Source organism: Centropristis striata, chromosome 4, assembly GCF_030273125.1.
Source record: "Centropristis striata isolate RG_2023a ecotype Rhode Island chromosome 4, C.striata_1.0, whole genome shotgun sequence".
Classification (NCBI taxonomy): domain Eukaryota; kingdom Metazoa; phylum Chordata; class Actinopteri; order Perciformes; family Serranidae; genus Centropristis; species Centropristis striata.
In genome coordinates, this window is record NC_081520.1 from 40,499,160 (window position 1) to 40,555,191 (window position 56,032).

General features: G+C 38.0%; 2 protein-coding genes across 2 annotated transcripts; both read right to left on the bottom strand.

Annotated features, from left to right (window-relative positions):
* Nucleotides 1-13,908: 13,908 nt before the first annotated feature.
* Nucleotides 13,909-21,396, bottom strand: rhoub (ras homolog family member Ub). Its single transcript, XM_059330890.1, is given in 4 exon segments — nt 13,909-14,898; nt 14,900-15,169; nt 18,145-18,203; nt 20,832-21,396. Coding segments are annotated over 4 exon segments (732 nt in total). The 5' UTR covers nt 21,049-21,396; the 3' UTR covers nt 13,909-14,712.
* A 2,814-nt stretch (nt 21,397-24,210) lies between these two features.
* rtn2a (reticulon 2a) lies at nt 24,211-52,150 on the bottom strand. The gene is made up of 10 exons (XM_059330891.1): nt 51,783-52,150; nt 50,939-50,992; nt 48,108-48,659; nt 44,198-44,407; nt 36,142-36,349; nt 34,030-34,168; nt 27,820-27,889; nt 27,681-27,727; nt 27,538-27,596; nt 24,211-26,026 (listed from the first exon to the last, which is right to left on the bottom strand). The coding sequence occupies exons 1-10, from the start codon at nt 51,811-51,813 to the stop codon at nt 25,951-25,953; spliced, it is 1,446 nt and encodes a 481-aa protein (XP_059186874.1). The 5' UTR covers nt 51,814-52,150; the 3' UTR covers nt 24,211-25,950.
* Between the last annotated feature and the right edge of the window lie 3,882 nt (nt 52,151-56,032).

Consider the following 56,032-nt stretch of genomic DNA (forward strand, 5'->3'; position numbering starts at 1 on the left):
AATTAAATTACTAATAAAAAAAACCCTTCATTGTCACGGAGAGTTGTCAGATGATAGCTGATTGGTTGCAACCAACCAATCTGGCCAATGCGTTCCACCCCTCAAATGTAATTAGTCAATGCAACTCGAACCACAAACAGAAACCCGAATGTTTCCTAGAGGTAAAAATTGGAAAAAATGATACAGCATAGTATTGCGAGATTTTTTCGTGGCAATATTATATCAATTCGTGGCCGCAACTAGCGCGACTAGTAGCGGGGCTAGTAGCGGGGCTAGTAACGGCGCTAGTAGCGGGGCTAGTAGCGTGGCTAGTAGCGTGGCTAGTAACGGGGCTAGTAGCGGGGCTAGTAGAGGCGCTAGTAGCGGGGCTAGTAGCGGGGCTAGTAACGGCGCTAGTAGCGGGGCTAGTAGCGGGGCTAGTAACGGCGCTAGTAGTGGGGCTAGTAGCCGGGCTAGTTGGTAGATTAAACTTTTCCCAAATCCTGTCGGAAGCAAGGCTAAAACATACTTTTTCGAGGTTGTTCTTCTTTTAAAATAAACTTTGGCTCTTAACTATTTTAAACGCCGTCTACAGCTAAAGAGAGTTTTGCGTCTGCAGCAGCCATGTTGGATCCGTAAGAAAACTACAAAACTACAAGCTTCCATCTGCCGAGTAGTACGCGTCACCGTCTTGCCGTCCCTCCCCGTTCTGTGATTGGATCCTTAAAACAGGGCTAAGAAACGGCCCTGGTTGCCAGACTGCCTGGAGGTTCGAAATGAAATTTGAGCGTGCAAGGCAGTCTGGGTATACCCAGGCTACTGGGGACCATGAATGTCTGTACAAAATGTCATGACATGCTTTTCAATAGTTGTTGAGATATTTCTGTCTGGACCAAAGACTAACACACTGACCAACACAAAAACAGTACCCGCCCATTGTCTCGAGCCGTGCCGCCAGCGTGGCTAAAAATACCTACGTGGTCAAGGTAAGGGAACAATCACGGTCACGGTTAAAAAAAGACTAACAATGCTGATTGTTCTCCCAAGGTCTCCCATGTCAAAAACATATGTTTTGTTGCTCCCTCCACTGACCTGACCTCTTCCCTCTGGTGCTCCATAATAACGTCCCACTATTTCTTCCTGTCCTCCAGATGGGTCCGATTTGGCTGCAGGACTTGAACACATTTGCTGCAACAACTGTCTTTTCTTCTTGAACTGATGACCACATGCTCTATCAATCTTGCATGTGTGGAACAAAATTATCTAATGTTTACTTTTGCAACAAGGAACACTTTGATCCATCGGTGCAGTTGAGCTGGCCGGGACACTAATGAGTCACAGGGGTGAGTAAATAATCAGCTTCCACCCCTGACATTATCAGTGACCACTGAACCTGTGCACGCATTTCATTGACATTTATTTACCTTATAGGGATAAAATTGTACTTTTAGTGAGAATGTCAATTCTACATGGATGTTTGGGAACACGCAGGCAAGGTGTGTAATCAATATTCAAACCGGTAAGTCACCTGTGTGTTATCTGAGGTGTCTTTGCCCTGTGTAAATCAGTCAAACTGAAGGCTATTGGATTTGCAGTACAAACAGTGGTAAACCACAGGACGACATCAAGGCCAGGGAAAACAGGGCATAAATGTGTGTGCATATGGATACGCGCTTGCACACACACACACACACACACAGTTTCCTTATCTGTCCCATATGAGAGATCAAAGCACCACAGTCTGTCAGCAATCAAGCAGAGAATGAGGGAACGCCAACAAAATAAACTGATAAAGAGAGAGCAAGGGACAGAGGCAACTAAAAGAAAGGGGAAACACATGATAAAGTGATACAAACATGAGCAAAGCAGAGAGAGACTAGGAAGATTTTCACATATGTCCAAGAGTAAATGAGGTCACTACACCCATGAGCCGTTTCAACACAGAGAACAATGTATGTCTCTGGAGGCCAATCAGATAACATCAGCCAAGTGGGCCGCAGCTGTGAGCCAATCACAACCTGCCCCAATGACATCAGACGTACAGTTGGATTCAAACCAGGCAATATGATCTACTGCGGAAAGAAAAACTTAAAAAGGGTGGTTCTTCTTGGAAATCCAAACCTTATTGAATTAGGCCCTAAAGCCTCCACTCCTGTGCTCCAGTTTCATCACTTTCTAGAGTCAGGGAAGGACTACTTTTCATGCCCCAGATACGATTTGGCACTAAACACAGAAACTAAGTACAGTGAAGGCAACTTGAGACACTCTGCAAACAGCAGATGCTCTCCATATCAGGAAGCACATACAAGCATCTGGCAAGGGTCTGAACACCAGAGAATAGAAATGCAAAGTGTTTACAGCTGAATATTTGAGACGACGTGTGAAATTCTGACACAACTCGAGTCAATTATTAACCACAATCTTCAATGGAGAGGAGTTTCTATTGTTTGGCAGAGCTGCTGATAAGGAACCGACATGGAGCCGTTTCTGTCATCTCACACAGGTTAATTATCTTTTCAGCTGTGTGCCCAACAGAGTGGAATTACACAACCTTCTCCCATTTTTACCTCTTTAAAAAACTATATTTTTTTATTATTTTTTTGCTAGATTAAAGTGGCAAATCTACAAGAAAAAAAGTCGCAGATTTAAGAGATTTAAAGTGGCAAATCTTTGCGAAAAAAGTCGCAGATTTACGAGAAAAAAGCAACTTTTTTCTCCCACATTCACCACTTTAAATCTCATAAATCTGCAAAAAAATTTTCTTGTAGATTTGCCACTTTAATCTCGTTAACTTTTTTCTCAAAATATTATTTTCGTATGATTTTTTTTACACATTCTGGCAGTATGTAATATTCTCCAATATTCTCTAGGGTTGAAATTTGCAGGTATTTCAATGAGTGCCCTATTAAGGGTTAAAGTGGTGAATCTGGGAGAAAAAGTTGCTTTTTTCCCACTTTTTTCATATAATTGCAACAGCGACAAGAACAACAACAACAAACATGATGGAGGCAGGTCACCAGGTTAATTATCTTTTCAGCTGTGTGCCCAACAGAGTGAAATTACACAACCTTCTCCCATTTTTACCTCTTTAAAAAACAATATATCATAAACTCCACACGTGACAAGCGCACAGGTGCGACTGGGAATGATGCAACAATTTTAATTAAAAGTTTGTTTAAAATGTTATATTATTTGCACATAACATAAGTGACAAACTTAGAAATTAAACAAGTCTAATTCTGTGTCACAATACGGATAATTCTGTTGCTACACTACCATGTAATACACTGCACACATACCATAAAGTAACATAAAGTGCTGGATGAACACTAATTTAGACCAGATGATGGTGCAAGATGAAAAGTCAGGGGATTACCAAAGTCATTATAATTTATCCTGAGGGAGACATAAATGTCTGTACCAAATTGAATGGCAAATACTCCAATAGTTTTTGAGATATAGCAGTGTCTGTTTCCAAGCCGCCAGCGTGGATAAAAACATGGATAAGAATTAAATAAAAAAGCAGATGGAGCAAAACACACACGAGGCTCCAGGAAACTAAGGAGTAGAAGACTGGGCTGATTAAGGATAAAGAACTGTATTAGGTTGACAAATGTTAAGACTGCTTCACAAAGAATTGGCTCGAGCTGCAAGGTACTCTATCGTAGTTTATAGTCACTTTTATAGGAATGAACCTGGAGGCTACAGCTGCAGCACCTTTACACAAATACACTGTGCAATGTGCAAGTGCAAAGATACAAAACAGTGCACATCCAAACAGTGAGCCTGAAGAAAGGACACATGTTCCACAGACCACAGGACAGATGTTCTGGAGGCAGAGATGGGCCTCTTTATAGCAAAACACTGAGCTGTTCAAAGAGGCCCTGCTGACCCCGGGACAGAGCGACTCAATTAGCTTCCCATAATGAGACCACACTGTGGGGGGTGTTTATATAAGCTTATTAAAACATAATCCTGCTAGCAACGCCATACTGTAAGCAGGCCAGACAGGCCACTCCTGCAACCACAGTGTTAGCTAACAGCAGGCTGGTGGCTTTTAGAAGAAATGAAAAGAGAGCTTGGATATACTTCTTTTCCTTAAATTGACTTCTCGGTTTTGTGTGTGTGTGTGTGTGTGTGTGTGTTCTTGTACTTCCTACATAGTGGGGACCAGAACACGTTTTTAACCAACAGAGTGAGGACATTTCTGCAAAGTGAGGACATTTCGGCCGGTCCTCACTTCTTTAAAGGCTTTTTTTTTTTTTAGATTTCAGACTTTGTTTTAAGGGTTAAAGGTTACATGATAATGATAACTAACTGAAACTGTATTGTGTGGTTACAAACCTAGCTAAAATTATAGTGAAAATGTCCTTCATTTTCGTCTTTGTCCACTTTTTTCATACATAATGAAGATGGATAAGGCAAAGGAAATAAAGGCTAAAATTACTGTGACCTCTTTTAATATCCCACCCAACAAATACCCCATTACAAAAAACTAAAACTAAAGCATTTCAAAAAAATAAATAAATAAATACTCAACTAAAACTAGCAAACTCACTCTAAAAAGTGGTTAAATCCAAAACAATTATAACCTTGCAAGGGAATTTACTGTTATAATGAGGGCCCTCACAAAGATAGTACTCGCCCCTCCGTAAATTTCTTTCATTGATGCACTGTGAAAGCAAACCAGACTAAAGACAAAACGAACCAAAAGTACCTGTTTGTCAGACTCACCAAACACACTTGGGTTGTGAAAGCTCCCCAAGAAAAGCCCCAAGGTGTATAGGATAAAATGCCAAGAGAAGCATCTGCATTTTATGTTTCCTCTTGTTTTGTTTTTGTGTAGCCCTGTGTCACGTTTGATAATGGTGAGCAGGGAGAAGAAGGAAAACCAATGAAGCTGAGGCAAAGTGCACAGTCTGCTGATAATTCTCCACGGGTTGGTCCCTGCAAAATTCCCTTTCACACTACACACAGACATCTGAGTCATTGTTTTAATAAAGTATTTGTTCAAGCAGCTTTAAATCAAAACATGGTAATGGAACATTTGACAGTGTGGCAGCAAATGAATGGAACATGAGAGGCTGATGAGGGAATGAGATACAGGTATGTAGATGGGTTGGGCAGTCAGGTGATTGGGAAAAGAGGGGAAGTCTGTTGGGCCGCGTTCAGACTGCAGGCGAATCTGATTCAAATCAGATTCCTACTCAAATCTGATTTTTAGGGCTGACTGTCCACACTATTTTTAGCAAGTGTCCAAATCGGATTTATTTCTGTTCAGACTGGGCCACATTATTGACTGATCTGACAGGTTGCCATAGTAACGGCGTCAGAGCGTTTGACGTCATATAATTGCGACAGCGACAAGAACAATGTGTTCTTTTTTTCATGAATTATGCAGTGTACAGAGCCAGCTACCCATTTCTTCCAGTCATTATGCTTAACCCTTTATCAGGCAAAGAACTATATTTGGTAGTTAGAGTCAGGTAATATTTCGAGAAAAAAGTTGCAAATTTACTAGATTAAAGTGGCAAATCTACAAGAAAAAAAGTCGCAGATTTAAGAGATTTAAAGTGGCAAATCTTTGCGAAAAAAGTTGCAGATTTACAAGAAAAAAGCAACTTTTTTCTCCCACATTCACCACTTTAAATCTCATAAATCTGCGCTTTTTTTTTCTTGTAGATTTGCCACTTTAATCTCGTTAACTTTTTTCTCAAAATATTATTTTCGTATGATTTTTTTTACACATTCTGGCAGTATGTAATATCCTCCAATATTCTCTAGGGTTGAAATTTGCAAGTATTTCAATGAGTGCCCTATTAAGGGTTAAAGTGGTGAATCTGGGAGAAAAAAGTTGCTTTTTTCCCACTTTTTTCATATAATTGCAACAGCGACAAGAACAAACATGAGGGAGGCAGGTCACCTCAGTATATTGGCCTTATCACTGTCCAGTAGAGGTGCAGAACATCTCAGACGCACCAGGGGAGAAACCGGGCGGGACGCATCTGTCCAAATGCGATCTGAAACTACCTTCCAAAGGTGGTTTCGATCCGGTTTGCAAAAATCAGATTTCATGTGATTTGTGACTGTTCAGACTTCAAAAGAGCCATCCAGTTCCAATCTGGATGGGCTAAAAATTGGATTTTGGCTGTTAGTCTGAACGAGGCCTTTGTATCTTGTGGATGGATGGAAAATGGCGATGGAGAGGCCTGTGCCTGGTAAACACAGACAGTGAGCCCCCCCACCCACCCCACTGGACCGGGTCATTGTCTGGCTCTGATTTAAATGTGTTCTACACAGTGGGCAGAAAAATGTGTCTGAATGAACTTGTGACTTTTAAACCCTGGTGAACTGGCACTCCTCCACCTACAGCCTCTAGTTGGTGGATTCAGAAGAACGTTGGCATTGTTGATGCTCTAGCTAACAGGAGCTAACAGGAGCTAACTGGAGCTAACAGAAGCTAACAGGAGCTAACTGGAGCTAACAGGAGCTAACAGGAGCTAACTGGAGCTAACAGAAGCTAACAGGAGCTAACAGGAGCTAACTGACTAATGTTAGCAGCAGTTGTTAAACTTGCTAGCTTAAAGTGGATTTGCATGGCATTTATAACATTTACATAGCAATAAATAACAATTTACAATTTAAAGATATAGTAGAGTAATGGTGTCATGGACATTTTGAGATAAACTGTCTATAATTAAATTATATCTATTAAAATCATATTCACATTTCATGGTAGTTTTAATAATTTAATGCACAAATTGTTGATTCATTGAATAAATCAAATTTTACTTTTTTGGTTTCTATGATTATTTCTTAATCTCTTATTGTACATTTGGGGGTTCCATACATTTAAAGCTCACTGGACCCTTAACACCGTCCTCCCCTGTGTGTCATGGGAGAACATGAGAACAGGTCACTAGTAAGCTCATGACTGAGGTCTTAAACATACTTTGAAAGCAGATTTCTGTCAGGAATAATGAACTGCACTCAATCGTTTGTTAATTCTATGTGTGGGTGTCTTTTAATCACGGCCCCAGACATATTGCATCGCATTACAAGAGCTTGGGCAACAGTTAATCCTAAAGACAATGTACAAAGTGGACTACAGTCTACTGGTTGGATGTCTTCCCACCACACAGACCGGATCGTGATGGTTAATGTCCCTCAGTAATCCCGCCCTACGGGCTCAGCTCCACTCATTATGCTGGCAATTATCTGAGAGGTGCCGGAGAAATGCTTCACCAACTTTAAGACATCAAAACTGATTACAGCTCTGCTCTTTCATGTAGAGTCAGAGTTCACCTGTTACCTAAATGATTCTCAGAAGTTATGTAAGGATCTGGGTTTACAGGACTGAGAAGTTCAACGACCAGCTGAGTTTTTACAGCTGAAGCAGGCTGCAGCTGACTGGGCCACCCATTTCACACGCTTATCTCATGCAACACTCATTTAAAACAGATATCCACCACAGTTTCCACCCAGGGCCAAAACTGCACTAATTCCTGGGACGTTAGTGGGTTTGATGCCATGAGGTAAAGTTTACATTCTATGATTGTGCACATATTACACATGTTGGTTTCATTTCAGGCCATTATACTTTTCAACTATATCATGAAAGAATAGTTCAACGTTTAAAAAAAAAATCTTGTTCACTGACTTGCCTCTGTCCAGAATCCTTAAACGGACATATGTTATATATAATTTGTTTCATCCATGCAAAAATCTAAATGTAAAAAAAATACAATGTGTTTCTTTTTCATGAATTATGCAGTGTACAGAGCCAGCTACCCATTTCTTCCAGTCATTATGCTTAATTATTTATCAGGCAAAGAACTATATTTGGTAACTTCAGGTAATATTTCGAGAAAAAAGTTGCAAATTTACTAGATTAAAGTGGCAAATCTACAAGAAAAAAAGTCGCAGATTTAAAAGATTTAAAGTGGCAAATCTTTGCGAAAAAAGTTGCAGATTTACGAGAAAAAATGTATCCCAGATTCAACACTTTAAATCTCATAAATCTACGCTTTTTTTTTTCTCGTAGATTTGCCACTTTAATCTTGTAAACTTTTTTCTCAAAATATTATTTCGTATGTTTGTTTTTTTTACACATTCTGGCAGTATGTAATATCCCCCAATATTCTCTAGGGTTGAAATTTGCAAGTATTTCAATGAGTGCCCTATTAAGGGTTAAAGTGGTGAATCTGGGAGAAAAAAGTTGCTTTTTTCCCACATTTGTCCACAAAGTTATCCACCATCACTAGATCTCTGAGGTCTCGTCCAAAGCCGTCAAAACATCTTGAGATTGGGTCTCATCTGTCACACAAATGGCACTGTAAAGGGTATTACACATATTTTATCTGGTTCTGTATTCCAAAAAATAATAATAATAATAACAAATAAATAAATAAATAAATAAAAAGGGATAATTTAGATAGTAATAGTGTATATGAGTCTTAAGCAATAGTAACTGGGGCCCACCTTCTCATAAAAACAGGTACTTTTAGCTGTAATTGGGCAGTCACATATTCCATCATGTAGACATGTTTTACTTTCTGTAACCACTGAGTGATCATGGGGGGGTCTTACTTCATCCAATTTATAGTAATAATTTTTCTTGCAATCATCAACAAAATGTGTAATATATAACATTGTTCTGTGGTAAACAGGTGGTCAGGAAACACATCTAATAAAAATAACAAAGAGTCCATTGGAAGTTCTACTGCCAAATTTTTTTCCAGTTCTTCTTTGACATTTTTCCAAAATGTTTGTACTTTCGGGGATTTTTGCGTTTTTAAGCCCCAAAAACGCCATCACCGTCTAAACGAAAGGCTCTTCCAATAAAATATTTTGACGTTTTTACCCGAAAGCGTCCTAAATTAGCGTAAACGGGGCCTAAATGAGCAGAGAGACACTCACACATGGATACACCGTCTAACAACCTCCCTGTGACATTTAGATGAGATGTGCAGACCTCAGCCCTGATATGTTTACCGTCTGTTAGTTTCATGATTGACAGCTCAATATTCCCACCACAGACGACAACAGGTCCTTCTAGCAGACAGGTAGATATTACAGTCAAGCCACAATGCTCAATCACAGGACGCTTTACAACATGGCTGCCTTGCAGAGACACAACAACGTGCTTCGCTGCTAAAATATTGGTGCAAAGTGGAGCCATCCTGACTATCATAATTAAAGCACTTGGCACCACTTCTACCTCAGTTTCACCCACTCTGAGGCTGGACAACATACTCATCTGCAGTCTGCCAGACGACACAAGCTCTCTTTTAGCTAGCTACCCTATCATTAGCGCTTCTAAACAAGTACAAGATACCTAGCTAACTGTCTTCCTCTGCCCATTGTTGTATACTGTGGTGCAGACACGTGAAGCTATGAATAGGAGGAAAAGCCTATTTCAGGCAATTATAATCATCTGATCCTGCATAGTTAGAAGTCTCGGTGCCGGCAAAACCTCTGTGGCTGAATCTTTGAAGTCACATTTAACTTGTTCCCAACTTGGTGAAAATGTTGCTTTTAAGTAATTTTAGAGACTGACTGTGGCTGACAGCGACTTTTTCACTACTTAGTAAATTATGTATGTAAAGGACTATGTTGTGAATTACATGACAAAATGAAAAACCGACTCAGGTCATTACACATCCAGCAGTTTTCTTCTGTATATCTAACTTTTGTCTTTTGTTTTTAATTTGGTTTCGTTTCAGGAGTAGGTTTGATTTTTTTCAGGTTTGTTATTATTGTGTAAAAATGTTTAGTTTTAGTTTACTAGTCAGTATTGTCTTTTTCATTATTATACAGAGGGCATTTGTCAGGGGCAAGACAAGAAGAAAAAGTTCAGAATAGGTATTACAATGCAAACAGAAGACTTTGTGAAGGCAGTTGATATCTGTGCTTGTTGTCTTGACAAATTTGAACAAATTATCAGACTAAGGCTACGTTTACACGAGGACGGTCTGAACAGAAGACGCAAAAGTGGCGTCGCGTCTTCACTTTTTATTCCTTGTTTAGACGAGCGTTTTCGGGAGGAAATCTGCTGCATACGGTGACGCAAAAGTTTGTGAAATTCGATTGTATGCAGCCAGGCGGCATCACTTAAAGCCATAAGAGCATCTTTGGGCATGCAGAAGTTTTCACGCCACACATTTTCATCAGCTACTCCTTCCACAAAGTTCTCCACCATCACTAGATCTCCCAGGTCTCCTTCACAGCCGTCTGGCTCCTCCCACCAACTGCTGCATCCAGAATGTGATGGAGGTAATTCCAGATCCTTCTCTGTTCACTAATACTATCTGTACATATCCTGGACATTTGGTGGAAAGACTCCTGTAAGTTTATTAGAGCTGCCAGAGCAGCTTGAAGGTCCCACGCATGGAAATAATCCCACGTTTGTTTATTTCCTGTACTGGAGCATGTATGTGACGTAAACACATACGTGACGTGAGCAGATCAGATCAGAGTTTTGCTTCTTTAAGACCCCAAAATGCCATCACCGTCTAAACGAAAGGCACTTCCGATAAAATATTTTGTCGTTTTTACCCGCGAGCGTCCTCGTGTAAACGGGGCCTGAAACTGAAATTTTCTGTATATTATTTATTAGTTTTTTTCTGAAGTGTAACTTTTATTTTTTATTTCAGTTAACTAAAATGTTTTTTGTTGTTGCATGTTGTAGTTAGCTCATGGTCAGTGGCCATCACCACTATTTATGTTGCAGTATGGGACAGTGTGAGTAAACTAGGGTTTTGTGGTGAACAACAATATAGAGATATTCACTAAGGGCTTTAAGAACCGGTCAGGAGAGCTAGCTGGTAGCTTGGTGGGCTAGAGAGTGTAGATTCTGAATTCAGATTTTACAATTACAATTTTACATTGTAATAACTTTTAATCCTTACTTCTGCAATGTGCTGAATTGGCACGATTGTAACGCCGCTATGAAATGTCAGCTAATGTTGCGACCACAATTTTGAGTTAGCATTGATACGCTAATGGCTACTCTTGTAGCTGTAACAAGCGGCGCTGCTAGCATCAGTTAGCCGCTAGCATCAGTTAGCTGCTAGATTTCACTAATGAATTTCACCACTTTCCCGCATTTCACAACAAAGAAATAAGAGTTAGCAGAACTATTGTCCCTTGTTGTGAACCCCAACTTAAAGATATAAGTAACAATCACTGTTTTAGGCCAAAAAATATGAGTTGGCTTTTTTGCAGTGTATATAATGAATATCGCCTCTTTAATAATAACCACAATGGAAATAAGTGTCCCTCTACTAATGTTTTTGTAGTTGTGGGAGATTCAATGACAATTCAAATGTCTGACCAAACACACAATAGATTTTAGACACCGCATAAGTTCTGCCCAGATGATGTGTCAAGAACAGAATGATGTAATTCTGTTCTTGCAGCCCTGGGAGAGAGAACATTTATCTGTTCTTGCTCAGTAAGTATTTGCTTTACACTTTAAGCCTTTACACACACTATTTTGTGGATTAATCAGTTAGTTCAGTGTTTCCCTAGCCTCTCCTGGAGCACCACTTGTCCTGCATGTTTTAGCTCTCTACCTGCTCCAACACAGCTGATTCAAATGATTAGCTTGTCATCCAGACGCTTCAGGAGTTCATTTGAATCAGCTGTGTTGGAGCACGTAGAGAGCTAAAACATGCAGGACCAGCGGAGAGTATTGGGAAACACTGGAGAAGTTGATGTAATGGACACATCTGTGTGACTGAGCTTCTCCACAAAGAATCCTGCAAAAGCACCACTCTAAATCTTGTGTTTACCACAAATGTGCTCATTAGTTTCTTGGAAATAAGTCATCCAGCATGAGAAAAGCATATAAAATTACCAATTTGCTGAAGAAATCGTCCAAAAAAATCTGACATTTTGGTTGAAAAAATCAGATTTGCACATACACAATAAATTATATCTGTCTAAACACCTATTCTTAATCTAATAACCTTTGACCTCAGGAAGCAAGCGTGTCACAATCACTACAACCCCTCTTATCAACACATTATCCTCTCTTCAGTGTGACACCAGAGATAACAAATCTTCATGGAAGGGTCGACAGTAAAAGCAGGTTAAATATTTCACATTTTATTTCTTTTTCCGCTCATACAGCTCAACAAACTGCTCTCACGCCAAAAATCAGACACCAACTGCAACACTCATACTGTTAAGTACCATTTAGAGTTGGACAGCACAGCCAATGACTGAGTCACTTATATATGTACACACAGATTTATCCTGATGACATTACAAACATCATAAATGATTACTATGTAACATACATAATGACGTACAAATATTTCACACATCTGCTCTGTGTCGCTGCTGATCAGTTATTGGCCCAGAAGGAACAGATAAATACGCAGAGCTGAATGACAGGCTTCTGAAAAATAAGAAGCAAACATAGAATCAGTCTCTTTGGTGATTTCACCTCGTTTACTGTGTAATTTCAGCAGAGGAGAGAGCTCCAACGTGCTGACTGAGAAAGACGGATAATTATCTGTTTAAGGCCCTGACTGCAATGACAAAGAGAGACCCTGTGATCATCCAAACCCGTGGGTGGTGCAGGGAACATGCAGATCAGCCACCTCTGTTTCAGTTACACTGGGCCTCATGCAGGAAGCCACAAATGTCCACATGTTTTCTTGTTGTTATTCTTCTCTTAGGTGTAAAATACTGCTTCTGATAAGCCTTTTTTTGTGGCAATTCTTGGACATGTGCATCTCAACACCATATTGTGTTAAGGAGGTATTACCTATGCTACATCACATCAGGCAAAGAACTATATTTGGTAACTTCAGGTAATATTTCGAGAAAACAAGTTGCAAATTTACTAGATAAAAGTGGCAAATCTGCGCGAAAAAAGACGCAGATTTACGAGAAAAAAGTGAAAAAAAAACAACTTTTTTCTCCCAGATTCACCACTTTAACCCTTAATAGGACACTCATTGAAATACTTGCAAATTCCAAATTTCAACCCTAGAGAATATTGGAGGATATTACATACTGCCAGAATGTGTAAAAAAACATACGAAAATAATATTTTGAGAAAAAAGTTGACAAGATTAAAATGGCAAATTTACGAGAAAAAAATGTGCAGATTTATGAGATTTAAAGTGGTGAATCTGGGGGGAAAAAAGTTGCTTTTTTTTCACTTTTTTTCTCGTAAATCTGCGACTTCTTTCACGCAGATTTGCCACTTCAAATCTCTTAAATCTGCAGTTTTTTTTCTTGTAGATTTGCCACTTTAATCTAGTAAATTGGCAACTTTTTTCTTGAAATATTACCTGACTCTAACTACCAAATATAGTTATTTGCCTGATAAAGGGTTAAGAAGCTTCGTTGCATCCGGAGACGACTTCTCTTATTTTCTTCCTTACGAGAAATTCAAGAGAATGTTTGTGCATGAGGCCCAGTGAGTAAATATAAATCTCAGCACCTGATGTATTTACCTGCTATCTAATCCACACCACTGATCCAAAGGTCATTGCATGGCAAGACTTTAGTGATGTGTTTGGACTGTGTGTGATAAGTGCAATGTACAGTGGCACCACCCATCTTACTGCTGCAATGTTAAACACTAAAGCTCTGAAAAAACAAGTTACTAACTGGTTTTCTTTCAGCGAAGGTGAATGTGTTATCCTGTAAAGGCTGGGTAACCAACATCAACAGGCGTTTGGTGCACTCTGTTAATGTTTGGTGGCATAAATCTACCGTAGCAGGTGTGTATTGGCGAGGAGCTCACACTCTAACCGTGTGGTTGACTAACAGTGTGACAGCTGTAGCAACACTTCAGACACAAGCTGGTGGAGAGAAATCCACACACAGGCTCGCAGTTTAACCCATTGACGACTAAAACTTCCTGTAAAACCTCTGGGCGATTTTAAAATCAGCCCCTAAAACCTGAAGTTTTTCTGGAAATTCAACAGAAGTGTCAACGCTTCTACTAAATAATAGATTTTTCAGCCTCTGTAGCAGATAGAAATGAAATTCAAAAAGTATTTGAGAGCTTATACAAATACTACAAAACGACGTATCTGCTTTCCAGGCTTCAATGGGTTAAACAGAACTCGGTGACTGGACTACAACGCTCCCCAAGAACTCAAATTTAAAAGAATTTATACTCATTTACAGGTGATTGTAATCCAAAAGAGGTTTAAATAAATGTGATCAGTAACACATCTGACTCATAACAAGCTGAACAAGGTGCAGGACTGGCTTTGGCTCTCAGCAGTAGAATTATTCCATCTTTGATTTGGGGATTTAATCTCAGTGACATTAACTTCATGTTCTCATTTCAGTGAAATCAGAAGTGTTGGGAGGCTGAATTACAGTGTATTACACATAAAATAATATACTTTGTTAAAGAAGGGCATCAAATCAGTTACATAGGAGGAGTATACTTTTAGTACATGACATCACCGCCTCCAAATCAGCTCACGTTTCCTTTGGACACGTCCGTGAGCCAAAACATTTTATTAGCTCTGTTATTTTTGGTTGAATGCTGGTCACAGTCATATTTAGCAGACAGTGGTTAAAGCCTCTTGCTCTGTCTCTCTTTCAGGCATGAACAAAGCTCAAAGTCATTCTGGCTTTCCATATCTTGGGGTTTTCCAGGTGAATGTAAAAAAAAAAGTCCTTACATGTGACTCTGTCCCCACAAAAGAGTTCCAGTTGTATCACCAGTCACAGGGAAAGTCTCCTCTCTCCCTACTGGACACACACATACTTCTTCCACCAGGACTTGGAGAGCATCTTCATCTTATCAGCTGTGCTGCGGACCTTCCTCTCCCTCCTCACTCTCCTGTCAGACTGCCTCAGCCCGACAGCGATGGCGGCGTCAAACACCTCCTTCAGGTTCTTTTGCGTCAGCGCCGAGCACTCGATGTACGTCACCCGCCCCGATTTTTTCCGACAGCGCCCGGGCGTCTTCCTCCAGCACCGGCCTCTCCCTCCGCCGCGCCAGCTCGATCAGCACTTTGACGTCCTGCCGCAGGTCGCACTGCGTGCCCACGAGGAGGACGGGCGTGAGGGGGCAGCGGCGGCGGATCTCGGGGACCCATTTCTCCCAGACGTTTTGAAAGGACGCGGGGCTGACCACGCTGAAACACAGCAGCAAGGCGTCGGTCCGGCTGTAGCAGAAGTGGCGGAGTTTGTCAAATTCATCCTGATGGAGACAGAAACAGATAGTCTGTGAGTTATAAATATCAGACAATTAATCTTAAACATTAGCCATTAGCCTATTGTCCTCTCATTTGTTTGTTGGGGTACAGGGCTGCACAACTCAGGTCAAAGAGAGATAGGAAAATAGCAGGCCTAGGCTTTTTAGTTGCCAAAAGAATGATTTTGATGAATTGGAAGACACGTAAGAGAAACTGTTTTTCAAAAGAATCATGGTTACTTGAATTTTTTTATCTGCTTGGAATAGAGCGAATGACCGATTTGATGAATGATGATAATTTTGGAATAAATTGGGAATTATCGCAGAATTCCAAATGTGAGATGAGAAAGGACCCTTGCTCTGCAGCCCTGTAAGAGCCCACTGTCACATTGTCACCTTGTTTCTATGTAACATGAAAAAGATTATGAGATGAACATGATTTTGAAAAGAACAATTAATTGCAATGGTACAGTCCTGCCCCCCCCCCATTTGTGTTTGTAGTTTGATTTTGTATATGAGTGTATGTTTATGTATGCGTGTCTTGTGGTTTGTTATGTCTGATCTATTATACTGTGGTTGTTTGTGGTTGTATTGTGTCTATCTTATGTTGTATAATAATAAGAGAATTGTGCCAATAACCATCCAATAAAAAACACGCTAAATAGTGTTTATATTGTGCTAATACACGGTATACACAAGCCCCGCCCACTCATTTATATCATCTAGGGTAAATCTCTTAAATTAACACCTTGGAGCCACAGAGCTTGGACTAACAAGAGCCTCCCACACCCTTCAGTACACAGATTAAAGCTGGCAGAAACTCGACACAAACCTCTCCTTCTTTCATTTAACCCTATCCTTCCCGAGCGCACATCTCCTGATCCCTCTCCGCCTAAACAATGCTCCATGTCGGCTCCTCCTGATTTTAAAACACAACCCAATCTGCTCAAACAATCAGTCATTAAAACAGCTGACATGCAAAGTTCAACAACTGCACTGAACACTTATCAACTTCCCACACAAGCTTTGGCTTCGCTTTGTGATCTGATGACGTCAGTCCTTCTGCAGAACGTTCAGACATCAACATGTCGGAGGAAAGGAGCAACTCTGTTTATCAGCTCTGACGGCAGCTGTTATCATTTTTCTCTAGATTGTTTCTCTCTTTCTGTCTGGCCTCTCTCTCTCTCTGACTCTCTTTTTTTTGCACACCCCAACCTGTTTCTGGCACCAGGCCCACGTCTTATGAAATTGCAAAAAACAAAGTATGTGTTTGAGGACTTTTATCTGCCCATATTTGCCCAGGCTTGTCTGCGTGTGTGCAGTTGTAACTCTGTGTGCAGCTTGCAACATGCAGTGAGGTTTTTGCATGTATTAGGGGCTTGTTCAAATGCTTTGTTCCACTTTGCCGCCAAGTTGTCTTTGATTGTGTGTAGAACTGGCAGTTCCTTCGCATCAATTTTGAATGTCAAATATGCTGCACCCAGGGCATGGTTCTTTGGATCTGGTTTATGAAACAGCCACCCATGCTCCAGGGAAATAAAAACATAACCATTTCACAACCTGTTCCTCCCATGATTGCTCTTAAGTACCAGCATAATGATGAGTCAATAATTTTTGTTTGACATCTCCTTGTACCACCATGTTTTTGCACTTTTTGTACATGTTGACCTTCAATCTAACCTGCAGGCTTCCCCCTCTCCCTCACCACCCTGTCACTGCAACACCAGAGCATACACCTATTCTATGAAGCGCTTATTTTCATTCCAGATGAAGATTGACAGTGGAGCCCAGGAATTTTGCTATTTCTGTACAGATGAGCTACCTGAAATGGCAGGGAAGAGGCCCATGTGAAGTAAAAGCAACATGTATCTACGCAACCAATCAAACTATTGACTTTTAATGATATAAAAAAGTAACAAATCCAGGCAGCAGGCACCACTATGCTTTGAAAATACTACTGTCTGCATGCTAATATGACCAGAAAAACAATACAAACATGATTAAATGTAATTTAATTTAATTCTCATATAGAACAGGTCAAGACCATACCCTAGAGCAGCTATTCTCAACCTTGGGGTCCCAACCGCAAGTGGGGTCGCGAGATGATTTCATTTTGGAAGTCAGCTCTGTCTCCACTGTGTTAAAGTGTTTTAGTCTTTTTGGTCATTTAATGTCTTTTTTGGTCATTTTGTGTCTTTTTTTTAATCATTTTGTGGTCAATTTGAGTCTTTTTTGGTCATTTTGTTTCCTTTTTTTGGCCATTTTGTGTCTTTTTTTTGATCATTTTGTTTCTTTTTTGGGTGATCTGAACTGTGCGTGTGAGATTGTGTTCAGTGAGCGGGGGTCACGGACAAAATGCATATTAAATTGGGGATCACGACTCAAAAAGGTTGAGAACTACTGCCCTAGAGCCCATGTAACCCTATGAGAAGACACTAGTTTGACAGTGGCGAGGAAAAACTTGGGGTATAAACCCCAGACACAAGCAGGCTCCATCTGCCTCCAATGGTTGGGTTGATGATAAGGTTAAGCAGTATTACTAATGTTTACAATGAGCACAATCAGACTTTTGTATGTTATCTTGCTAAAATTAGCTAATTAGCAGCACTTAACACAAAATACCACTTAGGCTGATGTCAATATTTTAACATTTTTTATCAAATTACATTACAATCCATGGAGACATTTCACTACAAACTAAAAAAGTTCAATCTTACCAGTCACCAGGATTAATCACCTGGGGGTTATGCATGTCTGCACCAAATTTAATAAGAATAAATTCAATAGTTGTTGAAATATTTCAGTCTGGACTAAATTCAACCGAACTCCTGACACTATCCTCCACACAGCCTCACCAGCACGGCTCAAATGTGACATGTTTGTGTAGCAAAGTGTGAGAGGCATGCGGGGGGTTGCATTGTGGTCCCGACAAGGTGCCAAATACATAAAGCAATATGTGTTGGTGTGTAAACAAAACTCACCTGTCCTGCAGTGTCACACAACTGTAGTCTCACCGGGTTTCCATCCACCTGAACCACAGCTGTGGACACAGAAACAGACAGACAGAGATAATAAGTCACAGCTGTCAACAGGACTTGAAGCCTGTGAAGGCTAATAAAGCCCCACCTGACACTTCAGAAGCTAACAAACACATAACTAGCCAGCAGAATATTCTCTGGAATAAACAAAAGCCTGCCAGTTGAAAACACAAAGACCCCCTGCTCTGCTCTTCCCGCTCCGTCTCGCCCACCCACTCTGCCAGTTACTGTGGGCCCACAACACTTTACTGTTGTCAGCTTTGTTCTCTGGTGTGTTTAGACAGAGGCCAGTCCAAGGTTGTCTAATAGAGGCTGTTAGAGCCATTTTGTACATTGTGGAGAAGCTGCTAAATAATTCAGATTTGTATTTCATAAGTTTATAGTTCTTTATTGAGGTTGTAGGAATGCCTATTGGTTCATAGGAATTGCACTCTTCTTATTGGCTGAGATGTGTGTAACGTCATAATTGCTTACTTTGTTGTAATTAGGATTATGGAGACGAGGAGAGCACACTAGTTTTTGACCGTGCTCATAATTATTATTATTTTTTAGATTGCTGCAGTTTATTGTTTGTAATGCTCAAACGGAAGGTGTTCAATAAACCATAAGAAAGAAACTGTGGTATTTTTTCGGCTTAAGACACGCGTCAACTACATCCTCACGCTCCATAATTGAAGTGTGCGTTTTAAGTAAAACTAGACGGAGCCACACTAATAGTGGGGTTTGTTCGATGACTCTCTTCCAATAGGCCTCATTTCCAGATTGGAAAAGTGGATGAGTCATTTTACAGTTTCATTACGGGGCCATTTATTCTTTTCAAGAGAGTGAGCACAATGCAGAGCAGCAGGCACATGGAAACATTTACAATCCGCCTGAAGTGTGTGGTCGGTCATAGCACCTGATCAAAGAGTTTGCTGGAACTATTCATGTAGTGAGACAGGCATCATGGCATTACAAAAGCAAAGGAGAAAGAGCGGGAGGAGAGAGAGAATGGAAAGCGAGAGGGAGCTGCCATTGTGTAATCATTTCCTAATCCCTGACATATGATACTGCTTTGATTTTCTGGACCAGAACTCCCTCTTATCGTCCCGTCTCCCAGCCTCCTCTGCGTCTCTGCCACCTGTGGCGTTGCGTAACTGCCGAGAAGTCGCAGCTTTCAAGAGGACGCTCTGATTCCAGGGCACCGAGGGATGACATCACCATTAAGGGCCCCCGACTGCAACAATCAGTCTCTGTCAGGCCGAGGAGAAAGACAATCTCTGCCTCTGAGCCACTGCAACAGATGTGCCCATTCCAGTATAGAGGAGAGGGCTGGCGGGTCAAGGCTAACAACAATAGGCAGAGTTGTGCAATCCAAAACCCCTGAACCAGACGCTGTGTGTTGTGTGTGGGAGGGTCTGAGGGCGGTGTGTGTTCTCAGAGAGTGTTTTACGGGGTGTGTGTCGGCCAAGTTGTTAGTTTTACTGCTCATCAGTGTTATGCAAGAAAATTTACTTAGATTTAAGACAAAAAAGTTTAAGTTTACAGGACATAATGTCAAGTATTCATTCATTACTTCTAAATAATGTGTTACTTGACCAATACTATGAGTATGTATGCAGGAGTGACGATAATAGTCGTATATACTTCAGGTTTTAAGGTTTCATGGAGGTGATCGACAGGTCACAGGTGGGTTTTTTTTCATGCCGACACTGAAACAGACACTGAATTTTCCCCTTTGAAGGATTTTGTTCTCTCCTCTAATTTTGCAGTAATCAAAACCTACTAGGACAAGTGAGACAATGTGGAAAAGTGGCACCCTGCCAAATGGAAACCTGGCTACATCAGGGAGGATCGCTCCTGCATTAACACTGATGGAAGGCAGATAATTGGAAATATATCCATCATATAAACAATGGAATAACAGATGAAACTGCAGAAGGGATGGATGCTCTTAAAACATGCAAAGCTGAGGAAACGTTCAGTGTAAAGGATTGTCAGGCAGGTGGAAAATAAATTGACTAACTTCTAAAGTGCAAAAAAAAAACCAAAAAACGTAGAAGTTGAATTAAATCCAAGACTCCAATCTCATACACTCATTTTCTCTGGAAAAGTTATACAATCATATAACAGCTTTACAGCTCTACACTGAAAAAAATTGGAGTGACACTTACTTTAAAAAAGCTATGCAAGTTTTTCCACACAGAAAGTGTAATCTTTACTCTATAGGCTATTTCTATAGAACCACTTTTCAAAAATGAAAATACACAAATAAATTGCATATTCACTGATGTCCCTCAATTACATTTTACTTGGAAATATCAACTAATTAAGCCAGTGAACTGGTTTAGTGAATATTACTTGGAACGAATGATTCAATTTACAGACAAAACTGAGGACACATAATAATAACAAACAATCACGAAGTAATGCACTACATGAAAGACTGCTATTTCAAAGTAAAAGCACTGAATTCGTATTTCTTTGCAGAACTTATATAGATGATTAAAATAATAATTACAGGGCCAAAAACAATCTTTTTCCCCAGTGTAGCAGGGTCTGAGCTGACCTCTGATCCAGGAAGATGATATTTCTTCCACTATTTCCCTATTTTGGCATATTGTAAAGAGTCTGAAATATCTTGCTTTTACCTGAGAAGTTATCAAAAGCAGTAGGGACATATTTGGTTGGGTAGCCGTTGGTGGTGTAGCTGACCACCAGACTGGTTTTGCCCACCGCTCCGTCGCCGAGCAGCACGCACTTCAGCAGCCGCTCCTGCGCCTGCCCGGGCCGGGTCTGAGTGGGGTTGTGCGGGGGGACCGGAGGCGCCATGGTCCGTGCGTAATCCATGGAGCCTGGAGGAGACATTCAAACAGCCAGCACTTCACCGCGCTCTCCTCGACCTGGCAGATGAAGGAGCCACCATGAGAACAAGGATTTGTTCTCTACTAGGACTTTGCCTTATGCTTATGATCGCGATTTAAAACCCTGGTCCTCCTGTCCTGCGCGCTGCCAAATCCACTGTGTCAGAGCAGCATCAGGACTCCAGCCTTCCCGGGACTCTGAGGGTTCACACTGAGAGGAGGGGCGGGTCTAAGGTATTATATCTGCAGATAGATTTGACTAATCCCACCCACTTCACCTCCCAACAGTAGAAGGCTGAACACACAGGCTGCTTGAGAGTTTTGTATATATAAAAGAAAAAAAGTGTATTCCTAAAGTGCAGTAGTGGGAAGTAACTAAGTACATTTACTCAAGTACTGTACTTAAGTACAATTTTGAGGTACTTGTACTTTACTTGAGTATTTCCATTTTATGTAACTTTATACTTCTACTCCACTACATTTAGCTGACAGCTTTAGTTACTTTACAGATTCAACATGAAAAAATACCATATATTTAATATGATTACACATTTATAAAACACAACAGTGTATTAAGTAATTAACATTAGTCATATCTGGACAACATTAAAATGCTACTTATATAAATGCATCAATATAAATAATGTTATAATATATTTAGAACATATAAAACAATCTGAGTGGGTTCATTCTGCATAACGAGTACTTTTACTTTTGATACTTTAAGTACATTTTGGTGCTGATACTTTTGTACTTTTACTTCAGTATGTTTTGAATGCAGGACTTTTACTTGTAGTGGAGTAAATTCACAGTGTTTTATTCATACTTTTACTTAAGTAAGGGATCCTAATACTCCTTCCACCACTGCTAAAGTGTATTCTTTCTTTTTAAAAAAGGAGCTAGAATGGTATTCCTATTGGGCTCTATGAGAAAATATTCTCTATTAGAATAAAATCCACCATCAGTTTGTTTAACGTATTATAATTCAATTTTTTTATATTAATAGCTGAATCTATACTTGTAATACAAAACCAAAGGTCATCTTACTGTGAGCTCTCTGAGTTTGAACCAGTGTGGGCAGGTCTAGACTCGTCCTCAGCAGGAAGAAAGAGCAGCCTTGATGACCATTTTGAACATGACACATAAAGTTCTGAAATTTCAAACCTGCTGAGACCTCCTGACCTACTATCATCTGTAGCCAGTGGAGCCTATAGGAGGAGCAGTCAGTGGCCACAAACTGTGGGAGAATGCACAACAAGACCAAAATATAGTTGAGTCATGCAATATTTGCATAAGAAAAACTAACTCTCCCTCTGATTGGATAGCATTTCAAACTGTCCAGAGGCTGAGGTGATCCAGTTTTGTAAGCTGTCTTATAAACTGGACACTTGCAAAAAATAATTGGATGAAGGTAATATCTTGACTTGTGTCGCCCCCTTGTGGTTGGATACAAGAGCAACCCTACTGCCTGATACAGGGAAAACAGGGGTGGGCAATTAATTTCCCCAAGGGGCCACATGACCAATACCACGAAGGTTGCGGGGGCCGGACCAAAACTGAACTAAATTCTGCTTAATATTAATTTAATCGCTTTATAAAATAGAGTAAATTATCTGGTTTTGAGCTGCTACTGATAAGAATACATGCTATGATAAGACTGTTAATGTGGAGTAAATCAAATATAGCAGTAAAAAGTAGTAAATACTCCAATCACTATATCACTTTAACATTTATAACTGTAAATTACCTTTAGCAAGGTTCCTATTGGTGTATTTGTATTATATAGCTTGTTTTTTCATGTTTGTAAATTATCTAGGTGTTTTATAATGTTGTGATGCTTTTATTTTGAAAAGGCGCCGTCCAGTGTGAAACGGGTGCTTTTATTTTGAAAGGTAATGACAGGCTATAACAGGTAGAACGGTAAAAAATTAAAAACGAACAGTAAATAATAACGAGTGCGTCGTAATTCATATAAAGTTGATATAAAGTATGAAAAAGGCTTCTATAGTGGCTGGCTGACAGGACACAAGGTTTGCTAAAGTTTATTTTCTTCTGTCATATATATTAGTGGCTATATTTGTTGTCTTAAGTAAAAGTGCTTGTTTTCTCAAGTGCTAATGCTAATGTTTTATCAAATAAATCTTGTGAACTATCAGTAAAGAGTCGGGTCTTTGCAGGTGGGTACGTAAACCACCTTCAAAATAAAAGCACTGCGGTTGTATTGATTTCTAATTTCTGGGTAACATCACGTGGGCCGGACAAGGGCACTCTGTCTTTTACATGTTCTTCTGTCCAGCATCTGGTATTTATCATCTGCACGTCATGGTTTTTGTAATTTTCAGGAAAGATTATCCTGGCAAATCTTTTTTTCATCTATTTTTATGTCACAAAACACAGAAAACTATTTAGATCAGACTAAAAAAAATGGATTAACAGACTTTTTCTTTTCCTTTTCCCCTCAGGCCATCCGTCCTGAGGCCCATGTAAAAAGTACAATTTGTATAAATGTGAGGCTCCTGTTCAACTTCAACCTGCTGTTGTAAAATTCTGTTTAATTGTAATATTTTAACAATAACATGATAATACAATGTATCCAACTGAAAAAGTCACACTACACACTTGTTTTTTTTGCTTTTTGTTTATTTTTCCAAGATTAAAACTCTAGTTATTTTCAAGAATACAAAATAATCAGTGTACTACCATAATGCATTTTAAATTAACTAAAGCTACTTTCCTGTTTGAATTAATTTTTCATCCACACAGCAAATAGAAAAACCGAAGCCTCTGGTAGTCTAGACTTAATGAGACAGTGCTACAACAATGGTAATTTGAGTTAGAGTGTGATTAGATTAAATTTGACTAAATTTAGTTTGAATACAGTTTTTAATGAGACATATCCTAGTGAATGAACCTTTGGCCAAGTGATGATAGATAACTAGACAAGTGCCATGAAGTTCACTGTTATTTCCATTCTCTTTGCAGAGTTAATCCAAGACAAAAACTGCTACAGTATGTGTGCATCTGCTGTAGGTACTAAGCAACACATGATGTCTGTCATGTTGGAGTTTTATGGATCATGTCTGTTAATATAATGCTTTCACTGCAGCACACAAGTAAATTATGCAATAATAAGGCATAAAAACAGACACATTTTGGTGCGAGCTAAAGGGAAATGTGGAGCTGCAGAGTATCCTGAATAATTTTTATTATTCCTAAAATGGATCTACTTACAATTCTGTATAAGATACCTTGTCATGGTGCACATCACACAAGTATTGTACACATACAAAACACCGTTCTGAGGAAGGCAATGGTCAGGTGATGAGTGGTGGTTTGTAATGGGAGGAGAAGTGGCTGAAAGCTGTGAATCAGATCATGCAACTTTAACCTGCAGTTAGAAAGGCACCTGCTGTATTTCACTCCCACATTCCTCCACAACGCTGGAAATAATCACATTAAGAGCTCAGAGAGGATATCAATCTGAAATCTCAGCGCTTCTTGTATCATCAAACCATCTCGTCTTTCAACGGGGAACTTCCTGTCAAATGATTCTCTTCCATTTATGATACATCGTTGAAGAATCAGTCCCTCGCTCTGAATATTATGATACAATTTCAGAGAAGTATAAGCAACAAAATAACATGACAAAAACAAAACAAAATTTGGTAACGCTTTATATTAAGGTCCTTAATAACCATTAATTAAGAAGTAATAAGGCATTGTTCTCGCTTTAGATCCGGTAGTTGCAAAAAGCATAGTTAACTTATAGTTAACTTATAATAGATGAGCAATAAAGTATATTTTAATATCAATAAGCAAACAAAATAAGATTAATAAAGGCATTGCAACGACATAATGGGTGGGTTATGGGTGTTTGTAATTCTATTATGAAGAATTATAAGACACTCATGAGGCTTTTATTAATGTTATTATACATCTCTTATAGCCTGCTATTAGCTATATTATAATGCCATTATTAACACTTATATAGGCTTATAAACACACAATAATGTTAATAAGCATCTAGTAAGGACTTACAAGGGCCTTATTACTTGTTAATTAATGGTTATTACAAGGACCTTAATATAAAGCGTTACCCAAAATTTAAAAAAAAATCTCAAATGTCATGTGAATGATGGTGTGAATGAAAGTGAATGCCTGTGTGGGTAAAAAGAAACAAAGTTTGGGAAAATAAAGAAGAAACGTGATTTTAATGTAGGTAACATTTTCATTTCAGCAAGCTGCATGGCAGAAATTACATGCACACACACACACACGCGCACACACACACATTCATACTTACACACACACACACAGAGAAACAGTCATGTGAATGAATATGCATTCAGAAAAAAAGTGCATGTGCTGACACATGCATCTTTAATTGCCAGTTTAATGCTGCCATGAATGATGATAACCCCTGTTTTTTACCTTAAGTACTGACTTCCCTTTAGGTGAGTAGCTGTTTGTGTGGGAACGTTGCATTCCTGGTCTTAGTACCTCATTTGGACTACAGCTCTCTGCCATCTAAGACACTTCTTGAGTCATTTGTACATATTAAAAACTGTGAATATTTCCAAGGACGGTCACATAGCTGTGTGGTTGAATCTTTCCATCTCTGACGTCAGCAGCGAGAGTCTCATCCAGGATTCACACACCTTGATTTCACTTTGATTAAGTTTTTTAAACCCAAAACCCAAACCTCCAACCCCCATAACGTAGATACAGTCAGAGTATAAAGTACCATGCATGATCCTCATCATTGTCCGTTAAAGTCGCCTCCCTTCCCCTGCCAGGTCTCCGGAGCTCCGCCCCCTGGAGCTCTGAGCACAGACTGCTGGGTAAGACATCTGAGTGACAGCCTGTAACTCTAGGAGCTCCTCTTTAAGTTCTTGTCCATCAGTGTTTACTGGGCGTTGGGTTTGGCGCCACCAGGAGTCGGGTCAGGAGCGGGGCCACCACCCTGGGCAAGTCTTTGAAAGCTTGAAAGTGGAAGAGAAATAAAAGAGTAGTTAATACTTCTGCAGGTCCAAAAATGTAGGTTCTGTCCCAATGCATACGTTGAAGTTTTGAACAGATTAAAAACCTATCTTTTCTCTACAGCATTTGGTTGAATTGTGTGCATGTGTGGTTGTGGGAGTGGGTGCACATGTGTGAGTAAGTAAGTGTATATGTGGTGAATATGGAATAGCTTGTCTACCTGCACTCTTCAATTAATTTGTAATCGATTTTTGTTTGATTTTTCTGTGTTTTTTGTTGTTGTTGGGTTTTTTTTAACTGTAATTATGTGTATACATTGTGAAGCACATTGAGTCTGCCTTGTGCATGAAATGCGCTCTATAAATAAAGTTGAATTGAATTGAATTGAGTGCACATTAATGTGCCGTCTGGTAGGAGCCAGAACCAAAAGTACACTTGATGTACACGTATCCTGATACCACTTCTAAGCTTCTATGCTGTTTATAGTTCAATGTTATTTTTATGTCGATGTTATTTTTGGATTGTTTCATGATAGTTACGCTCGAAAGCACAAATAAACACACAGCCACCCCTCTGGACAACCCATTGGGAAGAGAGACGAGGAGCAGGGGGAAACCAGGAAGTGCCTTAAGCCTGCAATCTACTGAAAAATCCAAACTTCTGACTTGATTTATTACCTCATTTTTTCAGGACAACACTATGGTCTCAATCACTAGTAAAAAATCATCTTCAAGACAATTTGATGTCAATAGTTCTAATAATGGTCCCATTTAGAAGAAAATAGAAGATAAAGAATCTTATGATTTGGGGCGGGGCTACCTTTGATTGACAGGTCACTGACAAGGCGAGCCGTCACCAGGAGAGAAGCAGAGCAATGCGTATCCACGGCAACGAGTCATTAAAGTTATATATAACGTTATATAGATAGAAAAGAGGACGTTTAGCGGGTTGGTCTCATAACTTTGACTCTTTCACTGTATTTTCACTTAATGACAGTTTATTTGAACGTTTTGTTCAGTAAAAATGTCTTGTTCAGCGTTTGGTTGGACTAACAGACACTCCAAGGAGTCGCTGCTCAGTTTTCTGAGGTAAGAAAGATACATTTTGTTTTTGTTTTTTTGCTAGCCAAAACTAACATCCCAGTTAATGCTCCAGTTAATGCTAACATGAATTAGCAGCAGCTTCTCTCAGTCAGGTTGAGGTGTAGAGAGGCGACAAGTGTAAGTTTTACCAAATTAAATCACTGTTTTAGGCCAAAAAATACAAGTTGGCTTTTTTGCAGTGTAACTGTTCATTATATGGAAATTAAAGAAATCAATTCTTCCGATAAACGCACACACAAGATTTCAGTCTTAAAGGGACATGTTGACTCTGTTGGAAGCTAATAGTAACAATAATACCACCAAGTGTGGGCACTGGGACAGACCCTTAATATCATTTGTGCATCATCTATCTCAGTAGCAGATTCTGCTGTTGATGGCAATAATATGCCAGAAGATGGCGCCATACTCACATGTCCAAGACGTTGTCAATGTTGGCCTGGATTTTTGCAATGACGCTGTCCACCTGCTCCTGTGGAACAACGAAGAGAAATGATTGATATTTGGAAGCAGTTAAAATGACAGCATAGAAAAAATAAATGAAGAAAGTAATTACTTGGCGTTGTCTGTAGAAAAGTGGCAGAGAAAAGACAGCGATCACACCTGGGGAAGGAAGAAAAGTTGATTGATTAACATGACAGCCATGAAGTATAATAATATATTCCATATTACCAGTGGTGAGATCTGTTTCTTACTGATGATGAGCAGAGTAAGGCCGTTGCACAGGTCTCCCAGGTACGTCACGAGGTACATCAGAACCAGCAACTAAGAACAAGAGACAGAGAAGTTAGTTTAGGTCTGTTTAACAATGTGTGCATCAAAGTGATATTTGACCTCACACACTGCAAAAAAGCCGACTTGTGTTTTTTGGCCTAAAACAGTGATTTAAGTTGGTAAAACTTAAAAATATAAATTATTGGCATTTAGGGCAATAATGTAAGTTAGCACAACAAAGGAAGCCAGTTGTCTGCTCAAAAACAGGTTGGTGAGTTGTTGTTACTTATATCTTTAAGTTGGGGTTCACAACAAGGGACAATAGTTCTAATAACTCTTATTTCTTTGTTGTGAAATTCGGTCATTAGCGAAAGCTAGCGGCTAACTGATGCTAGCGGCTAACTGATGCTAGCGGCTAACTGATGCTAGCGGCGCTGCTTGTTACAGCTACAAGAGTAGCCATTAGCGTATCAATGCTAACTCAAAATTGTGGTCACAACATTAGCTGACATTCATAGCGACGTTGCAATCGTGCCAGAGAAAGTTGAGAAAACTCAAACACAAAACTTAAAATATTTAGTTTAATTGTCCAACTTAAAATTTTATTGAAGTTTGTTGCCTTGAAATTTTGAGTTCACCCAACTTTTCTTTTTTTTGCAGTGTACCAATGGAATATCTAACACAGATTTAAATGTAAGATGGATGACTTTTTAAATATCTGGGCACCCGATTCACAACGATTGTATTAAAAGGGATGATAGATGGCATTGAGGGAAACTGGTTAACTGATGTTTTTTGGGTAAGGAAGGACATTAATTGACTTATAATTATTATTTTTAATTATCAAAAAAAATTAGCATTTTCTCTCAAAATGGAAATTGAGATTTTTGAAAAAAATATTATTTTTTAACGACTCTTCACTTCTTTCCAGATGTGTATTTGCTACATCACTGTCAATCGTAAAGGGACAGAGCATTTTCATTGTATTGTCTGTATTACGTAATAAGTAATTGGATATTTGTTTTCTGTGGCCACAGTGTGTTGTTTGTTGTTTTTGTCTATGTTGGAGAATGCAATAAAAATATATTTTTTAAAAACAAACAAAAAAAAAACAATGTGTGCATGTCTGCAGAAAGCAGATAATCACGCTGCAGTTGCATAAGTCCACTAGCCTAGCTAACACCAGACTAATCACAAATGAGATTAGTCTGGGAACCAACCTTTCATTTCTCCGTAGAGGAGGTGTGGTTTACGATCCTCCAGAGCCGTTTATTGGGCGCTTAGAATGTCTATCAAAGCGTCTGTAGGTAGCTCTTAGCCAGTCAGATCAGTTATACCAGATGACTTATGTACGTAGAGTGACAGAAATTGGTGCTTACATCTATGGTTTAAATAGCCAGACTAGCCCGTCTCTACTTTGAGGCTAAAATGCTTAATTCTGCTTCTGCAACGTTTTTCTGCAGCATGTTCACATTCAGCCACACACATCCACTGATTTTATGGGCAATAAACAAGCTGCTGCGGGTCTCTCGGCGGCTCCGCTGTCCCCCGGCTCGTAGCGAGATCACCAGCGCTACGGTAGCGGCGCTAGTAGCGGGGCTAGTAGCGAGGCTAGTAGCAGGGCTAGTAGCGGCGCTAGTAGCGGTGCTGGTAGCGGGGCTAGTAGCGGCGCTGGTAGCGGGGCTAGTATCGGCGCTAGTAGCGGGGCTAGTAGCGGGGTTAGTAGCGGGGCTAGTAGCGGGGCTAGTAGGGGGGCTAGTAGTGGGGCTAGTAGCGGCGCTAGTTGGTAGATTAGTAGATTAGACTTTTCCCAAATCCTGTCGGAAGCAAGGCTAAAACATCCTTTTTTCGTGGTGAAACAGGAGTCTGCTGCAGCCATGTTGGATCCGTAAGAAAACTACAAAACTACAAGCTTCCGTCTGCTGAGTAGTAGTAGTAGCGGCGCTAGTTGCGGGGCTAGTAACGGCGCTAGTACCGGGGCTAGTAGCGGCGCTAGTCGCAGGGCTAGTAGTGGCGCTAGTAGCGGGGCTAGTAGCGGCGCTGGTAGCGGGGCTAGTAGCGGGGCTAGTAGCGGCGCTAGTTGGTAGATTAGACTTTTCCCAAATCCTGTCGGAAGCAAGGCTAAAACATCCTTTTTCGTGGTGAAACAGGAGTCTGCTGCAGCCATGTTGGATCCGTAAGAAAATTACAAAACTACAAGCTTCCGTCTGACGATTAGTACGCGTCACCGTCTTGCCGTCCCTCCCCGTTCTGTGATTGGATCCCTAAAACAGGGCTAAGAAACGGCCCTGGTTTCCAGACTGCCTGGAGGTTCGAAATGAATTTCGAGCGCGCAAGGCAGTGTGGGTATACCCGGGCTAATAAGTCCCTGCAAAATGATCCATGGTGACATCATTCTCTCTTCGATGAAGAGCTCCAAGTACCAGACTCCCAAAATGGGTCTCAGTGTTTCCCCTTATATCTCACAGTGTCACTGCAGGGGATCCAGTGCTGCCCTGATATGGGACTCCCCGGTCTGAAATGGAAAGAGAACCCAGCTCATCCCGGGTCTCTGTGAACCTCCTCCTGTGTGTCAAGTCACATACCGGCCAGGTCAGGGTTGACACCCGAGGGGGGTGGGGGGTCCTGGGATTTAGGGGCTCAGTCAGCTCACACTGACTCACCATTTACTCTAAATGTGCTAAGTCTGTCTGGTCACAAACTGCTGCTGTTAATTCCTGAAATAATTATAACTATAATGGGGGGTGATTTTAAGTCAAGTCAAGTCAAGTCAAAGTTTATTTATAGAGCACATTTAAAAACAACCTCAGTTGACCAAAGTGAAATAAAAATAGAATAAAATAGTAATAAAAACTCAATCCAAAACAGAGTTAGAGATAAAAAAGACAAATAAAAGGGTAAAAAAAGTAAAAAGAAAGCCAAGGATTCTTGCCTAGCTGGGACTGAACGCCAAGGAGAATATTAATTATTTATTTATATTCTAACTGCTGATATTTGATGTGCAATAATTTGCCTGGACATTTCAGGTGATACAGATTTTTTTTTTTTTCTGATACTACCAGTAAATGTGCAGTAAAATGCTGTGTCAGCAGTCACATCTATTTTGTCAAATTTATTCTAATTTATTATGGAAGATTTCTTGTTTTTGCAGAGCATTTTTGGCCACAAAAGTCTAAGAGTTTCACACTTGTACGGTGAACTAAAAAAATAGGAAAAAAACCTTTAAACACAACCATGTTTAGCATGGTACATACCGTTAGATAAACCTTATCCATTACAAAACTGGCAATCGATCAAATAGATCACATTTTTAAAATGATACTTGACATACTATACTGAAGAATGAACAGTACACCCGTTCTAAATCTGACACTGGTTCTGACCTTTGATGCATGAAAAAATATTGTTTCTATTAACTCTGGTGAGTGCTGTGTATTTACTGAGGATTATTACAACCTATTATTTTTTAAATAATGAGCTATACATTTAACAAATAATGTTAACATACATACTAGCATTGCTTTATCTATATATTTTAAGAAAACATTGTTTGTGTGTAATATATTAAAACATGTACAATACTCCTAGCAAGTCCTTTTAGTAGAATATATCTCTGCAACAATGAAATGCAATATAAGAAAACAGCTTTTGTATATTAGTACTAGTTCAAATATACATACTGATGCTCATGCTCAGCATTATGACCACACATTTATTTCGCACCTTTGTTCTACTTGAAGTTTATCATCTTTAACCCTTTATCAGGCGAATAACTATATTTGGTAACTTCAGTAGATATCAAAATGGGGCCAAGAAAAAAGAAGCAAATTTACTAGATTAAAGTGGCAAATCTACAAGAAAAAAAGTCTCAGATTTAAGAGATTTAAAGTGGTGAATCTGCGAGAAAAGTAGTTTTTTTTCTCACTTCTTTCTCATAAATCTGTGACTTTTTTCCACACAGATTTGCTACTTTAAATCTCTTAAATCTGTGAGTTTTTTTCTTGTAGATCTGCCACTTTAATCTAGTAAATTTGCAACTTTTTCAAAATATTTTTATTTTTTATTTTGGATATCCGCTGAAGTTACCAAATACGGTTCTTGGCCTGATAAAGGGTTAACATGTGGACATTAGAGGTGTAGTGATACATCGATTCATTGGTGAATAATCCAACTGCATTGATGCCTAAACATCGATGCATATTGCTGTCTTTAGTGAACGCTTTTATTTTGACAATCTCCCTGTTTTGTTTTGAGTAAGTAAGTAAGTAAGTAAGTAAGTAAATAAGTAAGTAAGTAAGTAAATAAGTAAGTAAGTAAATAAGTAAGTAAGTAAATAAGTAAGTAAGTAAGTAAGTAAGTAAGTAAGTAAGTAAGTAAATAAGTAAATAAGTAAGCAAGTAAGTAAATAAGTAAGTAAGTAAGTAAGTAAGTAAGTAAGTAAATAAGTAAGTAATTAAAATAAGTAAGTAAATAAGTAAGTAAGCAAGTAAGTAAATAAGTAAGTAAGTAAGTAAGTAAGTAAGTAAATAAGTAAGTAAGTAAATAAGTAAGTAAATAAGTAAGTAAGTAAGTAAGTATTGTATCATTGTCCAATGAATCCATCTTATATTGTGTCATGATGAAAGCCCTAGTGGACATGATGAGCAAGACATAGAAGAAGCAATACTATTTAGCTGCCTCGTTTTAAAAGGTACAATGTAAAACAATTTACATTAAATAATCACTTAGCATTGCCAATGTGCGAACGGATTGTTACGCAGCTTAAAAACTGAGACTATCCACAACTTTCTTGGTTGGCTATAACAGCCTGCAGACTCATTTCTGTGTAAAGGACTCCGGATGGTTTTGCAGGAAAAACCCAAAGGATGTTTGTGTATGCTGCAGTGTCTTGCAGTATGCAACATTAGCTAACTTTAGTTCAGAAAAAGAGTCGACTAACAAACGACCAGCACCCACCACAACACAGTCCAACTCAAAGTTCACATTAGCACAAGAACAGAAGTTTTATATTGTGAAGCCCATCAGGTCAAACAACAATGTGACCCATGTTCGGTGAGCAACCGGATACTGACTGTAGTTCACTAAACGGCCTCCAGGGCCCACAAAACTCCACATAGTACCTTTAACCTAAAGTCATTTAAGCACTGTTAAGCATAGAATGTATAAAATCTTCTGCAACATACACTACTGGTCAAAAGTTTTAGAAGACACCAACTTTTCCAGAATTTAATTGAAAATGATGCAGTTTAATGTCTCAGTGTACTCTGGAATTAATGCACATTTGCAACATTTAAAATTCTTTATTGAGCATGATAGTGTTTTGAAAGTAAAAAAAAAGATTAAAAATCACATTTTATGTTGGATTAAAGGACTAAAAAAAGACACAAAATGACAAAAAAAAAAGACACAAAATGACAAAAAAGAAACCAAAAGACAAAAAATGACTAAAAAAAAGACACAAAATGACCAAAAAAAGACACAAAATGACTTACAAAGACATGACAAGAACTAAAAAATGGACAAAATAGCCCAAGACTCCATAGAGTTAAGTTGTTAACCCACTTCTTGTTCCCTGAAAAAAGGCCTACTTGTATAATTCTGAAATGTACGTTATATTTTACCTTTTTTTATTTACCTCTGGTAGTTCACCACTTACCTTTGTACCCTTTCAAGCTTTTCATTTGACTTGAACTGCTTGATTTTCAATAAAAAAATGGAAAAATTGGGGTGTTCTAAAACTTTTGACCGGTAGTGTACATCAGGTGATGGTGAGTGATACTGACATGTAGGTTTGGTGAACATTATAATAATGCTCTGCAAGAGAGCAGTTTACCCCGAGGTTAGATAAAAAGCACAGATGAGTGAGACTGCCTCCTTTTCATGCTGTAAGTACCAATTCAAATTAATTTAAAAGGTTTTTTTTTCCCCCCAGAGGGACCAAAAGCTTTTCACATGATTACCAAAAATATGTCATTGTGGCTGACAGTTGCCATCAGTGATGTTCCCCTAATTTAGGAGTCGAGTCGGCATCTCTGAGCGAGCATAATGAGAGAAACGGTTGCCATGGTAATGCTGTCAGTGATGGAGGGTACGGAGATGACGGAGGGAGGAAGATGACAGATGATGGAGCGAAATGAAAGAATGCTGAGAGGAAACTGATGTCTGGGTTAATGAGGGTGAAGCAAGCTTACCTTGATGGACTCCAAGAGGTTTTTAACAAAAAAGAGTCCCTTCAAAGATTCAACAGCAGACACAGCCATGACAATGGCTTTCTGCATATAGAGGTCAGCCTCCTCGCCACTGAAACTGATGTCCATGTCCAAGTATGACCTGAGGGGAAACCAGACGACAAAAAGAGCACATGAGATGCAAAAACAAAAGAAGAAGTGGCAACAGTCTTCCTGTACTAAATGTTCCTCTCCTGTCTGAGTCCGGTGGTCAAAAGTTCATGTTGCCGAGTCACCACTGTGCTTTTATGATCAATTTAGTCTATGAAGCTATCATTTTATTAATATAAAGGCTTAACTCTGATAAATAATGTATGAAAGTGCTTAAGTTGATACTTTATTATCATAAACTACACAAAAAAACTGCATTAAAATACATACTGAAATCATGTTGCTTATTACTACAGGCCTCATTTTCTTTTCTTTTTTTTTAAATTTACAATGATTTAACTGCCTGATCCTCAACAAAAGCATGCTAATAGAAACATCTGCAATTAAAAGCCATAATTGGAGCCAGTGAGTATTTAATTAGTGAATGCATGGTAAACAATGGTTAATATTAAAATGCAGGGAATCTGCTCAATTAAAGAAAGGAAACAGAAATTGGAGCGGAAGGCTCGTGGCAGAACAATCTCAGGGGCTTGTTTTGGAAAACATTGATGCTCTGTGACTGAATGGGGTTAATCCGCCTTATTTTTCCCTATTCTGTCCACTCTCCCTATTCTTTTTTATGCAATCTAGAAAAAAAGGAGGGAGAAATGTCCACTGTCCTTAATGAATAAATAAAAGCACACTGCAACAAATTGCTGTAAGAAAACAGCCAAATTGTGACAGTAACATACTGTTTTTCAATAAAATTGTATTATACTGTAGAAAACAATGCATTCTGTGCAATATTTGTAGGTAGCTTGCCGTTTCCCATAAAATATATGATATTATATATATATATGTGATATTTTCTACTGAGTCTCTTCTTGTACACATTTTTAGTGCCTGTATTTTACTTAAATGGTAAATTGGTAAATGATGGTATATTAAAGTTACTGAGGTTATTGTGAAGACAGCGCTTAATTCATAGTAATTGGCTTTCAGACAGTAATATGCTCTATTTACAAAAAATGACTGCATTGTTGTTGTTGCAATAATATTGCAACTAGCTTCAGCACTATGGTGTGTTTTAGTCTACTGTAAAAATCAATGAAATGCAGGATTGTTCTGTAATTCAGTATGTGGTTTTATCACAGTAACATACTGTAAAGTAGATCAGTAATTCTCAAACTTTTTGAGTCGCGACCCCCAATTTAACATGCATGATGTCCGTGACCCCCGCTCACTGAACAGACTCTCACACGCACAGTTCAGATCACCCAAAAAATAAACAAAATGACCAAAAAAGGAAACAAAATGATCAAAAAAGACACAAAATGAGCAGAAAAAGACACAAAATGAGCAGAAAAAGACACAAAATGAGCAAAAAAAGACACAAAATGATAAAAAAAAGACAAAATGAGCAAAAAAAGACACAAAATGACCAAAAAAGACACAACTTGACCACAAAATGAGCAAAAAAAGACACAAAATGAGCAAAAAAAGCCACAAAATGACAAAAAAAGCGCCACAAAATGATAAAAAAAAAAGACAAAATGAGCAAAAAAAGCCACAAAATGACAAAAAAAGACACAACTTGACCACAAAGTGAGCAAAAAAAGACACAAAATGACCAAAAGAAACAAAATTACCAAAGGAAACAAATTACCTAAAAACCCCCACAAAATTTCTAAAAAAAAAAACCCACAAAATGACTAAAAAAACCCACAAAATTACTTTAAAAAAAAAAGAAGACAAAAAAAAAGACATTAAATGACCAAAAAGACTAAAACACATTAACACAGTGGAGACAGAGCTGACTTCCAAAATGATTTGGCGACCCCCAGAAAACATCTCGCGACCCCAATTGGGGTCCCAGCCCCAAGGTTGAGTATAGCTAAAGTAGATAACAGTAAGGGAACTGTAAAAACAACCCTGCTGCCAGTATTTTACTGTTAATTTACAAGACAATTGTTTACAGCATCTTACTTGAAGGGATGTTGTCCGTCGCCCCAGCTGAGGATGTAGAGGACTTGGTAGTAGATGCGCACTGAGATGGTGAAGCACATGACGGCCAGGGAGACGGTGGAGACCACGGTGATGATGCTGAGCTGGAACAGGGCCAGCAGGCCGACCACTAAACCCGTTAGGATCATGCCCGTTCGCTCCGTGTCCTTCCAGAAGATCAGGTCCATCACTGAGGGAAGAAGGAATGGGAAGAGAAAAGAAAGCTAAGACAGGAAGTACAGCAGCTCCATTATGGCACAAATCATAATCTGGATTATTTTGGTCAATATTGAAATCACGATTATTTAACTTAATTACTTGTTGACTTTGGGATCATCATGCATTTACTGAAGTAAAAAAAAAAAGAAAGTTTAACAATGGATTTATTGAACTTTAAATATAATTTTAAAAAAATAAAAAATATATATATATTTTTTTTTTAATTATTATTATTATTCTTTTTTTATTATATAAAACATTCATTATTGTTATTATTATTATTATTATTATTATTAATTATATAAAAATATTAATAATAAAAATAAAAAAGTGAGATGAATAAGTAAAAGAATATCATACATACACGCATATATAAATATTAATCATGTAAAAAAAATATTAAATAAAATAAATAACAAAAATAACCACTATGTTATTAAGTTCCACAACCTGCTGAAACTTCCAAACATATGTTTAAAAAAATACAGTGAGAGGAGGAAGAAATAATAGAGCGAGAAGGAAAGCCAATGGGAAATGTACAGGTGGCTGCTGAGACAGGCCAGGCTAATAATCAGATTTGAAATAACGGAATTGCAATGGATTAATTAAGTGATTCAGAAGAATCTAATTCGGTTGTGAACTGAGCATTATTTACACACTTTTGATACTTTTTTAGCCCCAAACTTGAGAACCACAGTCCCAGAAATGCTCAAGCCATAAGCGCGTAAATCATAATCAAGCTGGTCTCTAAAAGTCAAGCAGAGATTTTCTAGCTGTATGCAGCTCACATAATTATGAGTTATTGCATCCTTCCTGGTTTTAACAACAGAGGAGCTGCACCAACATCACTCAGCCTGCAGCAATCAGGCCCACCGAGAGGGTGCAAAAGGGCTTTTTTTTTTTCTTTTTTCGGGGAACTCTGGAGAGGAAGAGTGGCAGGAAGAGAGAGTAGCTCTGACAAATATGGGATATGAAGGGGAAGAGAGGCCAGAGGAGCAGAGAGGGGGGTTGGAGAGGGACTTCCAGCCTGCAGCATGTGAGAAGACACAGCAGCTACGAGGACACGTCAGGCTCCGACTCGGGCTAAATTTAGCCCCTCAGCTGAAAGAGGGAAGCGAGTGGCAGAGGAGAGTTTAAATGCAGCCTTTCACAGCACCTGCTCTCAGACGTCAGGAAACTCTCCGCACCCTGTTGGTGTCCCTCTCTGTCACCCGGCAACAGCTGCCTTGGAGACTGAGGCGTCCAGGAGTGGACAACTTCTGTATATACAGTAGAAAACGTGATTTCAAACACTCCTGTGTCTCTGTACGTCACGAGAACCTCATCAACCTTTATGAATGACCGTGTTGTGTAATTACAGTATGTTATGATGCAGCTCTTTGTGCTCGTCATACAGTGAAATGTTGAGCCTCAGCGTTAGAACAAAGGGGAAGCGCAGGAGTGGATAGGTATAGTTAATGACATTTATCTTATGGAGAGGATTACCTTCTCCCTTCGCCTTCAGAAAGATAAATGTGTTAAACTGTGGTCCAAGTGGGTTGAATATGTTAATGTGGAACAGACAGAAGTACTATAAGGATGACCCTGTAATGCTGTTTTGTACTGTAACATTGTACTATGTTTTATTGGGTCTAATGATTAGTTTGTATAACTTATATTTCATTTTGAAACTCCATGGTGGATAATTTCTTTTTCTTTTCTCTATTTGCTCTTTTACATATGTCTACCTTTCCCAGTTTGTTCAAAGTTCTCAAATGTAATAAGTTTAACTTTCTGTATTTTGTTTCTTGTTTCGTAAACAAAAAACCTTGATTGTGAGTGGCAGAAATACCATTGTATATTGTCTGAAAGTAAGCACTGTATGATAATGCTCTCACAAAATAAAAATTAAAAATGTAAAAAAAAAAAAAAAAAAAAAAAAAAGAACAAAGGGAAGCCTCTTTGAATAGAGTGCACTGAAAGCAGGTGGGATATTTAAAAGCATCACTAGGGCTGGGCGATATGGCCTTAAAAGAATATCACGATATTTCACGAGAATAAAGGTTCTTGTATGTTTTATTTAAGGCATCTTATTTTGACAGTCTTCTTGTAAGTTCTGTGATGGATTCTGTTAACACACCGTGCTCTTATTTTGAAAGCTGCATGTGTTTAGCGACAGGGAGTAAGTAGCTTTTTGTGATTAAAATAACTTTAACCACTACATCATGAAGTAGGAACGTTGCCAATATCATGATATGCATTTTTTTTAACCATAAAAAAAATATGCACACTATTAATACCCATGATGCACATTCATTCTAGGACAGTGAGTGGAATTTAATAACAGGAAGAAACCAACACGGGAGGACTGAGAGCATCTAATATATAGAATGTATGCGTGAAACAAAGGACACATGGAAGACACGGCTATATTAAAAAACACAGGCACTACTGTACTTTACTGTAGAACTACCCATACCCTGCACCTATACATTTTTTAGGAATAGTTCAATATTTTTGTCCTGTCTTCCCTGTAATATGAACGTCTTCCTGCCTGAAACACGATGAACCTGGCTGCAGAAAAATGTATTTATTCATGCAGCAAGGTGTCACAAAATAGCATATTCCCAAAATATTAAACTCTTTCTCATAACTCAGCACAAGTTCCAACAAAGATGGGCATTAACTCAGCCTGGTCTCCAAAAAATAACGTTCCGATACGACAAAACTGCAATGTCAATTATGGATTGAAATAAACTTCTAAATTTCTTCCAGATAAAGCTCGTTGTTAATGTTGTGACATCAATTTTAAAAAAGTGCTCCATAAATTGGGATTATGCTATCATTGTTGTTATATGATGGCAGGTTTTTGTACTCTAAAGGGAGGACTTGAAACTTCCTGTTTCATTTTATTGCCTTTTATAACTTTCCTTAATTAAACCTGCTGTACTAACATTTATATACTTCAAGTGCAGCTGCAGCATCGTATCAGTAGATACAATTATACAGCTAATGACTTCACAGAAGAGTGGTAATTACCTCCAATCAGTCAGGACATTCTCTGTACTACAATAATGCAACACAAACCAGCAGAATGCTTCTTACTGTATTATTTGTTTGATTACGTTTCTGAAAGTATTATATAAATGAACACTGAGGGAGTGTTTGCATCTAAGGAATGAATACTAATTAAGCCAATTAACCAGTAAAAACATACAGTAAATCACACGTATACTTTCTGTAAACCCAGCCTGACATCATCTCATTTTAACTATTTCATTTGACCCACATCACGTCAGCTTAATCATCACATGTGTCCAGGAAACCTCATAGTACTACAGGGTGACATGTCTCTGGCTGCTGCCAGCCCTTCAGCCTAAAGAGGAAACACTGAAATGTAAGAGAACCCAGCTGGCAAAGTTAACTATCATCCATAAGCATACCACAACAGGCCGTTTACACTCATTAGAATGACTGCTGCTAATTTAAATTGAGGCTGCAGATACAGAGAGTACCCAGCTCATCAACACACACATCTAGCTCACGGACACTCCAGAGACTCTGCCGGAAAAATGAGAAAAATCTAAGATAAAAAAGCAAGAAATACACTCAATTTCCCACCTTCGCTCCCCTGCTAGTGCAGCTTTCTCACCAATGCAGCAAAATCACAAAGCTTAACTGACGATTAGAAGTGGTTTCTACTTCTTCACACTTGAACTTAAATCTTTCCTCTCTCTCAAATCAAACACGTCTCTTTGCTGACTGTCAGACAAACTCCTGAACAACGTCCACAAAGGTGTCTTGAATTATCCTCTTTTCACTTCAAGCGCATGTTCTCACCTTTACTGGCCATTTTGGTTGCCGTTCCAGTGTTTCCTCTCACACTCTCTGCCCCTCTCTCGCTCCCGTTATTCTCCTCTTGCCCCTCCGAGCTGTTTTTGGCCACCCCCCTGCTCGCTCAGCAGTCCAAAGGCCTGACAGCCCAAAATAATCTTGTTCGCAGCTCCGCCCACCTCTCATCAAGACTCCGAGAGCTTCACACATAAAGAGATGATTCACAACAATCACACTCTCAAAATCACCACATCTTTTTCCTTTACACTAAAACTTTTGAAGCGTAATAAACAGAAGGTATTCCTTTAAACTCCGACAAAGTTATATAGAGTTCATATTCATGTGCCAGCTAACACCTGAAACACGAGAAGCAGGGTTTATTTTCTGTTATGTCACCAAGCCAAAACTTTCTGTGCTGCTGCCACTACTGATAATATAGAGATGCTTGATTTTACAGGGATGAGTTCACTTTTTTCTGGGAAAAATGTGGAAATTCTGCTGAAAATCAAGCTTGTTTCATTGTAAAAACTCCATGCAGTTGATCTTTATCATGCTTGCTGACAAAATAGTTAATTAGGGCCCGAGCAGGCAACGACCTGCGAGGTCCCTATTGTATTTCGAATGATTATTTATTATTATTATTATTATTATTTTTTTTATTCTTCTTCCCAAATGATCGCATTTTTCACTGCCTGAACATACTCCAAAACTCAGGAAACTTTAAATATAAGTCACACATGGTGAAAAATTTTATAATCTGTTGTCATCCTGAATTTCCACCATTAGGTGGCGCTATAATAAAGGAAAACGCATTTAGGCTAATAACTCCCACATACTTTATCGCACATTCAAAAAACTTATATCCACGCGTTCACTGAGTTGTGCTGAATCTCGTGATATAGATAATCTCGCCACTCCCATTTTCGCCTACCGTTTTTTTTCGCAAATTCGCGAAATGTCGCAAACCTACTTTTTCGAACTCCTCCTAGGCAATTTCATCGTTTTGCACCAAACTTTGCACACAGCATCTATGGACCCTCATGACAAAAAGTTATTAAAAGAATTTTGATTACCCAAAGAATACTCAAGTTATTACATAACAACTTCCTGCAGGTGGAGCTATTTTCAACACAAAACAGGAAGTGTTGCATATCTCCTCATTGGTGTGTCTGAAGGACATGAAACTCAGGTTACTACTTCCCCATGAGCCCCTGAGGCTCGCTGCAAAATATTGGGCGATGACCACTAGGTGGCGCTCTTTAAATTGAAGTATTTTATATCTCCATATCGGTTGGTCGGATTAACACCAAACTTGGTATACTTATTGTCAATGCCCTCCTGAGGATAACCCTTGAAGGTTTTATTGATCGGCCCCTAGGTGGCGTTCTAACAGCAGTTTAATTTAATAAGTGTCACTGTGCCCAGACCATAAGACTTAAGGCAATGAAATTCATAGGGGTGGTATAGACTGGCCCCTGTAACGCACAAACCCTGACGGCAGCATGCCCCGACACGCGTGTACTGCGAGGGCCCGTTCAGTACTGCGCGCAGTCCTAGTTATCTGTTGAATCAGTGCAAAAAATTGGAGACAATGATGATGATTTGGTCACAAACACTCAGCTGATCTGTTTATCTAGACATTAGAGTCTTAAACTTGATCATTTTAAGCCAAAAATGTATATGGGTTGATCATTAGTTGCTATATGTATTATTTATTTGAAAATATTTTACAGAAAAGACTCAGAATTAAGCTTCACAGCAACATTTTTGATCCAAGAAGTAAGAGAACTATTTATAGAACAGCTACCCAGCAAGGATTTCCCTTCCTCAGATAAAAGTACATGATCTGTGCTGATACTTGTTTCATCCGTGTACTCGGCTCAAACCGTGTTACAATGTTGTTCAACTGCTGAAACTATTTAGTTGGGCTGTCCCAATTTTTTTTTTACAACTCTAGGCTTTGTCGTTGTTAGACGATGCCATTTTGATTCATAGAGATGGAAACAGATCAACGGTTTTCTGTCACTGACAGTTTGGAATTTTTCTTTAAGAATTTCCAATCCTGCTTTTGATTTCAGTGATCAAAATTGACATTTTCAATCTGGAATTTAAATTGGTTTGGTATCATTTGTAATGTTTTTAAACTGAGTTTCAAACGAGTTTCAATACCTTAAATTTTGTTCTACAAACCCCCTTATTAAAAAACTTTGCAAGTATTTCAATGAGTGCCCTATTAAGGGTTAAAGTGGTGAATTTGGGAGAAAAAAGTCGCTTTTTCCCACTTTTTTCTCGTAAATCTGCATCTTTTTTCGCGCAGATTTGCCACTTTAAATCTCTTAAATCTGCAACTTTTTTTATTGTAGATTTGCCACTTTAATCTAGTAAATTTGCAACTTTTTTCTGGAAATATTACCTGAAGTTACCAAATATAGTTCTTTGCCTGATAAAGGGTTAAATAAAACTTAAGCATGTATGATTTTGTCTTTGTATTGTCTTCAAATTGATTTATGTAGGTTGCAAAATGTTTGCAAATCATTGCATTCTGTTCGTATTACATTTTTCAGTGTCACAACTTTTTTAGAATTGGGGATGTAATTAAAATGCTTTCTAAAACTTTCCATCTTTTGATATTTATGCTATCTTCGTATTTCAGCTTCCAAAACAGCGCTGAGATTTGAAGATTTGAGATGAAGCCCCTAAAACATGTAATAAAAGCAGAAGGAATATGAAGCTCCAAGAGATACAGCATGTGCGCTATTTATTCAGGACACCCTAAACTCTGTCATCAGCCTGACCAAACATCCATCAAGGGTTTACTGAACCCCCCACATCCACTAAAATAAGACTGAGCTCCACTCGGACTGACTCTGCACTTAAAATGCCAGCAAGCTGGAAGACAGGATGTTATCTCTCACTCTGTCTTTCCCTTTTTTCTCAGTGGCACCAAACAAACTTCCACAAACCTACAAATAAAAAGCTGCATACACCTGTCTGTCTTTCTGTGTGTGGTAGAAGAAGAGTGACACACACTGCAAAAAAGCCAACTTGTATTTTTTGGCCTAAAACAGTGATTTAAATTGGTAAAACTTTGAAATATAAATTATTGACATTTAGGGCAATAATGTAAGTTAGCACAACAAAGGAAGCCAGTTGTCTGCTCAAAAACAAGTTGGTGAGTTGTTGTTACTTATATCTTTAAGTTGGGGTTCACAACAAGGGACAATAGTTCTGCTAACTCTTATTTCTTTGTTGTGAAATGCAGGAAAGCGTTGAAATTCGGTCATTAGCAAAAGCTAGCGGCTAACTGACGCTAGTGGCTAACTGATGCTAGCGGCTAACTGATGCTAGCGGCGCTGCTTGTTACAACTACAAGAGTAGCCATTAGCGTATCAATGCTAACTCAAAATTGTGGTCGCAACATTAGCTGACATTTCATAGCGGCGTTACAATCGTGCTAATTCAGCACATTGCAGAAGTTAGCAGAAGTAAGGATTAAAAGTTATTACAATGTGGAATTATAAGTTAGTACAACTTACAGTTGAGTTGACAAAAATCTGAATTCAGAGTTGAGCAAACTCAAAAACCAAACTTAAAATATTTAGTTTAATTGTCCAACTTAAGATTTTATCGAAGTTTATTGCCTTGAAATTTTGAGTTCACCCAACTTTTCTTTTTTTTGCAGTGTACACCTGTCTGTCTTTCTGTGTGTGGTAGAAGAAGAGTGATACACGATGACATCAGCAGCGGTGGAGTCCAAAAAAAGTCAGCCAATGCCAAGAATGCTTTCCCCACAATTAGCAAATCATTCCTGAAATCCCGGGAGAGGGTTACTATGGAGACACAATGAACAGGCAGCACTGATCATGAGGGGTGGGTCTATCTTTGTCTGCCGGCTCTCAGAGGTCCACGCTGGAAGAGAAACCTGATATTTTCCTTATTTAAAGCATCGATTAATGAGCCGAGAGAGAGAGGATCAGATCTACAGACACAGATGTGACTCTCGTACCTGCTATGTGGGTGCATACTGTCGGGTCCTCTGATAGGTTGAGTGCTGAAAACCAGTGATCACTGACCAGCTGTCCCTGAGAGTTTCGACCAATGGCGGCTGGCGACGAGGACGCCGGGCCTCTGGCTCGCACAGATGTGAGCAGCTTGACTGAAATGGTTTCCCTGTGTACGGGGGACTCTGGCTCGGGGGTCGGTGAGGCTGCTGCTGCTGCCGGGAAACAAAAGATGATGTCACTGGCATGACATCACCACTGGCTTGCTGCACATGCTCGGCATGAGTTTAAAAATGACTTAGATCCATTTTTAAAACTGTGCTGCAGTATTTGCTATACAGTACAGGCCAAAAGTTTGGACACGCCCATCTCATTCAATGCGTTTTTCTTTATTTTCATGACTATTTACATTGTAGATTCTCACTGAAGGCATCAAAACTATGAATGAACACATATGGAATTATGTACTTAACAAAGAAAGTGTGAAATAACTGAAAACATGTCTTGTATTTTAGATTCCTCAAAGTAACCACCCTTTGCTTACTAGAATATAAGACATGTTTTCAGTTATTTCACACTTTTTTTGTTAAGTACATAATTCCACATGTGTTCATTAATAGTTTTGACGAATCTACAATGTAAATAGTCATAAAAAATAAAAAAACATTGAATGAGAAGGTGTGTCCAAACTTTTGGCCTGTACTGTATTTGTAGGAGGGTTTCAGATTTAGGTCAAAATACTTTTTCCATATTTACAACTTCTCTTTCAAACTGCAATTAAAGTTATTATTAACCATCTGTAATGTCTTTTGCAAGAGTCTTAACATTTAAGAATTATTTGATATTTGACACCTTTGTTTTGTTTTCATTTTCCATCATTTGAATCAACTTGACATTACTGTGAGAGTAATTTAGACAAAAGACGGACCATAAGATATAAGAGTCTGCTGATGTCAGCATTTCTTAGTACATAAGTGCCTTTCTGGGGTAAAATAATCTGTCCAAATAAAATTTTGTCTCTCTGAAAGTGCTGATAAAAATAAAAAGAGGGGCTAAACAAGCTGAAAATGCCCTGAGATTACAGCTGGGAGCAATCTGCATTAGTCAACATTTAAGTTCATGTTTGAATGTATGGACTGAAGAAAAAAGATGGAATGTTTATGTAAACATTGTTAACGCTTTATATTAAGGTCCTTGTAATAACCATTAATTAACAAGTAATAAGGCCCTTGTAAGTCCTTACAAGATGTTTATTAATATTATTGTGTGTTTATAAGCTTATATAAGTGTTAATAATGGCATTACAAACACCCATGACCCACCCAATATGTCTTTGCCATGCCTTTATTAATCTTATTTTGTTTGCTTATTGATATTAAAATATACTTTATTGCTCATCTATTATAAGTTAACTATAAGTTAACTATGCTTTTTGCAACTACCGGATCAAATCGAGAACAATGCCTTATTACTTGTTAATTAATGGTTATTAAGGACCTTATTATAAAGCGTTATATCACACGCGTGATTTGTTATAGTCTTTTAGACTGTTTTGCCTGGAGTGACACACACAAATCTGATTGTTCAGATGATATAAGACCTAAATATTTACATCATTCCTCCACAGAAAGATCACAAAATTCCTCAAGTTGCTCCTGAAAAGAGGCCACCACTCACAATGTAGTCACAGCTTGTCATCATATCTGCTTCTATGCCACATCACATCAACTCTGCCTCAAGAAAAGACATTTCTGAACATCATAGGTCAGACTATATATAACCAGCTTCTCTTTCATGGTCGCAGGCAGGGCAGCAGAATAACCGATGGCTGTATTTGGTGAAGCGAAAACCAGATAATTTAATCTCCACTAAGGGAGAAGCATCTTTAGAATTAACTCATGAACAATAGAAACAGCCATTTTTACTTTTTGTTCACAGTTAAAGTTTTGGTAACTCTTTATAATAAGGTCCTTAATAACCATTAATTAACAAGTAATAAGGCATTGTTCTCGCTTTAGATCCGGTAGTTGCAAAAAGCATAGTTAACTTATAGTTAACTTATAATAGATGAGCAATAAAGTATATTTTAATATCAATAAGCAAACAAAATAAGATTAATAAAGGCATGGCTAAGACATAATGGGTGGGTCATGGGTGTTTGTAATGCCATTATTAACACTTATATAAGCTTATAAACACACAATAATGTTAATAAGCATCTTGTAAGGATTTACAAGGGCCTTATTACTTGTTAATTAATGGTTATTACAAAGGGTTTTTTTTAATGCAGCTTGGAAATGCTGGATGGTTAATCAGATGTGATTGTCCAGCTCCCAACAATTATTAAAACAAGACAAGCTAAAAGTGTTGTTGTGCTGCATTCTGTCACCATGATGCTCTTGTTTTGTCTTTATGTTATACAGTAAATTGCGCTTATGTCTGATTTTGACTATAGTTTACCAAAATGTTGAATATACAGTATGTTTAGGAGTTTTCAGTACATTGTGGCAGTGCACAACCACGTATTAGATCTAAAATAATTTTGGCCTAATTCATTTTCACTTATCATTTTTATATATGGTTTAGTAGTTTTCAGTAGGTTGTGAAAGTGCACTAATGTTACAACATCGTTGATTTATTTTTTATAAAAATGTCTGGGCTTGAGAATGAAATCCCATGTCTCAATGAGGTTGAAAAAATTCAAAACAATGTTTAATATTATTTATTATTTTTGATTTATTATGATCTAAATTATCTGTGATTTTTTTTACATGATTTATTTAAATGTATACCATATTAATAAATTATGATTTAATTAAATTTTTACATAATTAATAAATATATATATATATAAATATAATTAATTTAATATTATTTTTTTATTATGATCTAAATTATTTGTGATTTTTTTTTACATGATTTATTTAATATTAATAAATCATGATTTAATTAAATTTTTACATAATTAATGAATATATATATATATATATATATATATATATATATATATATATATATATATATATATATATATATATATATATATATATATATATATAATATATATATATAATTATTAGATACATCCTACATTTGAACTCAATATTGACCAAAATAATCATGATTATGATTTCTGCCATCATCAATCAGCCCCATAATTAGGTGACAAGCTTGACAGATACTTGACAAAGACCACTATGTTCTACTATGTTAACAACCAGAGCCAGTGACAGCCCAGTGTGAGGTGCATTGATCCTGTTAACCCTTTATCAGGCAAAGAACTATATTTGGTAACTTCAGGTAATATTTCGAGAAAAAAGTTGCAAATTTACTAGATTAAAGTGGCAAATCTACAAGACAAAAAGTCGCAGATTTAAGAGATTTAAAGTGGCAAATCTGTGCGAAAAAAGTCGCAGATTTATGAGAAAAAAGTGGGAAAAAAACAACTTTTTTCTCCCAGATTCACCACTTTAACCCTTAATAGGACACTCATTGAAATACTTGCAAATTCCAAATTTCAACCCTAGAGAATATTGGAGGATATTACATACAACCAGAATGTGTACAAAAAAACATACAAAAATAATATTTTGAGAAAAAAGTTTACGAGATTAAAGTGGCAAATCTAAGAGAAAAAAATGCGTAGATTTATGAGATTTAAAGTGGTGAATCTGGGAGAAAAAAGTTGCTTTTTCCCACTTTTTTCTCATAAATCTGCGACTTTTTCCGTTCAGATTTGCCACTTTAAATCTCTTAAATCTGCGACTTCTTTTCTTGTAGATTTGCCACTTTAATCTAGTAAATTTGCAACTTTTTTCTCGAAATATTACCTGAAGTTACCAAATATAGTTCTTTGCCTGATAAAGGGTTAACTGTATGTAGGTTTATTCTTCACACATTCCTCCTGTTTCTCACCCTGAAGGACCTGTGAGGGGCTCTGATGCTGGGAAGACGGGGATGCAGAGGAATGCTGGGTAATCTGGGTCAGACTGCTCGGAGACTCCTCACTTTGGATTTCTGGATCTGGACTTTGGGCAGCCGGTTGGTTTGTAATAGTCTCATTTTGTCCGTGCTGCTCCCTCCTCACGGCTCCCGCCTCCGCCCTCTCCAGCTCTCTCCTCTCCTCCTCTTCCTCCTCTTGACTGAGGAAGGCCTGAGGGTCCCACTCTACATCTGGGGGGTCCAGCAGTGTTTCCAGGGTGTCCGTGCGGATCAAAGGGGTGCGACTCCCCCGAGAGCCGGCCCTGCGTCGGTCCCGGAGGTGTCGGGAGGCTCCCACCGATTCGGGCTCGGCGATGGCGATGTAGGAGAAAGTCAGCTCGTAGGAGTTCTGGCGGGGAGTCCCCCAGATGGACGGGGATGAAGCCAGACCCTCGTCATCATCTGGATCTCCATCGCCCCCCATGTCATCATCAGACCACTCCCTGGCCGTCTGCAGCTCGTACATCTCCGACTCCTCGTTTCCGCCTGAATGGAGACAGAAATAAATCAACGTGGTGGCCCTGACTCTGGTTCATTGATGAATGGATGTGTCAGATAAAAGCAGCCAGGTGTGTTATTTGATGTCGGGGAGAGAACGATGTGAAGGAAACCCTCTTTGATAAGAATAAACATCTCTCCTCTCCAGCATGTAGCTGGGATACAAATGGACTTCTGCTGAGATCTGAGTTGGTCAGATCTTTTCCTTCCAAAATAAAGTTCAAAAGGAAGCCTTCAGAAAGCAGTTTCCAAGTATTGTCAGACAGTATTATAGCTCCATCGATACTGATACTGACATTGAATATTAGATAGATAAATAAACACACTAGCAATATACTATACACTATTTGTGTATTTTTTGTGATTTTGTATCTTTTTTGGTCATTTTATGTCTTTTGTTGCTTCTTTTTTTCTTATTTTGGGTCTTCTTTTGGTCATTATGTGTCTTCTGTGTTTTATAGATAGATAGATAGATAGATAGATAGATAGATAGATAGATAGATAGATAGATAGATAGATAGATAGATAGATAGATAGATAGATAACATACAATCACACACATAAAAACATACAATCTCTGAATAAACATAAATACACTTAAGTAATAAATAAACACACTAGCAATATACTATACACTATTTGTGTATTTTTTGTGATTTTGTATCTTTTTTGGTCATTTTGTGTCTTTTGTTGCTTCATTTTTTCTTATTTTGGGTCTTCTTTTGGTCATTACGTGTCTTCTGTGTTAGATAGATAGATAGATAGATAGATAGATAGATAGATAGATAGATAGATAGATAGATAGATAGATAGATAGATAGATAGATAGATAGATAGATGTACGATAACATACAATAAAATACAATAGAATAAAATACTGAGGTAGCATAAATAAAAACAACAATAGAAAAAAACACAGAATAGAACAAGGACACTTAAGAAGTTAAAAAAAGCAGATCAGTTGGTAGGTTGGCAAGATGATGGTAATTATAATTAATTAATTAGGCCGATACTGAGTCAAATAGCTTGGTAACAATGGGGGCCAATCTATTGAGTTCAATGTTATACGTTTATATACTGTATGCATTATACAGGTGCATCTTAATAAATCAGAATATGATGGAAAAGTCCATTTCTAGTAGTTCAAGTTAAATAGCCCCAACTAAGTATTGAGTCATAAAGATGGAAATGCTTTTCAGAGGCCAACATTTCCATATTAAACATACTTTTGTATGATAGAAAAATGTTTTGAGACACTGAATTTCAGGTCTTCATTAAATGTAAGCCATAATCATTATAATTAGAAGAAATTAAATAAATCAAGTCATGAAATGTTTCATTCTGTGTGTAATGGATCTATATAATGTGTTATTTCCACTTTTCAAATTGAATTACTGACATAAAAAAACGTTTCTATGATATTCTAAATTATTGAGATGCACCTGTATACTGGAATTTTAGCACCTAATTCAATTTCAGGCATTTAAAAGTTTTACACTTGAATTGAAATTCCTGTTAATTTTTTTGACCAAACTGCTGATGCATGTGCACATTTTAATTCTACACGGTCTCCTATAAAGTTGGAATCATTCTGTTTTCAGACTGTTTTGACTGGAAACAGAAATGTGAAAAAGTAGCTAATTTCAAAAAGCTTATTTTTTTTGTGACGAGGCTAAGTTTAAACCCATTTAACAATTCTAATCCATTAATAGGGAACTGAACAAATTAAAGTCACAATTTTGATATATGTATTGGAGATGCAAACAAAAAGGCAAATGGTTATTGGTTTTTATTATTGATTTCTTCTTTTTTTTTTTTTTACTTAAAAACAAATCAGAAAATTTGTTTTTAAAAACAAATCAGAAAATTTATTTTTAAGTAAAATTAGTTGTTAAACAGCACTATTAATGTCACAATTTTGATATATGTTGAGGAGACGCAAAGAAAAAGGCAAATTTGTGTCTCTGTAAGCAGAAAATGTGTCTAGTTTTTTAAAAAAATAAGAAATATCATAAACATAAATACCATAAACCCATTGTAACGTATATGTCACATCACAGATGTTTCACTTTTAGGGGTATGAATTTTTTTTGAAAACATCATAAATGTGTTCTATGTCCCCCATAATTTTCCTTTAATTTTCCTTTTACTGGGTCTGGGTTCTTATGGGTTAAACACTGGTATCACAAGGTTACAAGGTGTCAGTACTGGGACTGAAAAAGTCAGATTTTTCTAGATAAAATTTGTGTCATATGTCTGCTTCGTACCATCGGTGCATGGAGGCGTTGAGTCTGGAGTGGACGCCACAGAGCCATATTCCTCTGCAAGAAAACAGACATAATTTTACATAAACCTACTTGTAAACAAGCACAAAAATGTCAGAAATATCAATGTGTTGTTGCTGTAAACCCATTTTATTTCCCCCACAACCCTTAGATGTCTCTCAAAACATGATTATGAGCATAAAAGCCCCAGAAAACACTGCAGTTATAACAGTGAGCTGCTTTATAACACTGAAGAAGTCAAGTCCTCATACAGCAGCATACTGTAGGTCAGTGAACACAGACTCATTTCCATACAGAGATAAACTGGCAGCAGTAAAAGGCCTCTATATTAGATAGCCAGCACGACATTAGCTAATAAATCAACCGAGGCAGAGCAAAAGAGGGAAGCTAGTTTTTCTTCTTCTCATGTATGAATAATAAAGAAACTGCTTTGATGTAACTGTAGAGAACATCAGAGGCATTGTGACGGAAAATAAAACAGATATAAAAAGCACAACAGAAGCTTTTTAAGAGGAAAAGTAAGTTGAACGCTTGGCTGCAGAGCCTCCTCATACACAGCCACATAAACATCTGCAGATCAATGAGGAGGCACAAGAACAGAACAGGTCTCCCTCTGCACTGCATCCATCCATCCATCCATGCAGCCATGTGTTTATTAAAGGTGGAGAAGAGGGATGGAGAGGAGCTAACACGTACGATGCTTACAGCAGTTAGCAAGAAAAGATGCTGAGCTGGACTGCACTGTAAATACATGACGATGGATAAACATGAGCAGACCTCCCACACAGAAACACAGATAGAAACAGCAGAACAAAAGCAGACTCACGGCAGTGGGAGAATCCTAAAACCTGGCCCATACTCCATCAAGGCATCGCTGGGCCCATCCAGTCTGGAAGCCCCCACCCTCCTCTGCTGCCGGCACTCACGTCTTGTGGATATACTCTCTCTCTTCCTCCTCCTCCTCCTCCTCTGTGTTTTATCTTGTTCGTCTGTTGAGCAGCTTCCTCCCTCTCTGTCACTCAGCAGCCCCGCCCTGCCGGCCTGCCTCCCTCCTCCTCCATCCTCCCTCCTCTCCTCGTCTGCTCCTGCATGGCTATGACTGCAGCTGGAGTAATGTGTAACGCTACAGCAGAGAGTGTGTCCCTGTGTCTGCCTCAGCCTGCCGTCCTCTCCCATTCATAGCTTATCTCTGTGTGTGTGTCTCTCTCTCCTCCTCGTCATGTGATTTCATCTCAGGATCTTATAGGTTGCAGGCTGCAAGAGAAGGAGTAACAGGTCATTAATTATTTATAACATGAGCATCCCTCTCTACCTTTTAAAAAAAGTCCTGAAGACCTTCAGAGAGCATCTTCTCTCCTAGCACCACACCATAATTCTCCTCCTCAAAGAATTGTCACTAGACCATATTGATGCACTAATAGCTCTTTTTGCACTATAGTCTAGACCAGCAGTTCCCAAACTTTTTCAGCCGTGCACCCGCTTCTATGTCCCAACTGTGTTGACGCACCCCCAATCCCCCACACCTTCAAAAAAAACAAAATGCAATAAGATTTTTTATAGCCATAGTAAAGGTGGAGGGTGATGACAGGCTCAGGATCAGAGGCAGAAAGCAGATCAGAAAATGTTATAATATTTGAGCTGCGTTGAACAAAAATTGCAGCAAATTTAAATGAGCGTGGAGTGAACACAACCCAGTCATCATAACACAGGCTGGAAAAATGATACAAGAACAAGAAGATAACTTCTTCTACGCTTCATTATAAGATCAAAAACAACCAAAAATAGATGCAAAAATGTCCAAAGATGACACAAAATTATCAAAATAGACACAATTTGACCAAAAATACATGTAAAAATTACCAAACAACCAAAAAATAGATGCAAAAATGACCAAAATAGATGCAAAAATGAAATGTAATTGTGTCATTATCAGACCGCCATTACATTTTTCATCTCACGCACCATCTAGCAGCAGCTCACGCACCCCCAGGGGTCCACGCACCACACTTTGGGAATCCCTGGTCTAGACGGATTTCAGAAAAAAGGCCTTCTATAAGAAGTGAGGAGCATTTATGGGTACAAGTCAGGAACCGGCCTACTTTACATATTTCAAGGGTGCTGAGTCCAAAAAAATGGTTCCCAAGCGAAATTTTGAGTTTTTGACATTCTAATTTGTATCAAATAACCACCAAATTGCCCATCTTGCACAGTGATTGGACCATTTCCCCTTAGTTTTTTTGTAAGTAGGCAATCAAAGATGAGGAAATTAAGTTTCTGGATCTATAGTCTAGGGTCAGAGCAAGAATATAGTGGAGGCTCAGTGTCTTTTTTATGTATATATATATATATATATATATATATATATGCAAATATATATTATATATATATATATATATATGCAAAATACCAACTGGAACATTTAAAACTGATATTGATTGAATATTTATGTCTGAATATAATGCTTAATTTCACCTTAAAAGTTGGTATTTTGCATTTATATATATATATATGTATATATAAAAGGACACTGAGCCTCCACTATATCCTCGCTTTGACCCTAGTCTATAGATCCAGAAACTTAATTTCCTCATCTCTGATTGCCTACTTTCAAAAACATTTTTTGGGGATTCAGCACCCTTGAAATAAGTAAAGTAGGCCGGTTCCTGACTTGTACCCATAAATGCTCCTCACTTTCACTTTTTGGACAATTCCATCTAGACTACTATACCTTCATTGTTTACTTTTATTCTTCCTGTAAGTCGCTTTGGATAAAAGCATCTGCTAAATGACTAAATGTAAATGTAAAATGTGGGGATGTAAATGTAAATTTAAAGATGGACAGGGCAGGTTCATACAGTGGGTTTATCATCTTAGCTATGTTTTAGTAAATTCATATTCCAATTTCACATATAAAAAATGTCGGTAATGCTTTATAATAAGGTCCTTAATAACCATTAATTAACAAGTAATAAGGCATTGTTCTCACTTTAGATCCGGTAGTTGCAAAAAGCATAGTTAACTTATAATAGATGAGCAATAAAGTATATTTTAATATCAATAAGCAAACAAAATAAGATTAATAAAGGCATGGCAAAGACATAATGGGTGGGTCATGGGTGTTTGTAATGCCATTATTAACACTTATATAAGCTTATAAACACACAATAATGTTAATAAGCATCTTGTAAGGACTTACAAGGGCCTTATTACTTGTTAATTAATGGTTATTACAAGGACCTTAATATAAAGTGTTACCAAAATGTCTGTGTTCCACAAATAAGTCACACTATATCAACAAACCACAGAGAAAAATGACCATAAAAGCTGCAGTATAAATAATGTACAGACACAACTACAGTAAAAGCTTATTTCTAAAGGTAAGTGAGGCCTGTGCAGTAGTGAGAGGTAGAGGGCAGCAGTGAGTAGCTGTGACTCATGCTGCTCCACACTGTTTGGATCCATAGACTGCATATAAATAAGAGTAATAGAGAATATAATATGAGAATGTGTGTGTGTATCCTCTTTGCTTAGATTTTTATACAATGCCTATAAAAAGTATTCACCATGTTGCACCCTTTGTTGCTTTTACATATGAAATCATGGTCAATATAATTTGGCTTTTCTGACAAGAATTTACAAAAAAAAAAAAAAAAAAAACCCTTTGGAGTTTGGGGCTTTTTTTTTTTTTTCTCTCTCGCGGTTTTTGACTCCTTTTCATTTTGCTTCTATAAACCATATAATGTGCATATAAATATATTTATTTCAGAAAAAGATTGGAAAGATTGGCCTATTTTATTTCATAGGCTTTTTTATTTAAGATATTTTTTTTTTGGAGCTTTGATTTTTGTACTCCTGTTGTTCTACCTTATTTATGTTCACTTAAATAAACAGTTTCAATAAAACTACTTGTGACATGTCATATTTGGCTTTGACTGAACATTTGCTCTCACTTTGCGATAAAAAAATTAGATAAATATACATATATATACTATATATATATATATATATATATATATATATATATATATATATTATATATTCCTTTCCTTTCCTTAAAGCCATGATGAGAAACAGTCAGTTACCACAACAGCAAAACATACCACGAATATATCTATATTTGTAATGTCTTCAAGTGACTTGTACTAATTAATGTGTGTTGTTCTGTTTTGTCTATTTGTATTATAATTGACAATAAAAACATTTGTCAAAAAAAGTATGCAGTTAAAACAATCAGAGACAACAGAACAATTGCTAAACGTTTAAAAAGTTGTCTAAAAATTGTTTGAGAAATTCCCAAAAATAACAGGAAAACTCACTTCTGATGCAGTATTCACAGGAAATCAATGCTCAAAATGCATTGAAATCGTTAATTTTTCCACATACTTCAGTCAGTAATTGTGTTCACCATTCACTGTTGTTCTGTACTTTTATTGCTGTATTGACTACAACACGAAATATCCATAAAATATGGCACTTAGTCAGTTTACTCAATGATAGAAAAGGGGGGAAAAAAAAGGAAAAAGGTTGGAAACGACTAAGCTATATCATTGTTGAAGTGTCACATTTAATTTAACATGTTAAAAAAATGCTCTCCTCCCTGCTGTGTTATCCAGTTTGCTGCCTGCGTCCTCAGTCTAAATAAAAGCTTTTATTAACTGTAACTTGAAAGACTGCCAACACGGCCCAACAACAGCTGATACAAGAATAAAGTATCACACATATAGTCGAAACCTGAAATGTTCCTACATGTAAACCAGGTCAGGAGCTCCAAATACACAGCGGTTAATGAGATCAAGACAAACAGGCGTCACTCAGGGAGCCAGGAAGTCACAAATGGAAAGGTTGGGTGTGTCAATTTCATTTCACTTGGAGAAAGGACTGCACTGTAACTTTTAAGTTTAAAATTATTCAATTTTATTCCATTTCGGCATGGTTTTTATCTTTCATTTTATTCTTTTGAAATTGTATTTAACCCATTATCAGGCAAAGAACTATATTTGGTAACTTCAGGTAATATTTCGAGAAGAATGTTGCAAATTTACTAGATTAAAGTGGCAAATCTACAAGAAAAAAAGT

What these genes read in the sequence shown, in the direction of transcription:
- rtn2a (XM_059330891.1), bottom strand. Translation starts at nt 51,813, where the DNA reads ATGGGCCAGGTTTTAGGATTCTCCCACTGCC. An exon ending in CCCCTCACAGGTCCTTCAGG is followed by an intron (nt 44,408 to 48,107) that starts GTGAGAAACAGG and finishes GTTTCCCGGCAG; the next exon opens with CAGCAGCAGCCTCACCGACC. An exon ending in GACGGACAACATCCCTTCAA is followed by an intron (nt 34,169 to 36,141) that starts GTAAGATGCTGT and finishes GTTTCCCCTCAG; the next exon opens with GTCATACTTGGACATGGACA.